Source organism: Bufo bufo, chromosome 1, assembly GCF_905171765.1.
Source record: "Bufo bufo chromosome 1, aBufBuf1.1, whole genome shotgun sequence".
In the NCBI taxonomy this organism is placed as follows: Eukaryota; Metazoa; Chordata; class Amphibia; order Anura; family Bufonidae; genus Bufo; species Bufo bufo.
Genome location: NC_053389.1, coordinates 284494902 through 284566990, shown reverse-complemented (window position 1 = coordinate 284566990; position 72089 = coordinate 284494902).

Here is a 72089-nt window from a genome sequence, read left to right as displayed (position 1 = left end):
CCGTCCAGGCCACCTGTAATTGCGTTTGTAGTTAGTGTGGAACAGCTCGAGGACATGAGCACTAGTCCTGGAGTTGTTGTACACAGCTACTTCACTGACGTCTCATAGCAGTGCCGGCTCAGAAACATGCTTGAAGAGGCAAACTGTACTAGGATGATGACATCCCGCCACTTGTCTGTGTGAACATGTTCCCCATCAATCAAACGCCCCTGTACATATCAGGAAATTCATGGATGGTGAACTTACGAGGTAAGAAAACCCCTTTAATATCTACTAAAGTGACACATGCTGGATTTCCGAAATCTGGCTTCGTCATTAAGACCCAAACAGGCTTGGTCACTAAAGGGTTAAATTGAGTCTTTTTAACATAGTTAACTAATGCTGAAGTACTGCTGTGTTTTAAAACATTGTTGAAACCATGCCTTTGTTACTTTTATCACCATTTCTGTTCCTCGGAAATTGATAAATATGCAAATCAGAAAACCAAGTGCCCAGCTTCATCTTTCAAAGAGCCCAAGCCTCCCTTTTCTCTCAGACCCAGTTTCTCCGCCTTGTGCTCCCAAGTCTATGCTCTCTGCCTGCAATGTCACTGATCCCTGTCCCTCTGCCTGCGATATCACTGATGTCCTGACCCTATACCTGTAATGGTTGATAAAAAAAATAATGGCTGCACACACATACTGTATAAGCCGTAAAGCTGAGAAATGGGGATCATTCTAAATTCAAGTGGTGTTATACCTACTATAAATGGATCAATGGAAGCTCTTAGCGCACATTTTGATCAAACTAGTGTCTTGCCCATCTACCAAGCATCAAGGTGGCTTGATCCCCATTTCTCAGCTTTACTGCTTTTATGTGTGTGCAGCCATTATTTTTTTTTATCAACCATGTTTGCTTTATGGATATGCACCTATGACTATAAATAAGAATGTGCCAGTCTAAAATTTCTTGTAGTACCTATACCTGCAATGTCGCTGATCCCCTGCTCCTCTGCCTGCGATGTCACTGATCCCATACCCCTCTGCTGGCAATGTCTCTGATTCCCTGCCCCTCTGTCTGCAATGCCACTGATCCCCTGCCCTTCTGCCTGCAATGTCTCTGATCCCTTTCCTCTCTGCCTGCGGTGTGACTGATGCCCTGCCCCTCAGCCTGTGATGTCATTGATCCCCTGCTGCTCTGCCTGCAATGTCTCTGATCCCCTGCGCCTCTGCCTGTAATGTCACTGATCCCCTGCCCCTCTGCCTACAATGTCACTGATCCCTTGCCCCTCTGCCTGTGATGTCACTGATGCCCTGCCCCTCTGCCTGCAATGTCACTGATCTTCTGCTCCTCTGCCTGCGATGTCACTGATGGCCTGCCCCTCTGCCTGCAATGTCACTGATCCCATACCCCTCTGCTGGCAATGTCTCTGATTCCCTGCCCCTCTGCCTGCAATGCCACTGATCCCATACCCCTCTGCCTGCAATGTCTCTGATCCCTTTCCTCTCTGCCTGCAATGTCTCTGATGCCCTGCGCCTCTGCCTGTAATGTCACTGATCCCCTGCCCCTCTGCCTACAATGTCACTGATCCCCTGCCCCTCTGCTTGCGATGTCAATAATCCCCTTTCCCGTGACTCCCCGGCCCTCTGCACAAAATTTCAACAAACCAATTATGTCAATAATCCCCTTTTCCATGACTTCCCTGCCCTCTGCACGAAATTTCAACAAACCGTTACATCCAAATTATGTGCGGGCACAGACTATCAATTTGCCTGTGCACTGCAGTACATACTGTAGGCATTGCTCTCACAGGTTGTACTGCGTATGGGCCTTGCCTCTTCAGTGTGTGAGATTTGGATGCATCAGCTGAGTGACATCACAGGCAGAGAGGAAGTGGATCAGTGACATCACAGGCATAGGGGATAGACTAGGGAGTGCAGGGGGAGGAACTGAGACTCAAAGATTGAAAATGTCCAGCTAGACATTTGGTTTCCTTATTTGCATGTCCAACAAAGTTAATTATCTGGTAAAGCAAGTAAAAGTATAGTTTAAAAATGTCTTAGTGCACAGCAGTACTTCAGCATCAGTTATAAATGGTAATATCAGTGACAGACTCCCTTTAAGACTTTTGCACCAGAGGCTCTGTAAGGATAGCGCTATTGCTCCATTGCAAAATAATAGACACTTCAGAGAAACTCAATGAACTCAATTATAAGTCATGGGGATCCACTAATCTCTATTGGTCTTTGAAACGGCCATCACACAGATGTGAACAGAACCTTACATACACGCAATACAAATATTCAAATATTAATTGGACAACTTGATTGTTCATTTATTCATGTATTCATGCAATCCATAATTAGAATAAAAATTATTCATTATTCATCTGGTTACAGTTTTTGCATGTTTTAATAAGCAAAAGCAAACTGAAGTAAATGATGTAATACAAATATGATGCAAGAAAATGTTAATTAAAGATAGAACTGAAGTGACCCAGTAGATCACTGCGAAAGAGTTGATTCATTGCTATAATGGTTTAGAATTTAGATCAACCATTAGGAGTTAATGTACTCTGCATGCTTTGAATGTGATTCCAAGAGCTGAAAATAGGTAAACAGCTAGGTTATCGTGCCATACTTAGCAGTAGGAAGGCTGGACTTGGGCTTTTGAGGCAGGAGCTGTGTAGTATCATGTTATCAGCCAGTGAGTCTGGCCTTGACAGCCAATGTGTGAGGTGCTGCAGGGTCGGGGAAACGTGAGGCCTACATCAAGGGTCTTCTGTCCTTACATGCTAAGGACAAGTGCAAAACTCCTGAGAGAAAGAGGACAGATAATCGCAGACTGCTGAGGACCATAAGAGGCAGTGCACCATAGAAAGATTACAAATGTCTATGGTTTTGGTCTTTGCTGCTCGTGGAAGAGGTATATTGCTTTGGTGCCCACCACACTTTAGAGACAAATTGGCCATCACATCTAGTCTCTGCACCCCTCAGCCCTGAAATTGCAGAAGGAGTTAATGAAAACTAAATTGGGAGTTTATCTGAATTTAATATATAGAGACAAAGAGATTGCTACTATACAGCCTGCTTTTCCATATTCAACCTTGGAAACATTCTGTGTGTATCCTGGAGAGACTGACGTTATCCTCACAAGTGTTATATGCCAAGAATACTTCAGTAAAGCTTGTTGGACTTATTAACTTACACTGGCCTACTTATGGCTTTGCACCGAACACCTGCAGTGCTGCCACCATTACATTACCTGCACCACCAGGAAGTCCTGTCTTGCACCCATCTACCTAATAGTGTTGAGTGAGCCAAATATCCTTGCCCTTCCTGGTAAAGAATCAGGTTTTCCTAAAGTGGCACAAAATTAAAATAAGAAGCCTGGTAACGTGAGATCACCCATAATGATATGCAACTAGCCAATCCGCAGGTAGCCATCCTGTCACGCTCGTGTGTAAAAGGAAAACACCAAACCGAGCATATGAGGGAAAAGTGGATACGGAATACGGCCTGGATACTAGGGAAGGAAGATGGACACCTCCTAGAGAAGACCCTAACTCCAGTCCTGACAGACTACTAGTATGAACAGGCCCCAAAGGTAGGCAAGCTCATACACCGGATACCTAGAATCCTATCTCACCCTATAGGACCCTGGAACTAATGTCAGGAATGATTCTACCTGTTCCTCTAAAGGGAAGAATGAACAGGAGTCTCCCTCAGGCCTAATGACAAAAAACAGGGAAAGGCAACACACACATATATCAAAACAAAATACAAAAGGGAAAGGAAACACTTATCTTCATTGAAGCTTTGGTAGCACCAGGAAATCAGCCGAGAACCAAACACAAGCTAACCACAAGTGCAACAGAAGCTCTAAACCACATAGCATAGTGGGAGAAACAACAATAAATAGAGGATAAATGACCACAATTGCAACACTTGGGGATAGAAGGTGTGGCAAGCACCAGAAACAACACAAATGTAAATTTATCCAAAAGGAAAACATGTCAGATCAAACCACGTGTTGGCAGTCTCACAGATCTCCTGCCACCTGTCGTGGGAACATCCGTATGTCTCGGTACATCCATAAACACATTCTCTGTAATGTCACGGCCCTATAAAAGCCACATCCCATGTGGTCTCCGCCATTGTCCTGTGAGCTTAGCATAGGGAGAGACGTTGCAAGTGCTTATGCGCTAGGTACAGCGTTGCTGCAATAATCCAACTGCCATGTTTGATCCATCCACAATGTTCAGAATCTGGTTTTAACCCTAATAATTTTAAAAGCAAAACGCCATTAGGTTTATAATAGGGAGGGATCCCGGACCATATGGAAGGATTCACATGGGATTATGATCATCGCTGTTGTAAATCCCTCAATTTTATTGCTTTGAGAGATTTTTCCCACCTATATGCTATGTACCATCTCTGGTACCATCACACAAGATGACAGAGGCTGATGCATACATGCTCTGGCTCCCCCGATCCCCGGCGGGGGGAGCTGGTGCACACCCAGATGACCACAGCATCTGAAGAGTCAAAAGTCCACATCCGGCATTACCGACATTAGTGCCGTGTGTCTGCTTTTTAAAGCAGCAGACACCCGATGGCCATGGCACCCACTACACGTGCTAGTGGGATCCATTGTTAAATGCCTGTCCGCTGACATACATTTACTGTTGGTGGTCAGGAAAAGGTTAACTTCCAGGCCTTCACACTGAGATTGGGCCACCAAGTGGGAAGAATATGATTAGGCAGAGTGGCCTGGGTATATCTGATTTATAGCAATTTGTGACAAATTAATTGGTAACTAATCAAATTTCTTAGTGAACTTTGGCAAATCGTCTGATTGTCATTCTACTACCTAACATCAAGGGCACCCCACCAAACACCAGGCAGGATACGCATATAAATATAGGGAGTCATTTAATAAACAGAAATACACCTATATTAGGCTTATTTCTGGGGTAGATTGCAGCGCAGAGGTCTAATAAAAGTGGTTGTGGCGGGGAAGGGGACGGGCCGGTAAGGCCGTCTCATTTAACATTTTTCTACTCCTGTTTTAGGCATAGAAAATGGTCTAAATGTAAGACAGTTAGGAAACTGTCTTACATTTAGAAGTGACCGGTGCCTCTACATAACTGCTGCGGATCCTGCGCCAGTGCAATGCTTTATTAAGGCCTCTTTCACACTTGCGTTGTCCGGATCCGGCGTGTACTCCACTTGCCGGAATTACACGCCGGATCCGGAAAAACGCAAGTGTACTGAAAGCATTTGAAGACGGAACCGTCTTCCAAATGCGTTCAGTGTTACTATGGCACCCAGGACGCTATTAAAGTCCTGGTTGCCATAGTAGTAGTGGGGAGCGGGGGAGCGGTATACTTACAGTCCGTGCGGCTCCCGGGGCGCTCCAGAGTGACGTCAGAGCGCCCCATGCGCATGGATGACGTGATCCACGTGATCACATGATCCATGCGCTTGGGGCGCCCTGACGTCACTCTGGAGCGCCCGGGGAGCCGCACGGACGGTAAGTATACTGCTCCCCCGCTCCCCGCTACACTTTACCATGGCTGCCAGGACTTTAGCGTCCCGGCAGCCATGGTAACCATTCAGAAAAAGCTAAACGTCGGATCCGGCAATGCGCCGAAACGACGTTTAGCTTAAGGCCGGATCCGGATCAATGCCTTTCAATAGGCATTAATTCCGGATCCGGCCTTGCGGCAAGTGTTCAGGATTTTTGGCCGGAGCAAAAAGCGCAGCATGCTGCGGTATTTTCTCCGGCCAAAAAACGTTCCGTTCCGGAACTGAAGACATCCTGATGCATCCTGAACGGATTTCTCTCCATTCAGAATGCATTAGGATAATCCTGATCAGGATTCTTCCGGCATAGAGCCCCGACGACGGAACTCTATGCCGGAAGACAAGAACGCAAGTGTGAAAGAGCCCTAAGTCGGGCGTCCAAAACGCCGGTCTTAATAAATGTGCCCCATAGTATATTAAGCAAATGTTTTCTTGCATCTATTAGACAATCTAACACATATAGAATCCAGAACATACAAGAGAGAGTGAAAAGTTCCTGAAAATGTATAAGAACATCTGAAAATCCATTCCCCCAGTAATAGCGTTGAAGGCTGCTTTTTCTCATTAAGGAAATGTTTGCTGATCTCCTTGCATGGTGATCTATGTTACCATTTGCCTGTCAAATTCTTAATGCTCAGTGGCAAGCAGAATTCAAATACAACTGCACAGATATGTAAAGTGACATGCATATAGCAGCCTGTGGAGAATCATTCAGATAGTCCACTTTATGATAAGTTAGCCATGTTGTCTACAAAATAGAAACCAGTCTTCACATCTGCTGAACATGAAAATTGACTGATTGAAATATATGATTGACATAAACAGGACAAAACAACCAAAAAATAACTTAAAGCAATATTCCTGTTCCAGCAACTAAATGTTATTCTATGTACAATAAAAAGTTATCAAATTATTCAGAAAACAAGAGTGTACACAGATACTGTAGTGTCCCTTAGGTAAACTTACTATCAGTGGTGTAACTAGAAATGACTGGACCCCACAGCAAATTTTTGAACAGGGCACTTCCACCCCAGCAAATTCTTCACAACTCCCACTCCAGTGGCTAGTCAAGATTGCTCTCTCAGATGAGGTACGGCAGCAGCTTCGTCCGTTTCCTACATGTATATACTGTATGTCATATCACTGTGTATAATGTTATTGTATAATACTGTTGAGAGGGCCCTGACAATACAATCTTTTAGTCCTCCTCCTGGGTGGGACCCTTCTGAGTTCAGGCCCCTGCTTCCACTATAGCTACGCCCCTGCTTACTATAGTCCTCTCTCCCAGTTAGAGTTCTGATAAATTTATTTATTTATGGGTTGTGCAGGGGTTTTAAACTGATGGCCCATTCTCAGGATAGGTCATCAATATTCCCTCCACCCTGCCAATCAGCTGTTTAAAGAGGAGCTAGTGCTCCATGGTAGTGGAGGTAGTGTAGTGGACAGGAAGTAGTGAGTGCTGCCTCCTCTACAAACATAAATCTAAAATATAAAACCTTGCACAACCCCTCTAAGTGAAGGAATTTTTTCACAAAAGTTCTAACTTGCCCACTTTACCCAACTTCTATGCTGGAAAAAGTGGAAGAGGTGCATTATAAATATAATGCTCCTTGTGAATGCCATATTTATAAATATATTTACTCCAGACAACTAGCAAACCAAATAAAAGTACATGATTTAACAGCCTGCCTAGGGTCACCACTAGGAGGTTCTCAGTGCATAGGCATTTATACAACTACCATTAAACTGAAAGGAAGTTGTAAAAATCTCTTTGCACAGACGCTCCCTAGTGGCAAGTGCAAGAATAGTGATTTTATGTTGGGGACAGGAGAAGGAATTTAGTGCCGTTCCCCTATTCCTAACTGGTTCCATAGCGGTGACATGGTCTGCCTCCATGATAAGTACCCCACTGATTCACTGTTTACCTCAGTGGATAAAAATCAGCCCTAGTCATGTGACAGGTGCACAACTTGTAAGGACCCATTCGCACGGCAGGTTTTACATAAAAATTTTGGTGTGGACAGCTGCGACAAAATTTCACCAAAAACCCACCAGCAGCTACATCATTGCTGCCTCTCATTCATTTCAATGGGAGGCGGTGCTGAGGATAGAGGAGCTGTGGCTTAAAGGGATTCTGTCACCAGGTTTTGGCCTATAGAGATACGGACATGCACGGCTAGATCGCCGCTAGCATGTCCACAATATATCTGTCCTATAGGGCTGTGTGGTTTTAATTTCTTTAAAAAAGGATTTTATAGATATGTAAATGAGTCTTGAATGTGTCTAAGGGGCTGCACTAATCTTACTTGTGCCCAGCCGTGCCCAGCCACGCCCGCCTGTGAAGAAGCCTAGCACCGCCTATGTCCTCCGAATCTCCTCCTTTCATCAACGATAGATAGCCGTAATCTCGCGATGCGCGAGATCGCACAGTTATTTCCCTGAGGCTGATGCCAGCACAGGGAAGGAACACTATACCGGCACTGCGCATGCGTGATCTCGCGCAACGCGAGATTACGGCTATCTATCGTTGATGAAAGGAGGAGATTCGGAGGACATAGGCGGTGCTGGGCTCCTTCACAGGCGGGTGTGGCTGGGCACGGCTGGGCACAAGTAAGTTTAGTGCAGCCCCTTGGACACATTCAAGACTCATTTACATATCTATAAAATTCTTTTTTAAAGAAATTAAAACCACACAGCCCTATAGGACAAATATATTGTGGGCATGCTAGCGGCAATGTAGCCGTGCATGTCCGTATCTATAGGCCAAAACCTGGTGACAGAATCCCTATAAGCCTGCAGCCATGCCGAGATGGGACAATTGGCGTTGTTGTGGCTATCTGAGATCCACAGCGCTGCCTCCCATTGAGATGTATGTGAGGCAGAAAGAAATCGGTAGCAGGCAGGTTTTGGCTGTATTTTGGCGTGGTTGCCTGTCCCAAAATTATGTTGTAAAACCAGCCATGTGAACGGCCCCTAAAAGGGTAATTGAAGAAAAATACTGTCCTCTGAAAATTGAATAAGTGTCACATGTGATTTTTGCCATACAGTGGGTTGTGGGATCACCACGGATATCACTCTATACAATGAATGGGTGAAAACTAGAGATGAGCAAATTTCTCAAAAATTTTAGTCGAATGTTTCGTTAAATTTCCCAAAAAGATTTGATTCGATCCAAACTTATTTGTGACGGATCGCGTTAAAAACAGTTATTTCCTGGCTGTTGGGGTCTGTATAGTGGTGTAGAACACTGTGCATTTCAGAAACATGCATAGAATGTTCCCTGTGCTAGTGAAACAATACTGTGAGCCAGTATGACATGCGGATGACAGGGGTTATTCTTATAATCTCTTCACACTTCACTTATTTGGTCAGTTACAGGGCCAAAACTCACCAAATAACTTGCAGGTCAATGTTAGCGTCAAGAAGAAGCACACTACTTTTACACCGTCATCAGCTGATTCCACATAGATTGCTACAGAACCTGTTCTGTTACACGCTGAAACCAGTAGTGTCCCCATGACCAAGTGGTGAGATGGCAACAGCATGAGGAATCAACACAGTGGCCCTAGTCACAGAATGGTGAGAGTGGGAATCGCATGAGTCATCAATACAGTGGTCCAGTCACAGAGTGGTGAGATTGGGAATCGCATGAGGAATAGAAAGAGGAGTCAACACAGTCACAGAGTGGTAAGGGTGGGAATCGCATGAGGAATCGCATGAGTTGTCAACACAGTGGCCCAGTCACAGATTGGTGAGGGTGGGAATTGCATTGGGAATCGCATGAGTCGTTAACACAGTGGCACAGTCACAGAGTGGTGAGGATGGAAATCGCATGAGGAATCGCATGAGTCGTCAACACAGTGGCCCAGTCACAGAGGCCACGGCTTGATGAAAAATTCCCACACCGCCGAGTATGGCCGAGAACTGGTTGTATCAATCTGTACTTTCTTCCCAAAAGCAAGGATGAAAGGAAGTCCTTTTATATATATAGTATAGTGAGGAAGTGGCACCTTCAAGTGTGAATGCGCTCCTATTTTATCTTGGGAGTAGCATTCCTTTGCACTTTTGCACTTCCTATCTAATAGACCGCCTTGATTAGGTGGTACATACAGGTGTGCTTGCTCCTCCTCCCATTGTTTGCTTGATGCACATGGAGGTGACTAGGAGCAGCACACCATATGTGCGGGGTCTGCGCTCCTGAACATAGAAGCCCAACGGTTTAGGTAGGCTTAGTGTAGGACCCGCCTGACCTGAGACCACCTTGGCGCTTGGTAGGCGGGCACAGATGTGTTTTGATCAAAATTTATTGGCTAAATGTCTCAGATTTTATCACATCAGAGTGATGACTTTGTCCATATATAATGCTTGCATCTATTTTATTAAGTGAATTATTACCTTATTTCTGTGATTTTTTTTTCATGAATGTGGCCAGGGACATCCGCACATTTATATAGCATACCGTGCAGGGTGTTTTTATCTTTGTTTTTTCTGTGATTTTTTTGTTTATCTAGTATATGCTTGAGTGAGTGGCACCTATAAGTGTGAATGTGCTCCTATTTTATCTTGGGAGTAGCATTCCATTGCACTTTTGCCCTTCCTATCTCATAGACCGCCTTGATTAGGTTGTACATATATAGTACAGACCAAAAGTTTGGACACACCTTCTCATTCAAAGAGTTTTCTTTATTTTCATGACTATGAAGGCATCAAAACTATGAATTAACACATGTGGAATTATATACATAACAAACAAGTGTGAAACAACTTAAAATATGTCATATTCTAGGTTCTTCAAAGTAGCCACCTTTTGCTTTGATTACTGCTTTGCACACTCTTGATGAGCATTCTCTTGATGAGCTTCAAGAGGTAGTCCCCTGAAATGGTCTTCCAACAGTCTTGAAGGAGTTCCCAGAGATGCTTAGCACTTGTTGGCCCTTTTGCCTTCACTCTGCGGTCCAGCTCACCCCAAACCATCTCAATTGGGTTCAGGTCCGGTGACTGTGGAGGCCAGGTCATCTGGCGCAGCACCCCATCACTCTCATGGTCAAAAAGCCCTTACTTTCAAAGTTTTCCCAATTTTTCGGCTGACTGACTGACCTTCATTTCTTAAAGTAATGATGGCCACTCGTTTTTATTTACTTAGCTGCTTTTTTCTTGCCATAATAGAAATTCTAACAGTCTATTCAGTAGGACTATCAGCTGTGTATCCACCTGACTTCTCAATGCAACTGATGGTCCCAACCCCATTTATAAGGCAAGAAATCCCACTTATTAAACCTGACAGGGCACACCTGTGAAGTGAAAACCATTTCAGGGGACTACCTCTTGAAGCTCATTAAGAGAATGCCAAGACTGTGCAAAGCAGTAATCAAAGGAAAAGGTGGCTACTTTGAAAAACCTAGAATATGACATATTTTCAGTTGTTTCACACTTGTTTGTTATGTACAGTATATAATTCCACATGTGTTAATTCATAGTTTTGATGCCTTCAGTGTGAATCTACAATTTTCATAGTCATGAAAATAAAGAAAACTCTTTGAATGAGAAGGTGTGTCCAAACTTTTGGTCTGTACTGTAGGTGTGCTTGCTCCTCCTCCCATTGGTTGCTCGATGCACATGGAGGTGACTAGGAGCAGCACACCATATGTGCGCAGTTGTCATGGTCTTACCTTCTTGCTGTTCTCCTTCGTTTGACATGTGCTGGCGGCCATCTTGGTTTCTGGGTTTCTTGTAGCCTTCCACCCTGCGGCTCCTCCTTCCCACTGGGAGGAGCTGGATGCCTAGCTCATATATATAGGAGGTCTGTGGCTTCAGTTCCTTGCTTGGTCCTCCTGTGTTCACATGCTTCTAAGACTGCTGCTGCTTCTGGTTCCTGATCCTGGCTTCGTCTGACTACCCTGCTGGTTCCTGATCCTGGCTTCGTCTGACTACCCTGCTGGTTCCTGATCCTGGCTTCGTCTGACTACCCTTCTGGTTCCTGATCTCTGGCCTCTCAAAGACTCTGCTTCGGTTTCACCATTCGTTTGGACTTTTGCTTTACAGCTTTATTTTCAATAAAGCCTTCTTATTTTCACTTATCTCTTGTTGTACGTCTGGTTCATGGTTCCGTGACATTAGGACCAAGCCATGAGTTCTGACGGTACAGGGCCATCCTCGCTACCCATGCTGGTTGCCAGACTTGATCAGCAGGATAACCTGTTGGGTCGGTTCGCTGTGGCGTTGCAAACCCTGCTTGAACGCACGGCTCATTTCGCTCCCGTTGCCGATGGGTCGGTTGTCGCTCCTACTGCCGCTCCGGTTGTTGCGCCAGAGTCTACCCCGACACCTGTTGTTGCGCCTGCGGTGTTTCGGGGTATGACCGGTTCTGCCCCTCTTCCACAGCGCTTTGGGGGAGAGCCAACTCAGTGCCGAGGTTTCCTTAACCAGGTGGGCATTTATTTCGAGTTGCTGCCACATGCCTTTCCTACTGAGAGATCAAAGGTGGGCTTCTTGATCTCGCTGCTCTCGGACAAGGCCTTGGCCTGGGCCAGCCCTTTATGGGAGAACAACAATCCGGTGGTTGCCGAGTTTTCCGGTTTTGTTGCTTCTCTTCGTAAGGTATTCGATGTGCCGGCTCGTGCTGCCTCTGCTGCGAAGCTCCTTATGTCCATCAGACAGGGTTCACGATCCGTAGCTGAATACGCCATTGAGTTTCGTACCCTGGCAGCAGAGGTGGGCTGGAATAATGAGGCTCTGGTCGCTGCTTTCTCTCATGGTCTCTCGGATGCCTTGAAGGATGAGGTTGCAGCTAAGGACCTACCAGTGGAGCTCGAGTCTCTTATTTCTTTCCTGATTTTGATTGACACCAGACTCAGGGAGAGACCTTCCTTTAAGGAGAGCCTGCGGAGGTCTTCTAACAAATTGGCGCCTACGTTTGCTGTCCCACCCGTGCCTCCCTCTCCTCCCACGCCTCCTGGGGATGACTTGTCTGGGGGTGAACCCATGCAGCTGGGGTTTGCTCGCCTGTCCGAGGGGGAGAGGGTACTCCGGAGACGCGAGGGCCGATGCATGTACTGTGGTCTCGGTGGGCATTTTCGGTTGGCATGTCCGAACCGTCCGGGAAACGCTCGTACCTGAGATCCTGTCGGGGGCAGATCTTGGGTGGAGTCTCCTCGTCCCCAGGTTTCCCGTGTTGACAAACCACTGATCACTGTTGTCCTCTCCTGGGTCGGGGGCTCGGTGACGACCCAGGCGTTGGTGGACTCTGGTGCTGGTGGTTTGTTCATTGATAGTGTGTTCGCTGCCGCCAATTCCATTCCTCTGCAGGCTCGAGGTTCCCCACTGGCTCTTGAGGCGATAGACGGCAGACCCCTTCTGTCGTCACACGTGACTCATGAGACCCTTCCAGTGGGGATAGCCATTGGTGCCATTCACAGAGAGTCGGTCTGCCTCCAGGTTATTTCGTCTCCACACTACTCGGTGGTCTTGGGGTACCTCTGGCTCCAGAAGCATAATCCGACTTTTGATTGGAGATCGGCCGAGATCCTCTCGTGGTCACCGCAGTGTGGGGCTAGTTGCATCCATGGGTCTGTCAAGTTGCTGTGTACTTCCTCGGACTCTCTGTTGCCTCCTGAATACGAGGAGTACCAGGATGTATTCGATAAGGTGCGCGCTGTTGCCCTACCTCCGCACCGCCCATACGATTGTGCCATAGAGTTACAACCTGGTGCCGTTCCTCCTCGTGGCAAAGTCTATCCACTGTCGGTAGAGGAGAATGAGGCCATGGAGGAGTACGTGAGGGAGGCGCTTTCACGCGGACACATTCGCAAATCCTCGTCCCCGGCAGGGGCTGGATTTTTCCTTGTGAAAAAGAAGGGCGGTGAGTTGAGGCCTTGCATCGATTACAGGGGTCTCAATCGCATCACGATCAAGAACGCTTACCCGATACCCTTGATTTCCGAGCTGTTCGATCGCCTTAAAGGGGCCACGGTCTTTACCAAACTCGACCTGAGGGCGGCATATAACCTGGTAAGGATAAAGGCGGGCGATGAGTGGAAGACCGCGTTTAACACCAGGACCGGTCATTATGAATCCTTGGTTATGCCCTTTGGGTTGTGCAATGCGCCCGCAGTCTTTCAGGAATTCATCAATGATGTTTTCCGTGACCTGTTGCAGCAGTGTGTGGTGGTCTATTTGGATGACATCTTGGTATATTCTGAATCCATGGAGGCCCACATTCTGGATGTCAGACGAGTGTTGCAACGGTTACGAGAGAACAAGCTGTTCGGTAAGCTTGAGAAATGCGAATTTCACCGATCCCAGGTAACCTTCTTAGGTTACATCATTTCCGCTGAGGGGTTCTCCATGGATCCTGAGAAGGTTTCGGCTGTCTTACAGTGGCCCCAGCCCAGTGGTCTTCGTTCCCTGCAGCGCTTTTTGGGCTTCGCCAATTATTATCGGAAGTTCATCAGGGACTTTTCCATGCTGGCCAAGCCTCTCACGGATCTGACCAGGAAGGGCAGTAATTCCCAGGTCTGGCCGCTCGAGGCCATCCGAGCTTTTGAGGCCCTAAAGTCCGCTTTTGTGTCGGCTCCGATTCTGTCGCATCCCAACCCTGGGTTGCCCTTTGTCCTCGAGGTGGACGCGTCTGAGACGGGAGTAGGCGCCCTTCTGTCTCAGCGTAGAACACCAGAGGGTCCTCTGCTTCCTTGTGGGTTTTACTCCCGGAAACTGTCTTCCGCGGAGTGCAACTATCAGATTGGTGACAGGGAGTTATTGGCCATCGTGCAGGCCCTTAAAGAATGGAGGCACTTGCTCGAGGGTTCGGTGGTTCCGGTTCTCATCCTGACGGACCATAAGAATCTGACCTACCTTTCTGAGGCCAAGAGATTGACACCACGTCAGGCCAGATGGGCTCTGTTCTTGTCACGTTTTAATTACGTGGTCTCCTACCTACCCGGTTCCAAGAACATCAGGGCGGATGCCCTATCACGGCAGTACTCCGAGCTGTCCAGGGAGGAGTCGATTCCGACTTCGGTCATACCTCCGAATCAGATCCTGGCCGCCATTCGCACCAGCCTGACCTCTCCCCTGGGTGAGCAGATTTTGGCGGCTCAATCTGGTGCTCCCTCTGGGAGACCCAACGGCAGATGTTTTGTGCCTGAGGAGTTGCCTTGGGCTGAGTTTGCCAGGAACACGGCGGTGAACTCTTCCCCTGGGACGTCTCCCTTCATGGCCAATTATGGGTTCCAACCTGCCGTGTTACCGGAGGTATTCTCTCCCCAGGATATTCCGGCTGTGGAGGATCACCTTTCCGTCCTACGTGCTTCTTGGGTACAGATCCAGAAGTCCCTTGAGGCCTCTGCGCAGCGCCAGAGACTCCAGGCTGATCGCAGACGAGCGCCTGCTCCTTCCTACCAGGTCGGAGACCGTGTATAGTTGTCCACCCGCAACCTCAACCTTCGAGTGCCCACTCCCAAGCTGGCGCCTCGCTTTGTTGGTCCCTTCCGAGTGCTTCGCAGGGTAAACCCGGTAGCCTATGCCCTTGCGCTTCCTCCTGGCATGCGGATCTCTAACGTGTTTCATGTCTCCCTGTTGAAGCCACTGGTGTGTAGTCGTTTCACTTCCTCGGTTCCTCGGCCTCGTCCGGTCCGAGTGGGCAATCATGAGGAGTATGAGGTGAGCAATATCCTGGACTCACGCCTGGTCCGCGGTCGGGTGCAGTTTTTGGTCCATTGGCGTGGTTATGGTCCAGAGGAGCGTTCCTGGGTTCCCTCCGCAGACGTCCATGCTCCTGCCTTGCTCCGAGCCTTCCACGCACGCTTCCCTCAGAAACCGTTTTTTGCTCCACGGAGGAGGGGCCCTTGAGGCGGAGGTACTGTCATGGTCTTACCTTCTTGCTGTTCTCCTTCGTTTGACATGTGCTGGCGGCCATCTTGGTTTCTGGGTTTCTTGTAGCCTTCCACCCTGCGGCTCCTCCTTCCCACTGGGAGGAGCTGGATGCCTAGCTCATATATATAGGAGGTCTGTGGCTTCAGTTCCTTGCTTGGTCCTCCTGTGTTCACATGCTTCTAAGACTGCTGCTGCTTCTGGTTCCTGATCCTGGCTTCGTCTGACTACCCTGCTGGTTCCTGATCCTGGCTTCGTCTGACTACCCTGCTGGTTCCTGATCCTGGCTTCGTCTGACTACCCTTCTGGTTCCTGATCTCTGGCCTCTCAAAGACTCTGCTTCGGTTTCACCATTCGTTTGGACTTTTGCTTTACAGCTTTATTTTTAATAAAGCCTTCTTATTTTCACTTATCTCTTGTTGTACGTCTGGTTCATGGTTCCGTGACAGCAGTCTGCGCTCATGAACATAGAAGCCCAATGGCTTAGGTAGGTTTAGTGTAGGACCCGCCTGACCTAAGACCACCTTGGAGCTTGGTAGGCGGGCACAGATGTGTTTTAATCAAAATATATTGGCTAAGTGCCTCAGATTTTATCACATCAAAGTGAGGACTTTGTCCATATATAATGCTTGCATCTATTTTATTAAGTGCATTATTACCATATTTCTGTGATTTTCTTTCATGATTGGACGTACTTTTATATATTTAAAATTAACACACCCCCAAACTGGTTGTATCAGACTGCAAATTCACCCCAAAAGCAAGGATGAATGGCAGTACTTTTATATATGAAATAAACACACCCCAAAACTGGTTGTATCAGACTGCACTTTCATCCCAAAAGCAAGGATTATTGGACATACTTTTATATATTTTAAATTAACACACTAGAAAAACTGGTTGTATCAGACTGCAAATTCCTCCCAAAAGCAAGAATTACTGGACATACTTTTAGATACTTAAAATAAATACACCACAAAATTGGTTGTATAATAATCACAGGTCGGCACTGCTGTATATGGTCACGGTGCACGAGTCTATGGGATGGCGTCCCAATGTAGAATCAATTAAAAAGACCGGCACTCGCTGTTGATAATTCTTTCTTTGTATTTATTCAGTCACATGTACAGGCAATAAGTGACGCGTGCGTTTCGGTGCTGCCGCACCTTCCTCAGACTTATCCTCATACAAAGAACATTTCATGTTTAAATAGAGCGCCCAAACACAGAGAAATGACATCACACAGAAAACCACACCCACCAATCAGTGTTAAAACAAAAACATATGAGTTCCTTTAAATTCACTTTAGTTTGTTCCTTACTTCTTTCTTCCTTCATTATGTTCGCTGTAAATAATATATAGAAAAAAATCCATTTATTTTCTTACAAAGGATATTTTTGTCAAAAAATTATTATTTTCATTATTTTCTTTTTTCTTTTTTCTTTTTATTTTTTGTTTTAAAGTTTTTTATTTGTTTTTAATTGCACTATTGCAATACTCAAAAATATAACATTATAGAAAAATTATTATCCTGAGAAAAATATTATTATACCAAGGTGATCTATCAGAGGAAGCTTTGTACATTATACTCCCGGTTGAGTCCGTGGGGCTCAATCGTTCGTAATCGATGTATCCAATAAGCCTCCCTCTGCAGCAATAACTTGTTCCTATCTCCACCCCGACGTGGAAGGGGTACACTGTCTATAATCTGGTAACGCAACTGTGCCACTGTGTGTCTATGTGCATGGAAGTGGAATGGTACAGGAAATAATAAATTTTGCTTGCGGATGGTGGACTTGTGGTTACTAAGTCTGTCTTTCATCCTAGTGGAAGTCTCTCCCACGTACAATAGACTACAGGGGCACTTTAAAATATATATAACAAAACGACTGTCACAGGTAAAAAATTTTTTTATAGGTATGCGTTCGCCAGATTGTGGATGTGTAAAGTGTGTACCCTTAATCACACTAGAGCAGTGTACGCAATTTAAGCAGGGAAAAGTTCCCATTTTAGGAGTAGCCAGTACTCTCTGTATAGATGCAGTTTTACTACTTCCAATGTCAGCCCGTACTATCTTATCACGTATATTTGTGGCTCTTTTGAAGCACATCATAGGTGGTAGTTTAAACTCCACTACTTGTGGGTATGACTTTGACACTACATTCCAATGTTTATTTATTATCCCTCTCAATCTCTGAGACCATGGATGATACTGAATTACAAGTGGAATCCGTGGTTCTTTTAGGGGCTTATCCTGTTGTTTTATCTCAACTCGGTTCCTTTGTTCTTTTAATAAGTGATCGGGATAACCTCTCTCCTTAAATTTCTGGCTCATTTCGTCTAATCTTTCCTGACATAATTCAGCTGTGCCCACTATGCGCTTAACCCTTTGAAATTGGGAAAAGGGGAGGGATTTTTTTGTGGCTGCTGGGTGGTTGCTAGTATACATGAGTAAGCTATTTCGATCTGTATTTTTTGTAAATAGATCCGTGTATAACCCACCTGTGTCTCCCTTAATTACCCACGTGTCTAGGAAAGAAATTTTTTGTACATCAAAATGCAGAGTGAATTTCAACTCAGGCCAGACAGAATTGAGGTGAAGAGTAAATTGTTGAAGGGATCGAACGTCGCCGCGCCATACGCAAATAATGTCATCGATAAAACGACGCCAAAATTTGCAGTGTTTTCTATAGAAATCATTAGTATAGACGAAATCCGTCTCGAATTGTGCCATATAACAATTTGCGTACGGCGGTGCGACGTTCGATCCCATCGCGGTCCCACGCCGCTGCTGATAAAAAGAATCCTGAAATAAAAAGTAATTTTGTTCTAGAACAATCCTCAATAATGTCAAGAAAAATTCACATTCTGCATTGTTGTAATGACTTGGTTGTAACAATGTATCAATTGCTTTCAGACCTTTCTCATGTGATATTGATGTGTATAAATTACATACATCAAAGGTAACAAGTAAATCATCTTTTTTTGAATGCAGAGTTTTAATTTCCTGCAAAAAATGCTCAGTATCACGCAAGTATGATGGAGACAATTTATTAAATGGCGTAAAGATTTTTTCTAGAAAAATTGCCAAAGGTGAGAGGATTGAGTCAGTAGATGCCACAATGGGACGGCCAGGCGGTTTAACAATGGACTTATGTACTTTTGGTAACGTATAAAAAACGGGAGTAATTGGATGTTGGTTAACCAAAAATCCGCCCAATGTGGCATCAATGACCCCCTCCTCTATGGCAGCATTCACAACAATTTGTATCATTTCTTTGATGCGAAATACAGGATCATTCTGTAAAATCTGATATGTATCTGTATCATTTAGTTGCGACAAAATTTCTGAAACATAATATGCTTTATCAAGGACCACCAGAGCACCCCCTTTATCCGCTGGTTTGAATACCAGAGACTTATCCTCCAACAATTGATCAAGTGCACGTTTTTCCTCCAAAGGTAAATTGGATTGTAAATGCATATTGCCAGTCTTGCATTGTTGCAACAATGTCTCAACATCACGTTGCACTAGATTTATAAAAGTTTCAATAGGATGGTGTAGACGCGGAGGTGAAAATGTGCTCCTGATCTTCAGATTAAACATTTTAGCTGTTAGGGAACCAGTACCAGTCTCAGAATGAACGGATTGAGGGACCATGTGTTCTGAAGAAAAATGGGCCTTTAAACGTATATTACGGTAAAACCGTTGTAAGTCAGTATCAAGGTTGAAAGTATCAAGGCTTCCAGTGGGGCTAAATGATAAACCCTTTTGTAATAAGTTCATGTCGGCCACACTCAGATTTTTAGAGGACAGATTGAATACTAAGTTTTTGTCCTTACCTGGGACCTCGTGATCCGTGGAGCGTCTGCCTCGCCTATGATGGCGCCCGGCTCGCCTTGTCTTGGCTTGCGTGGTCGTCGGCCTAAAAAAGGCGCCCGATATCCAGTAGAGACGTCGCTTCCAGAGCCGGAAGAAGCCGAACCCACTCGCCAGTCTCTCATACGAGAGAATGGAACCGCGACACCTTTTGCGTCCTGCCACCTGTATACTCGGTGGTGCAGATAATCCTCTGTATCCCGAAGAAACTTGGATCGCTTTGTAGCTTCGATCCTGGAGCGGAGCTCGCTGCATTGTTTGTCAAGTTTGTCCTGTAGTGCGGTGAATTCTTCCGGCTTCAAGCAGTTATTCAGCTGTTGCTTAATGTTGTCAATGCTCTTTTGGCGTTCGTCAATGGCAATGGTCAGATGCTCAAGAGTAAGTACAATCAAATCCAAAGAGCATTTATTAAGTATTTGGGCAAAACGGGTGCAATAGTCCAAGTTATCGCCAAACAGAGTCGGCCGCAGTTTAACTCGGAGTCCTCGAGGTATTTTTTCAGTGCGGTGATATTCCGCCAATGTTGCGGCATGCAATTCTAATGAGATAAGCTGTTTCGCTTCCTTCTCAAGATCCCGACTTTTCAATTCACTTGAAGGAATTTTCAAAAAATCAGATGGGGCGGTGATCTGTGCCACAATGTCTTTCGCCGCATCATCCGTATAAGCAAAGGTATTCATTTGATAATGGAAATTTAGCGTGCTCGTACCTGAAAGCCGTAGATAATATAATAATCACAGGTCGGCACTGCTGTATATGGTCACGGTGCACGAGTCTATGGGATGGCGTCCCAATGTAGAATCAATGAAAAAGACCGGCACTCGCTGTTGATAATTCTTTCTTTGTATTTATTCAGTCACATGTACAGGCAATAAGTGACGCGTGCGTTTCGGTGCTGCCGCACCTTCCTCAGACTTATCCTCATACAAAGAACATTTCATGTTTAAATAGAGCGCCCAAACACAGAGAAATGACATCACACAGAAAACCACACCCACCAATCAGTGTTAAAACAAAAACATATGAGTTCCTTTAAATTCACTTTAGTTTGTTCCTTACTTCTTTCTTCCTTCATTATGTTCGCTGTAAATAATATATAGAAAAAAATCCATTTATTTTCTTACAAAGGATATTTTTGTCAAAAAATTATTATTTTCATTATTTTCTTTTTTATTTTTTATTTTTATTTTTTGTTTTAAAGTTTTTTATTTGTTTTTAATTGCACTATTGCAATACTCAAAAATATAACATTATAGAAAAATTATTATCCTGAGAAAAATATTATTATACCAAGGTGATCTATCAGAGGAAGCTTTGTACATTATACTCCCGGTTGAGTCCGTGGGGCTCAATCGTTCGTAATCGATGTATCCAATAAGCCTCCCTCTGCAGCAATAACTTGTTCCTATCTCCACCCCGACGTGGAAGGGGTACACTGTCTATAATCTGGTAACGCAACTGTGCCACTGTGTGTCTATGTGCATGGAAGTGGAATGGTACAGGAAATAATAAATTTTGCTTGCGGATGGTGGACTTGTGGTTACTAAGTCTGTCTTTCATCCTAGTGGAAGTCTCTCCCACGTACAATAGACCACAGGGGCACTTTAAAATATATATAACAAAACGACTGTCACAGGTAAAAAAATTTTTTATAGGTATGCGTTCGCCAGATTGTGGATGTGTAAAGTGTGTACCCTTAATCACACTAGAGCAGTGTACGCAATTTAAGCAGGGAAAAGTTCCCATTTTAGGAGTAGCCAGTACTCTCTGTATAGATGCAGTTTTACTACTTCCAATGTCAGCCCGTACTATCTTATCACGTATATTTGTGGCTCTTTTGAAGCACATCATAGGTGGTAGTTTAAACTCCACTACTTGTGGGTATGACTTTGACACTACATTCCAATGTTTATTTATTATCCCTCTCAATCTCTGAGACCATGGATGATACTGAATTACAAGTGGAATCCGTGGTTCTTTTAGGGGCTTATCCTGTTGTTTTATCTCAACTCGGTTCCTTTGTTCTTTTAATAAGTGATCGGGATAACCTCTCTCCTTAAATTTCTGGCTCATTTCGTCTAATCTTTCCTGACATAATTCAGCTGTGCCCACTATGCGCTTAACCCTTTGAAATTGGGAAAAGGGGAGGGATTTTTTTGTGGCTGCTGGGTGGTTGCTAGTATACATGAGTAAGCTATTTCGATCTGTATTTTTTGTAAATAGATCCGTGTATAACCCACCTGTGTCTCCCTTAATTACCCACGTGTCTAGGAAAGAAATTTTTTGTACATCAAAATGCAGAGTGAATTTCAACTCAGGCCAGACAGAATTGAGGTGAAGAGTAAATTGTTGAAGGGATCGAACGTCGCCGCGCCATACGCAAATAATGTCATCGATAAAACGACGCCAAAATTTGCAGTGTTTTCTATAGAAATCATTAGTATAGACGAAATCCGTCTCGAATTGTGCCATATAACAATTTGCGTACGGCGGTGCGACGTTCGATCCCATCGCGGTCCCACGCCGCTGCTGATAAAAAGAATCCTGAAATAAAAAGTAATTTTGTTCTAGAACAATCCTCAATAATGTCAAGAAAAATTCACATTCTGCATTGTTGTAATGACTTGGTTGTAACAATGTATCAATTGCTTTCAGACCTTTCTCATGTGATATTGATGTGTATAAATTACATACATCAAAGGTAACAAGTAAATCATCTTTTTTTGAATGCAGAGTTTTAATTTCCTGCAAAAAATGCTCAGTATCACGCAAGTATGATGGAGACAATTTATTAAATGGCGTAAAGATTTTTTCTAGAAAAATTGCCAAAGGTGAGAGGATTGAGTCAGTAGATGCCACAATGGGACGGCCAGGCGGTTTAACAATGGACTTATGTACTTTTGGTAACGTATAATATCACATGAGAAAGGTCTGAAACGTATAATATCACATGAGAAAGGTCTGAAAGCAATTGATACATTGTTACAACCAAGTCATTACAACAATGCAGAATGTGAATTTTTCTTGACATTATTGAGGATTGTTCTAGAACAAAATTACTTTTTATTTCAGGATTCTTTTTATCAGCAGCGGCGTGGGACCGCGATGGGATCGAACGTCGCACCGCCGTACGCAAATTGTTATATGGCACAATTCGAGACGGATTTCGTCTATACTAATGATTTCTATAGAAAACACTGCAAATTTTGGCGTCGTTTTATCGATGACATTATTTGCGTATGGCGCGGCGACGTTCGATCCCTTCAACAATTTACTCTTCACCTCAATTCTGTCTGGCCTGAGTTGAAATTCACTCTGCATTTTGATGTACAAAAAATTTCTTTCCTAGACACGTGGGTAATTAAGGGAGACACAGGTGGGTTATACACGGATCTATTTACAAAAAATACAGATCGAAATAGCTTACTCATGTATACTAGCAACCACCCAGCAGCCACAAAAAAATCCCTCCCCTTTTCCCAATTTCAAAGGGTTAAGCGCATAGTGGGCACAGCTGAATTATGTCAGGAAAGATTAGACGAAATGAGCCAGAAATTTAAGGAGAGAGGTTATCCCGATCACTTATTAAAAGAACAAAGGAACCGAGTTGAGATAAAACAACAGGATAAGCCCCTAAAAGAACCACGGATTCCACTTGTAATTCAGTATCATCCATGGTCTCAGAGATTGAGAGGGATAATAAATAAACATTGGAATGTAGTGTCAAAGTCATACCCACAAGTAGTGGAGTTTAAACTACCACCTATGATGTGCTTCAAAAGAGCCACAAATATACGTGATAAGATAGTACGGGCTGACATTGGAAGTAGTAAAACTGCATCTATACAGAGAGTACTGGCTACTCCTAAAATGGGAACTTTTCCCTGCTTAAATTGCGTACACTGCTCTAGTGTGATTAAGGGTACACACTTTACACATCCACAATCTGGCGAACGCATACCTATAAAAAAATTTTTTACCTGTGACAGTCGTTTTGTTATATATATTTTAAAGTGCCCCTGTGGTCTATTGTACGTGGGAGAGACTTCCACTAGGATGAAAGACAGACTTAGTAACCACAAGTCCACCATCCGCAAGCAAAATTTATTATTTCCTGTACCATTCCACTTCCATGCACATAGACACACAGTGGCACAGTTGCGTTACCAGATTATAGACAGTGTACCCCTTCCACGTCGGGGTGGAGATAGGAACAAGTTATTGCTGCAGAGGGAGGCTTATTGGATACATCGATTACGAACGATTGAGCCCCACGGACTCAACCGGGAGTATAATGTACAAAGCTTCCTCTGATAGATCACCTTGGTATAATAATATTTTTCTCAGGATAATAATTTTTCTATAATGTTATATTTTTGAGTATTGCAATAGTGCAATTAAAAACAAATAAAAAACTTTAAAACAAAAAATAAAAATAAAAAATAAAAAAGAAAATAATGAAAATAATAATTTTTTGACAAAAATATCCTTTGTAAGAAAATAAATGGATTTTTTTCTATATATTATTTACAGCGAACATAATGAAGGAAGAAAGAAGTAAGGAACAAACTAAAGTGAATTTAAAGGAACTCATATGTTTTTGTTTTAACACTGATTGGTGGGCGTGGTTTTCTGTGTGATGTCATTTCTCTGTGTTTGGGCGCTCTATTTAAACATGAAATGTTCTTTGTATGAGGATAAGTCTGAGGAAGGTGCGGCAGCACCGAAACGCACGCGTCACTTATTGCCTGTACATGTGACTGAATAAATACAAAGAAAGAATTATCAACAGCGAGTGCCGGTCTTTTTCATTGATTCTACATTGGGACGCCATCCCATAGACTCGTGCACCGTGACCATATACAGCAGTGCCGACCTGTGATTATTATATTATCTACGGCTTTCAGGTACGAGCACGCTAAATTTCCATTATCAAATGAATACCTTTGCTTATACGGATGATGCGGCGAAAGACATTGTGGCACAGATCACCGCCCCATCTGATTTTTTGAAAATTCCTTCAAGTGAATTGAAAAGTCGGGATCTTGAGAAGGAAGCGAAACAGCTTATCTCATTAGAATTGCATGCCGCAACATTGGTGGAATATCACCGCACTGAAAAAATACCTCGAGGACTCCGAGTTAAACTGCGGCCGACTCTGTTTGGCGATAACTTGGACTATTGCACCCGTTTTGCCCAAATACTTAATAAATGCTCTTTGGATTTGATTGTACTTACTCTTGAGCATCTGACCGTTGCCATTGACGAACGCCAAAAGAGCATTGACAACATTAAGCAACAGCTGAATAACTGCTTGAAGCCGGAAGAATTCACCGCACTACAGGACAAACTTGACAAACAATGCAGCGAGCTCCGCTCCAGGATCGAAGCTACAAAGCGATCCAAGTTTCTTCGGGATACAGAGGATTATCTGCACCACCGAGTATACAGGTGGCAGGACGCAAAAGGTGTCGCGGTTCCATTCTCTCGTATGAGAGACTGGCGAGTGGGTTCGGCTTCTTCCGGCTCTGGAAGCGACGTCTCTACTGGATATCGGGCGCCTTTTTTAGGCCGACGACCACGCAAGCCAAGACAAGGCGAGCCGGGCGCCATCATAGGCGAGGCAGACGCTCCACGGATCACGAGGTCCCAGGTAAGGACAAAAACTTAGTATTCAATCTGTCCTCTAAAAATCTGAGTGTGGCCGACATGAACTTATTACAAAAGGGTTTATCATTTAGCCCCACTGGAAGCCTTGATACTTTCAACCTTGATACTGACTTACAACGGTTTTACCGTAATATACGTTTAAAGGCCCATTTTTCTTCAGAACACATGGTCCCTCAATCCGTTCATTCTGAGACTGGTACTGGTTCCCTAACAGCTAAAATGTTTAATCTGAAGATCAGGAGCACATTTTCACCTCCGCGTCTACACCATCCTATTGAAACTTTTATAAATCTAGTGCAACGTGATGTTGAGACATTGTTGCAACAATGCAAGACTGGCAATATGCATTTACAATCCAATTTACCTTTGGAGGAAAAACGTGCACTTGATCAATTGTTGGAGGATAAGTCTCTGGTATTCAAACCAGCGGATAAAGGGGGTGCTCTGGTGGTCCTTGATAAAGCATATTATGTTTCAGAAATTTTGTCGCAACTAAATGATACAGATACATATCAGATTTTACAGAATGATCCTGTATTTCGCATCAAAGAAATGATACAAATTGTTGTGAATGCTGCCATAGAGGAGGGGGTCATTGATGCCACATTGGGCGGATTTTTGGTTAACCAACATCCAATTACTCCCGTTTTTTATACGTTACCAAAAGTACATAAGTCCATTGTTAAACCGCCTGGCCGTCCCATTGTGGCATCTACTGACTCAATCCTCTCACCTTTGGCAATTTTTCTAGAAAAAATCTTTACGCCATTTAATAAATTGTCTCCATCATACTTGCGTGATACTGAGCATTTTTTGCAGGAAATTAAAACTCTGCATTCAGAAAAAGATGATTTACTTGTTACCTTTGATGTATGTAATTTATACACATCAATATCACATGAGAAAGGTCTGAAAGCAATTGATACATTGTTACAACCAAGTCAATACAACAATGCAGAATGTGAATTTTTCTTGACATTATTGAGGATTGTTCTAGAACAAAATTACTTTTTATTTCAGGATTCTTTTTATCAGCAGCGGCGTGGGACCGCGATGGGATCGAACGTCGCACCGCCGTACGCAAATTGTTATATGGCACAATTCGAGACGGATTTCGTCTATACTAATGATTTCTATAGAAAACACTGCAAATTTTGGCGTCGTTTTATCGATGACATTATTTGCGTATGGCGCGGCGACGTTCGATCCCTTCAACAATTTACTCTTCACCTCAATTCTGTCTGGCCTGAGTTGAAATTCACTCTGCATTTTGATGTACAAAAAATTTCTTTCCTAGACACGTGGGTAATTAAGGGAGACACAGGTGGGTTATACACGGATCTATTTACAAAAAATACAGATCGAAATAGCTTACTCATGTATACTAGCAACCACCCAGCAGCCACAAAAAAATCCCTCCCCTTTTCCCAATTTCAAAGGGTTAAGCGCATAGTGGGCACAGCTGAATTATGTCAGGAAAGATTAGACGAAATGAGCCAGAAATTTAAGGAGAGAGGTTATCCCGATCACTTATTAAAAGAACAAAGGAACCGAGTTGAGATAAAACAACAGGATAAGCCCCTAAAAGAACCACGGATTCCACTTGTAATTCAGTATCATCCATGGTCTCAGAGATTGAGAGGGATAATAAATAAACATTGGAATGTAGTGTCAAAGTCATACCCACAAGTAGTGGAGTTTAAACTACCACCTATGATGTGCTTCAAAAGAGCCACAAATATACGTGATAAGATAGTACGGGCTGACATTGGAAGTAGTAAAACTGCATCTATACAGAGAGTACTGGCTACTCCTAAAATGGGAACTTTTCCCTGCTTAAATTGCGTACACTGCTCTAGTGTGATTAAGGATACACACTTTACACATCCACAATCTGGCGAACGCATACCTATAAAAATTTTTTTTACCTGTGACAGTCGTTTTGTTATATATATTTTAAAGTGCCCCTGTGGTCTATTGTACGTGGGAGAGACATCCACTAGGATGAAAGACAGACTTAGTAACCACAAGTCCACCATCCGCAAGCAAAATTTATTATTTCCTGTACCATTCCACTTCCATGCACATAGACACACAGTGGCACAGTTACTTTACCAGATTATAGACAGTGTACCCCTTCCACGTCGGGGTGGAGATAGGAACAAGTTATTGCTGCAGAGGGAGGCTTATTGGATACATCGATTACGAACGATTGAGCCCCACGGACTCAACCGGGAGTATAATGTACAAAGCTTCCTCTGATAGATCACCTTGGTATAATAATATTTTTCTCAGGATAATAATTTTTCTATAATGTTATATTTTTGAGTATTGCAATAGTGCAATTAAAAACAAATAAAAAACTTTAAAACAAAAATAAAAATAAAAAATAAAAAAGAAAATAATGAAAATAATAATTTTTTGACAAAAATATCCTTTGTGAGAAAATAAATGGATTTTTTTCTATATATTATTTACAGCGAACATAATGAAGGAAGAAAGAAGTAAGGAACAAACTAAAGTGAATTTAAAGGAACTCATATGTTTTTGTTTTAACACTGATTGGTGGGTGTGGTTTTCTGTGTGATGTCATTTCTCTGTGTTTGGGCGCTCTATTTAAACATGAAATGTTCTTTGTATGAGGATAAGTCTGAGGAAGGTGCGGCAGCACCGAAACGCACGCGTCACTTATTGCCTGTACATGTGACTGAATAAATACAAAGAAAGAATTATCAACAGCGAGTGCCGGTCTTTTTCATTGATTATACAAAATTGGTTGTATCAGACAGCACTTTCAACCCAATAACAGATGCTAGGATTACTGCAATTACTGTTTAGAACATACAATCTGTAGTAATACATTACTTTTAGTAACCCCAATTAGTGCAGCAAGGTGTAATAGATTAGCTCCTATTACCCAGGCTATTACACTCTACTATTGGTTCCTGCCCTCTCCCTACAGTGTGGATAATGCCTCCGTAATCTTTCCCTACACTATGAATAATCTTTCCCTAAACTGCTCAATAGTTGTTGTTTTTTTGTGAATAAACTCTTTCCTAAACACTGTCCTTAGTGCCTGCAATGTCTCTCCCTGCACTAAGTTTACTGTAAAATGGCAGAGACCCGGCATGAGGAGGCTTTTAATAGGGCTGTGACATCATAGGGGCTGCTGATTGGCTGTCTGCATGGCATTGTGGGTGCTCCCTCACTTCCGGGCTTTTTACTTTTACTTGGTAACTTGTGCAGCAGCCATTTTAGAAAAAAATAGATTTTTTTTACCATGAAGCACAAGGAAATTCGACTTCGGGATGAATATAATTTTTCCTAAAATTCCACTTTGATCATCTCTAGTGAAAACATGTAAAAATCTTTAAATTTTCCTTATAATTAGAGATGAGTGGCCCATGACACAGCAGCATGAGGAGACCACAGAGTGGCCCATTTACATAGTGTTGAGGTGGCAGCAGCATGAGGAAGCCACAGAGTGGCCCAGTGACATAGTGTTGAGTTAGCAGCAGCAGCAGGAGGAGACCACAGAGTGGCCCAGTGATATAGTGGAGAGTGTGCAACAGCAGCAGCATAAGGATACCACAGAGTGGCTCATTTAAATAGTGTTGAGGTGGCAGCAGCATGAGGAAGCCACAGTGTGGCCCAGTGACATAATATTGAGTAGGCAGCAGCATGAGGAGACCACAGAGTGGCAAGGTGACATAGTGTGAAGGTGGCAGCATCATGAGGAGACCACAGAGTGGCCCAGAGACAGAGTTGTGAGTTAGCAGCAGCATGAGGAGGCCACAGAGTGGCCCAGTGACATAGTATTGATTTAGCAGCAGCATGAGGAGACCACAGAATGGCAAGGTGACATAGTGTGAAGGTGGCATTAACATGATGAGACCACAGAGTGGCAAGGTGTCATAGTGTTGAGTTGGTAGCAGAATGATGAGGCCACAGAGTGGCAAGATGTGAACATTGGCATAGTGTGAACATTGCAGCAGCATGAGGAGGCCATAGAGTGGCCCAGTGAAAGAGTATTGATTTAACAGCAGCATGAGGAGACCACAGAGTGGCAACGTGACATAGTGTGAAGGTGACAGCAGCAGCAGCATGAGGAGGCCACAGAGTGGCAAGGTGACATAGTGTGAAGGTACATAGAAGCATCAGCAGCATGAGGAGGCCACAAAGTGGCAAGGTGACAATGTGTGGAGGTGGCATAATCAGCATGAGGAGACCACTGAGTGGCAAGGTGACATAGTGTGAAGGTGGCAGCAGCAGCATGAGGAGGCCACAGAGTGGCAAGGTGACATAGTGTCAAGGTACATAGAAGCAGCAGCAGCATGAGGAGGCCACAGAGTGGCAAGGTGACAATGTGTGGAGGTGGCAGCATCAGCATGAGGAGACCACAGAGTGGTGAGGTGACATAGTGTGCAGGTGGCAGCAGCAGCATGAGGAAGCTACAGAGTGGCAAGGTGACATAGTTTGAAGGTAGCAGCAGCATGAGGAAGCAACAGAGTGGCCCAGTGACATAGTGTTAATTTAACAGCAGCATGAGAAGGCCAGAGAGTGGCGAGGTGACATAGTGTGAAGGTAGCATGAGCAACAGCATGAGGAGGCCACAGAGTGACCCAGTGACATGGTGTTGATTTAGCAGCAGCATGAGGAGACCACAGAGTGGCAAGGTGACATAGTGTGGAGGTGGCAGCAGCAGCATGAGGAGGCCACAGAGTGGCCCAGTGACATAGTGTTGAGTGAGAAGCAGCTTGAGGAAGCCACAGAGTGACCCAGTGACATAATATTGATATAGCAGCAGCATGAGGAGACCACAGAGTGCAAAGGTGACATAGTGTGGAGGTGGCAGCATCAGCAGCATGAGGAGGCCACAGAGTGGCACATTAACAGAGTGTGGAGGTGGCCACAGTAGCATGAAGAGACCTGAGTGGTGAGGTGGCAGCAGCACCAGGAGACGACAGAATGACTCGGTGACAGAGTGGGGAGGTGGGTGGCAATAAAAGTACCCGCTGACTATGGTGGGTGTAAGAAGGAGCACTTGGCATCAGATGTGTGGCATCAGGCGGGTGGCAGCATCAGAATAGTAGCTGAGGCAGGTAGACAGAACAAACGTTTGTCAAGGTTTGGGTGAGGCAGCATGGATGATCTAATCTGATGCATCAGGCAGTGGTGGGTGGAAATCCTGGCTGATCCACGCCTGATTCATCTTGACAATGGTCAGTCTTTCCACATTTCTCCTTGGGGTAATTATGGTCCCCGCCGCACTAAACACCCGCTCTGATGCCACACTACTAGTCGGGCAAGACAGCTTTTCCAGGGCAAACTCAGCCAGTTGCGGCCACAAATCCAATTTGGCTAACCAGTAGTCCAGTGGATCTTCAATGTGGGGAGGTAGGGTGCTGTCCTAATATACCACCTCCTGCTGGTTCAGGTTCTGCCCAAGGTCTAGCTGGTGCTGCTGGTGAGTAGTTTCTTCACTAGGTGAGTTAAGAAAGCTGCTCATCAGCTGCTGCCGATGAAGCTGGTACTGCTCCTACCTCACACCCCACCACAGAAGCCATGGCAGTGGAACGAGAGTGCAGAGGGCCCCTCCGGTCAGACCTGCGAAAGGAAGGATGATGGCTCAGATAGGCAGCGGCCAACTGACTACATAGGATGTCTCTATAGTAGTTACGTTTGTCCTCCCTCTCAGAGGGATGGTCCCACACAACGGCAAGTAATACATTTTTTTTTGCCACTAATACACGCCAAAAAAGCTTTATAACATATAACTGCACCGCTGAACTGCCAAAAAAGCTTTACCACACTTCACTTCACCACACAATGGCTAATAAGTAGAGTTGAGCGGAAACCTGGATGTTTGGGTTCAACGAGTTCGGCCAAACTTCACAAAAAAGTTGGAGTTCAGGACCCGACCTTGAACGCGAACCCGAACCCCATTTAAGTCAATGGGGACCCAAACTTTTAAGCACTAAAATGGCTCTAAAAAAAGTCATGGAAAGGGCTAGAGGGCTGAAAAATGTAGTTAAGAGCATGGCAAGTGCTCTGAAAACAAATATGGATATGGAAATTGACTTAAAATAACATAAAATACGTAAAAATAAAAAATTATAATCTTGATCTTGGAGGACGAGGTCCATATGGAGTAGGAGGTTGAGGAGGAGGTGGATGTGGCGGTGTAGGTGGAAGCGGCAGTGGAGGAGGAGGGGGTAGCCAACAGTGGTTTTTGGTTTAATTTATTTATTTATTTTTTGTTTAAATTAGGGTACACCCGAAAACATTGGAAAATATAACCAGTCCAGCCATGCTAAACAAACGTTTAGACAATACACTGGCTGCAGGGCAGGCCAGAACCTCCAAGGCGTAAAGGGCAACCTCAGGCCATGTGCCCAATTTGGAGACCCAGAAGTTGAAGGGGGCAGACCCATCAGTCATACTGCCCCACCATGTCGCACGTCCCCGTGATGTCCACAATCCAATTGGATATCTGCTCTATTAACTTTTGATGTTCTTTTCTGCGCCTACCATGTTGATCATGTTAGCGGTGATTCAGGGTTCCACGCCGGAGAGGGAGCGTGAGACCACATCCAAGGGAGGTCAATGGCTGCAATGTGATCAAGCTGAAATGTGGGACAAATTATTTAAGCCAAAGATTCAAGTAAAAGAGCAGCAATTACCCACTCCCGATTCGGGGAGGTAGTGATAGGGTTGCCACCTTTTCTTCAAGCCAAACCCGAACACTTTAGCACCTTGCGGCAATTTTTTGGTAAATTCCCTTTTTTGTAGGCAGCGTACCTTCCTGACCAATCAGGAGGTGGGGATGCAAGTCATGACATACTGCCCAGCTTGCTGATTGGTTTGGAAGCCAGGCTGCCTAGCAACAAGTGAAGCAGGCTTCCTAGCCAATCAGGAAGCCAGGAGGCGGATGTTAACCCACCTCCCGGCTTCATGATTGGAAAGGAAGTCGGCTGTATGCTCCCTTGGCGTTGCCAGTCCGAGGGACATCTCCCTCCGACCAGAAGTTCCAATATTGGGGAAGGTATCGGAGCATTTGGGCGAGTACAAGTACTCGCCCACATACTCTGTATCGGCAGCGATATTAGTATCAGTATTGGTAGTTCGGCGGTACATCTATAGTGAAAATCCATTGTATTGATAGTTGTCATTGAAACGACAAGCGCATTTCTGGGCCTGATGAAGCGGACCCTGCACGGCCCCAAAAGCACTTGCCGATTGGACGACAACTATCAATAAAATGGATTTTGCACCAATATGAAATTTGGATGTCAGTATTTGGACGATATGTATTATTGCACATAAAAGATGCCCCCACAAAACATGTCACACTGGTTACCTGTGGCATTTTTTAATGGGGCATGTTTTATGTGCAATACTAACAAGCGCCGTGGGTGCCCCCCCCCCCCTCTTTCCAATTAATATTTTTTTACAAAAAACTGTCTTTAAATGTTTTAAATACCTTTCCCAGACGAAAGGAAGAAGAGTCTGCTGCTGGGCTGCCTGGAGTGGAGCAGCTCCATGAGCAGGCGGTTGCCAGAGAATGATTTCTCCTCTCCCAGACCCCCACGCTCCCTCCCTCTCTGATGTCACTTCATCTAGTACTGACTAACAGAGAGAAGGAGAGGGAGGGAAGAGGATTGCTGCTTTAGAGAGCTGCCTGCCCTTTACACACAAGCTGCGCAGTACGCAGTTGCAGCTCCAGTCCAGCGGCAGCCTCCAGGTCACAGGCACTGCCACGTCTGCCACTATTGCTATTCCTTAATCCTTCCTGCACAGTGCACACACAGTCACTCTCACTCACAAAGACTCACAGCGGCTGCCAGTGCTGTGGCTCGCTCAGCTGATCATTGCGCCGACACAGGCTCAGTCAGCTGACCTCCTCCTCTGCTGACTGACAGTGCTGTCCTCATCGCGGCTGCCGCTGACTCAGTCTGACATCACGCAGGCCGCTCACTCCCTGCCCGCCTCACCGCCGCAAGCGTAGAAGAGTCTCTGCATGAATCTTCCTGTGCCCGGGTCTGAGAAAGCCTTGTACCCGGGAATGATTAATAAAAAATTATAGGGAATGTCACTGGGGTATTTTGGATTTGAAACGTTAGACAGGAGAGGCCCTGCTGCCGCTTTGTTGACTCTAGATAACTTCTGTCTGATTGCACGTCCCCGTGACGTCCACCATCCATCTGGATATCTTCTCTATCAACTTTCGATGTTCTTTTCTAAGCCTACCCTGTTGATCACGGTTAGCGGCGAATCAGGGTTCCACACCGGAGAGTGAGTTTGAGAAAGGGATATTACATCCAAGGGAGGTCAATGGCTGAAATGTGATCGAGCTGAAATGTGGGACAAGTTATTAAAGTGGAAGGATCGAATGAAAGGCCCAATTAAAGATGAATATTAGAAATTTAAGTCCCTGTCACCTATGCAGAGCAGGGGTTTGTTCACAGCAAAAATGGTAAAATGTCACCCAAGAATGTAACAGATGAATTAGTGAAATGTATTTCCTTGTCCACTAGGTAGAGCAGGGGTATATCACAGCCAAAAATTGCTGAATGTCACCCGACAATGTAAGGGCTCTTTCACACCTGCGTTATTGTCTTCCGGCATAGAGTTCCGTCGTCGGGGCTCTATGCCGGAAGAATCCTGATCAGGATTATCCTAATGCATTCTGAATGGAGAGTAATCCGTTCAGGATGCATCAGGATGTCTTCAGTTCCGGTACGGAACGTTTGTTGGCCGGAGAAAATACCGCAGCATGCTGCGCTTTTTGCTCCGGCCAAAAATCCGGAACACTTGCCGCAAGGCCGGATCCGGAATTAATGCCCATTGAAAGGCATTGATCCGGATCCGGCCTTAAGCTAAACGTCGTTTCGGCGCATTGCCGGAGCCGACATTTAGCTTTTTCAGAGTGGTTACCATGGCTGCCGGGACGCTAAAGTCCTGACAGCCATGGTAAGTGTAGCGGGGAGCGGGGGAGCAGTGTACTTACCGTCCGTGCGGCTCCCCGGGCGCTCCAGAGTGACGTCAGGGCGCCCCAAGCGCATGGATCACGTGATCGCATGGATCACGTCATCCATGCGCATGGGGCGCTCTGACGTCATTCTGGAGCGCCCCGGGAGCCGCACGGACTGTAAGTATACCGCTCCCCCGCTCCCCGCTCCTACTATGGCAACCAGGACTTTAATAGCGTCCTGGGTGCCATAGTAACACTGAAAGCATTTGGAAGACGGTTCCGTCTTCAAATGCTTTCAGTACACTTGCGTTTTTCCGGATCCGGAGTGTAATTCCGGCAAGTGGAGTACACGCCGGATCCGGACAACGCAAGTGTGAAAGAGGCCTAACAAATTAGTGAAATTTATTAACCTGTCCACTAGGTAGAGCAGGGGTATATCACAGCCAAAACTTGGTGAATGCCACCCGACAATGTAACAGAAAAAATAGTGAAATTTATTAATCTGTACACTAGGTAGAGCAGCGGTATATCACAGACAAAATTGCGAAATGCCACGCCACAATGTAACAGAGAAATGAGTGAAATTTGTTTACCTGTACAGTAGGCAGAGCAGGGGTATATCACAGCCAAAAATTAGTGTATTTCACCCGAAAATGTAAGAGACAAATTATTGAAATGACATAAAATAAAATACGTAAAATAAAAAATAATAATCTTGATGTATGAGGTGGAGGTCCATATGGAGTAGGAGGTTGAGGAGGCGGTGAACGTAGCAGTGTAGTTGGAAGCGACGGTGGAGGAAGATGAGGTAGCCAACACTGGTTTTTGGTTTTAATTTTTTATTATTTTTTTGTTTAAATTAGGGTACACCCCAAAAGAGTGGGAAATATCAAAAATACAACAATGAGCAATTGCGCTGTAGTATAGCAATGGCTGGGTAAGTCCGGTATACATGTCTATTCTGCACAAGATACAGACAAGTCCTGTAGGATCCATGCCTGGTTCATTTGAAAAAAAGTGAGCTTGTCCACATTGGCTGTGGACAGGCGCTTGTCTTTGATAATGCCCCCTGCCGTGCTAAACACACATTCAGACAATACATTGGCTGCAGGGCAGGCCAGCACCTCCAAGGCGTAAAGGGCAAGCTCAAGCCATGTGCCCAATTTGGAGACCCAGAAGTTGAAGTGGGCAGACCCGTCATTCAGTACGTGTAGGCATGTTCACACATACTGCTCCACCATGTTGCTGAAATGCTGCCTTCTGCTAAGACATTCCATATCATCTGGTGGTGCTGGTTGTTGTGGCGTGCTGACAAAACTTTTCCACATTTCGGCCATTCTAACCCTGCCTTCTGAGGTGCTGGCGGTGCCCCAGCTACGTTGGCGACTTCTTCCTCCTCCTCTGCCTTCACCTTGTTCTTCCACTGTGCACCCGCTGTCAGGTGGGAATGCCACCAGCAGCGCGTCTACCAGCGTGCGCTTGTACTCGCTCATCTTACGATCACGCTCCAGTGACAGAATTAAGGACGGTACATTAACCTCGTAATGGGGATTCAGCAGCGTGGTCACCCAGTAATCAGCACAAGTTAGAATGTGGGCAAGTCGGCGGTCTTTGCGGAGACACTGCAGCATGTAATCGCTCATGTGTGCCAGGCTGCTCAGAGGCAACGACAAGCTGTCCTCAGTGGGAGGTGTATCGTCTGTGTCCTCTGTATCCCCCCAGCCACGCACCAGTGATGGCCATGAGCTGATCTGGGTGCCACACTGCTGTGAACATGGTTCCTCCTCCTCCATCTCCACCTCCTCATCCTCCACCTCGTCATCCTCCAGAACTGTGCCCTGGCTGGACAATTGCGTACCTGGTGTTTGTGGGTGCAGGAACGCACCCTTGGAGACACTTGTGAATGACTGGCCTGAAACCCTATGAAATGATCCCTCTTCCTCCTCCTCCTCCTGTGCCACATCCTCTTCCATCATCTCCCAAAGCGTTTTTTTAAAGGAGGCATAGAAGTGGAATAGTAACGCTGAGAACAGCGTCATAGGCACTGGCCATGTTGGTGGAGTACTCGAAACAGCGCAACAAGGAACACAGGTCTAGCATGTCGCGCACAGACTGCCCGCACTTTCTGCAGCAGCTTTGACATATCGGGGTAATTTTTGAGGAACCTCTGCACCACCAAATACAGCACATGCTCCAGGCAAGGGATGTGCATCAAACCGGCTAGTCTCAGAGCTGCTACGAGATTTTGCACACTATCGCACACCACCAGACCGGGCTTGAGGCTCACTGGCACCAACCACTCATTGGTCTGTTGTTTCATGCCCGTCCACAGCTCCTGTGTGGTGTGGGGTTTGTCCCCCAAACAGATAAGTTTTAAAACTGCCTGCTGTCAATTACTCCTGGCTGTGCTGTAGTTGGTGGTGAAGGTGTTACACTAACCGGATTAGGAGGCGGTAGAGGATGAGGAAGTGGAATAGCTGGAGGAAGCAACAGGAGGCAAAGAGAAGCACCCTGCAATCCTCAGTGGTGGAAGGACATGCACCAAACTGCTATCCGCCTCAGGCACAGCAGCCACTGCATATACTCAGTGTACTGTTAGGGAGATATAACGCCCCTGACCGTGCTTACTGGTCCACGTATCCGTAGTTAGGTGGACTTTGCCACAGATGGAGTTGCGAGGTGCACACCTGATTTTGTCCCCCACTTGATTGTGCAGGGAAGGGATGGCTCACCTGGAAAAGTAGTGGCGGCTGGGCACGACGTACTGTGGGACAGCCACCGCCATAAGGCTTTTAAAGCTCTCCGTCTCCACCAGACTGAATGACAGCATTTCAAAGGCGAGTAATTTTGAAATGCTGGCATTAAGGGCCAGGGAACGCGGGTGGGTAGGGGGGTACTTCCTCTTCCGCTCCAGTGTTTGAGAGATGGAGAGCTGAACGCTTCCGTGGGACATTGTGGAGATGCTTGGTGACCCAGGTAGTGGTTTTGCTGGCAAATCCTCTGTTTACGGGGTCACAGGTGCCACTGTAACTCCAGAGGTGGATGAAGAGGCCGAGACTGCAGGAGAAGAGGAAGCAGGAGGAGCCAGAGACCGTTCTTTATTTTTGAGTTGTCTACTCCACTGCAGCTCGTGCTTTCACTTAGATGCCTAGTCATGCAGGTTGTGCTCAGGTTGAGAGCGTTTATGCCTTGTTTCAGGCTCTGATTGCACAGCGTGCAAACCACCCGTGTCTTGTTGTCAGCACATTGTCTGAAGAACTGCCACGCCAGGGAACTCCTTGGAGCTGGCTTTTGTGTGCTCGGTCCCTTGCTGCGGTCCCTTTTGCACCCTGCTCCCTCTTTTGCTGTGCTGGTGGCTCTGTGCGACCACCGCCTCTTCCTCCGAACTACACAGGTCACTCGCATGACCTTGATTCCATGTGGCGTCCTCCACATCATCTTCCACCCAGTCTTCACCCCTGCCCTCCTTGTCGGTCTATACACTTTCAAAAGCCCCAGCAGTTGGCACCTCTATTTCGACATCATCCGAGACGTGCTGCGGTGGTCCTTCCCTGTACTCATCTTGAAACATAAGTAGTTGGGCACCGGTGCACTCAATCTCTTCCACTTCTGGGGCAGGGCTATGTGGATGGCCCTGGGAAACCCTGCTAGCAGAGTCATCAAAAGCAGAAGAGACTGCTGCATGACTTGGGGCTCAGACTGCTTGGCTGATTTACATTGGGGTGAGGTGAAAGACCGATGGACATCGGCTGCAGGTGCTAACTCTGATCTTTCGGCAGGAGACTGGGTGGGAGAGAATGTAAAGGAACTGGAGGCACTGTCAGCAACCCAATCTACTATCGCCTGTACTTGTTCTGGCCTCACCATTCGTAGAGCCACATTAGGCCCGACCAAATACCGCTGAAGGTTATGTCGCCTACTCGCACCTGAGGAAGGTGTTTCACTTTTGCGTGTAGTTGTGACAGATCGAACACGTCCTCTCCCTGCAACAGGAGCTCCACCAGCAGCACCACGACCTGGCCACGTCCCTTATTCGACACTCTCCTCATGCTCTGCAAATTTTGTATTTTGCCCAAAATGGGTGTTTTTTTTATAACAGAATATAACAGCAGTATCTAACGCGTATATTTCACACTGACAGATGCAGCAAAGGCTGGAAATTTTGGATTTTGCACCAAAATGGGTGTTTTTTAATAACAGAATATAACAGTAGTATCTAACGCTTGTATTACACACTGACAGATGCAGCAAAGACTGTATTTCAAGCTTAAATTTCACGCTGACAAAAGCTGCATAGGCCCCATATGGAGTGTATTGCCAAAAATGGGTGCGTTTTTAAACCCAGAAAATTATTGCAGTATTTCAAACTTGTATTTAACAATGACAGATGCAGCAAACGCCGCAAATTTTGTATTTTGCCCAAAATGAGTGTTTTTTTTATAACACAATATAACAGTAGTATCTAACGCTTGTATTTAACACTGAAAGATGCAGCAAGGGATTAAAAATTTAGTATTTTGCCCAAAAAGGGTGTTTTTTAAAACCCAGAAAATTATTGCAGTATTTCAAGCTTAAATTTAACACTGACAAATGCTGCATAAGCCCCAGTGCAACGGTCACGTCCACACACACACAGGGGAAAGGATAGTGACCACTGCGCTCCACCCTCACCCCTGGCCCTGCCTACTTGCCTCATGAGTCCTGATGACAGAGGACAACTGGACGACAGTCCCTTACTTAGGATATGTGCAGGGAAGACAGACAAGACAAAATACGGAACGTGAACGGACCGGGTCAGAACCAAGAGAGCTACGCAGTGCAAAAGGTTAAGCAAAGAATGGTCAGGAGAAGCCGGGGTCAAATACCAGGAGAGTAGAGAAATACCAGAGGAGTCCGCAAAGAGTAGTCAGGTGGGAGCCGAGGTCACAATACCAGGAGGGATGCGCAGTACAGGAGTTGCAGGCAGAGGATCGTCAGGGAACAGGATCAGGTGAGTATTCAGTAGTCCAACAAATAGCCAGGAACCTAGAATTAACAGGCAACCTGTGGCCAGCAGGCTGCTTATATTTATAGTGGGGTCTGAGGGTCATGTGACATGGCCAGCGTCACATGACCGACAGACAGACAAGTCGAGCACCGAGTGATCAGCTCGGCGCTCAAGGCAGACCTAGGAGCAGGGAGCCTCCCAGCTAGCAAAGCCGCCCTGGGAACGAGGCCAAACACAGATCCTCGCTCCCGAAGCTAAGCAGCAGGTCTGCTGCTGATGGGAGGCCGAGTGCGCCTTTGCGCCCCGTGACAGTACCCCCCTTTTACGAGGGGCCACCGGACCCAAGACTTCAGGAGATGGCCTTTCAGGGTGTTCTAAATGAAATTCTCGAACAAGTCTAGGAGCATGAACCTCCCTGGCGGGTACCCAAGATCTCTCTTCGGGTCCATACCCCTTCCAGTGAATCAGGTACTGTAAGGAATTACGCACTCTCCTGACATCCACTATCTTAGACACCACATACTCGACAGCATCACTAACAAGAACCGGCGGAGACGAGTCTTTCAACGGTACAACAGGTTCAAAATACTTTTTAAGTAGAGATTTATGAAATACATTATGAATGTGGAATGACTCGGGCAGCTCCAACTTAACTTTGGATGTATAGGGAGAGGTATAAGCAGTAGAAAGAGTGAAGTGCTTATGCCGCTGTACAGAACACTGGTGAGACCTCACTTGGAGTATTGTGCGCAGTACTGGAGGCCATATCTCCAGAAGGATATAGATACTCTAGAGAGAGTTCAGAGAAAAGCTACTAAACTAGTACATGGATTGCAGGATAAAACTTACCAGGAAAGGTTAAAGGACCTTAATATGTATAGCTTGGAAGAAAGAAGAGACAGAGGGGATATGATAGAAACTTTTAAATACATAAAGGGAATCAACTCGGTAAAGGGAGAGAGCATATTTAAAAGAAGAAAAACTACCACAAGAGGACACAATTTTAAATTAGAGGGGCAAAGGTTTAAAAGTAATATAAGGAAGTATTACTTTACTGAGAGAGTAGTGGATGCATGGAATAGCCTTCCTGCAGAAGTGGTAGCTGCAAATACAGTGAAGGGGTTTAAGCATGCATGGGATAGGCATAAGGCCATCCTTCATATAAGATAGGGCCGGGGGCTATCCATAGTATTCAGTATATTGGGCAGACTAGATGGGCCAAATGGTTCTTATCTGCTGACACATTCTATGTTTCTATAAGACTTATCAATAAACCCCTTAAGGACACAGCCCTATTTCACCTTAAGGACCAGGCCATTTTTTGCAAATCTGACCAGTGTTAATTTAAGTGCTGATAACTTTAAAACGCTTTTTACTTACCCAGGCCGTTCTGAGATTGTTTTTTCGTCACATATTGTACTTCATGACACTGCTAAAATTGGGTCAAAAAAGTTAATTTTTTTGCATAAAAAATACCATATTTACCAGAAATTTGGAAACATTTGAAATTTCAAAGTTTCAGTTTCTCTACTTCTGTAATACATAGTAATACCCTTAAAAATTGTGATGACTTTACATTTCCCATATGTCTACTTCATGTTTGTATAATTTTGGGAATGATATTTTATTTTTTGTGGATGTTACATAGCTTAGAAGTTTAGAAGCAAATTTTGAAATTTTTCAGAAATTTTCCAAATCCCACTTTTTATGGACCAGTTCAGGCCTGAAGTCACTTTGTGAGGCTTATGTAATAGAAACCATCCAAAAATGACCTCATTTTAGAAACTACACCCCTCAAGGTATTCAAAACTGATTTGACAAACTTTGTTAACCCTTTAGGTCTTCCACAAGACTTCATGGCAAATGGACATAAAATTTAAGAATTTAGATTTTTGGGAAAATTTTCCATTTTAAACCATTTTTTCCAGTAATAAAGTAAGGGTTAACTGCCAAACAAAACTCAATATGGGTTGCCCTGATTCTGTAGTTTGCAAAAACACCCCATATGTGGTCCTAAACTACTGTTTGGCCAAACGGGAGGACATAGAAGGAGGGGAACGCCATATGGGTTTTGGAAGGCAGATTTTGCTAGAAATTTTTTTTTTAAACCATGTCCCATTTGAAGCCCCCCTGATGCACCCCTAGAGTAGAAACTCCAAAAAAGTGACCCCATTTAAGAAACTACACCCCTCAAGGTATTCAAAACTGATTTTACAAACGTTGTTAACCCTTTAGGTGTTCCACAAGAATTAATGGAAAATAGATATACCATTTTAAAAATTTCATTTTTTTGGCAGATTTTCCATTTTAATAATTTTTTTTCAGTTACAAAGCAAGGGTTAACAGCCAAACCAAACGGAATATTTATGGCCCAGATTCTGTAGTTTACAGAAACACCCCATATGTGGTCGTAAACTGCTGTACGGGCACACGGCAGGGCGCAGAAGGAAAGGAATGCCATACGGTTTTTGGAAGGCAGATTTTGCTAGACAGTTTTTTTGGACACCATGTCCCATTTGAAGTCCCCCTGATGCACCCCTAGAGTAGAAACTCCAGAAAAATGACCCCATTTTAAAAACTACGGGATAGGGTGGAAGTTTTGTTGGTACTAGTTTAGGGTACATATGATTTTTGGTTGCTTTATATTACACTTTTTGTGAGGCAAGGTAACAAGAAATAGCTTTTTTGGCACCGTTTTTTTCTTTTTGTTATTTACAACATTCATCTGACAGGTTAGATCATGTGGTATTTTTATAGAGCAGGTTGTCACGGACGCGGCCATACCTAATATGTATACAATTTTTTTTATTTATGTAAGTTTTACACAATGATTTCATTTTTGAAACAAAAAATAATCATGTTTTAGTGTCTCCATAGTCTGAGAGCCATAGTTTTTTCAGTTTTTGGGCAATTATCTTAGGTAGGGTCTCATTTTTTGTGGGATGAGATTACGGTTTGATTGGCACTATTTTGGGGTGCATATGACTTTTTGATCGTTTGCTATTACACTTTTTGTGATGTAAGATGACAAAAAATGGCTTTTTTTACACAGTTTTTATTTATATTTTTTTACGGTGGACACCTCAGGGGTTAGGTCATGTGATATTTTTATAGAGCCGGTCGATACGGACGCGGCGATACCTAATATGTATACTTTTTTTTATTTATGTAAGTTTTACACAATGATTTCATTTTTGAAACAAAAAAAATCATGTTTTAGTGTTTCCATAGTCTAAGAGCCATAGTTTTTTCAGTTTTTGGGCGATTATCTTGGGTTGGGTATGATTTTTGTGGGATGAGATGACGGTTTGATTGGTACTATTTTGGCGTACATGTGACTTTTTTTATCACTTTTATTACCTTTTTGGGAAGCAAGTTGGGCAAAATTTCAATTTTCTCATAGTTTTTATTTTTTTATTTTTATGGCGTTCACCGTGCTGGGAAAGTAACATGACCGTTTTATAGATCAGGTCGTTATGGACGCGGCGATAACTAATATCTGTAGTGTATTCTATTTATTTATTTTTTATTCAGCGATAAATGTGTTTTTTTTAATATTTACTTTTTTCACATTTTTTTTGACCAAGACCCACTTGGTTCTTGAAGAACCAGTGGCTCTGATGTCTGTATAATACAGTACAGTACACTATATAGTGTATTGTACTGTATTTTACTTACACTATGCCTTTAGCACAGAACTGTTCAGCACCATGGACAGCAGGATGCCTGAGAAGGCGTCCTGTTGCCATGGGAACCTTCCCCGTGTGCCACAACTGAGCAGACGGGGAAGGGGAAGGAGTGGGGCTCCCTCCCTCTGTGACACCATCCTGTCTGGGGGCTGCAAAGGCACAGCAGCCCCCCGATGGGAGAGGGAAGGAGCTCCCCGACTGTTAACCTTTTCCATACAGCGGTCCATACGGACCGCGGTATGGAAAGGGTTAAACGGCTGACATCACAGCACAGATGTCAGCCGTTTATACCAGAGTGTCAGCAATGTGCTGACACTCTGGTATACCCACTGGACGCCAATGAATATTCAAGAAGAGGCGGGCGGGGGATCGCGATCCCGCCTGCCGCACCGCCCACATCCCGCACCGCCTGCAACCCACCCCCTGCACCACCCGCCGGCATAAAATCATTCAGGGGTGCAGGGGGGTGAAAAATCTTTATTTTGGGCATTTTAAAGTTTCTGTTCCCCGCGGTCAGGGACCACGGGGATCATAAACTGCAGAAAGCGCTGAAAACAGCAGGTCTGAATTGACCTGCGGTTTGCGGCGATCGACGACACGGGGGGGGTCATGGGACCGGCGGTGATCGGCGATCGGAACAACACATGACATACCGGTACGTCATGTGTCCTTAAGGACTCGGGAAACATGCCGTACCGGTACGTCATGTGTCCCTAAGGGGTTAAACGATATCGGATTAATCACCTCCGTGATCTTATACGGTCCAATAAAACGAGGAGCAAATTTTCTAGAAGCTATTTTGAGAGATAGATTTTTGGAGGCCAACCATACTTTATCCCCAACCTTAAAGTTCTCCCCATTGGAACGTCTCCTATCGGCCTTGAGTTTTTGAGAACTTTGAGCCTTTTCTAGGTTCGATTGAACCCGGGCCCAAACTGTGCACAGTTCAGAGGAGAGTTTATCCGCTTCAGGGTTAGAGGAGGAGACAGACGACCCAGAATGAAAACGGGGATGAAAACCATGGTTACAAAAGAAAGGGGAGAACCCAGCAGAAGAATTGACACGGTTATTCAAAGCAAATTCAGCCAACGGAAGGAATTTGACCCATAATTGCTGGTCATCCGCAACATACAACCTCAAGAATTGTTCCACAGACTGATTAAGGCGTTCAGTCTGCCCATTACTCTCAGAATGGTAGGCGGAAGAAAAAGACAATGAAATTTTACATCTTTGACAGAAGGCCCTCCAGAATTTGGACACAAACGGAACACTCCTGTCAGAAACGATTTTTTCCAGCATGCCATGTATAAGAACAATCTCTCTCACAAAAATAGACGCCAGGGTTTTTGCATTCGGAAGTTTAGACAGGGGAATGAAATGAACCATTTTGCTAAACCTATCGACCAATACACAAACCACAGTCTTACCCTCCGCCAGCGGTAGGTCAGTTATAAAGTCCATCTAGATATGGGACCAGGGTCTACTGGGAATTGGGTAGGGGCCGTAGGTTACCAGCAGGGCGAGTCCTAGGTGTCTTAGACCTGGCACAAACCTCACAGGCTGACACGTAGGACTTGACATCCCTGGTCAGAGTGGTGTCATGCTCCACTCTGACGATGTGCGGAGGTCGGCCAGGATTGCAGAACGAGTTTAGTGTTTGTTTTGGAGCCGTGCTGGATCCGCCTCTCATCTAGTGCACTGGGTGGGGTTATTAGTCTAAATAGTATACCAGCCCAGTGCTCTGGGCGGATTATACTAATCATTGTGGTCTTGGAATCTAGGAAGGAAGGTTGGCTGTCTGTTCCAGCTCAGGAAGATAAGTGTTATTTCAAGTTTGGTTGTTTTGTGTCATCTATCCCATTCAGGTTCTGTGCGAGCAGGCTGCTCCTATTTCCCCACTTCACCATCTCAGGGAATTCAGGGTTTTGTCAGCCCAGGCACGGGGACACCTCATACCTACCTTAAAGGTCTGTAGGTGGGCTGAGCAGTGCAGGGAAAGAGGTCAGGAATTAGTTAGGAGGTGACCCTTCCCCTGTCTCTCGCCCAGAGCCTGGTTGGTGCGTTATCTGTTAGACTGAGTGCACGCCCGCCATGACAAGTGGGCCACCAATAAGATCTAGAAACCAGATCCTTAGTGCCCTCAAAACCCGGATGTCCACAAAAGGCAGAATCGTGACACTCCCCCAACAGCTGGAGACGAAATTGTACGAGAACAAACAACTTATCTGTTGGGGTGGATGCCGGTGCCAGATGTGGATGCCGGTGCCAGCATGGAAGCTCTGAGATAATGCATCTGCCTTCACATTTTTACTTCCCGACCTGAACGTAATGGAGAAGTCAAAACAGGTAAAAAACAGAGCCCATCGGGCTTGCCAGGGTTTCAACCTCTTAGCAGACTCGAGAAACATTAGGTTTTTATGGTCAGTGACAACAGTTACCCGATGCCTTGACTCCTCCAAAAAATGCCTCCACTCCTCAAATGCCCATTTAATAGCCAGCAGCTCCCTATTCCCTATGTCATAGTTTCTCTCCGTGGAAGAGAATTTCCCGGAGAAGAAGGCACACGGTATCAGGTTAGTGAGGCTAGCAGGACCTTGTGAAAGGACTGCTCCTGCGCTGTCCTCAGATGCATCCACCTCCACAATAAAGGGTCTCTCCTAATCAGGCTGGATCAGAATGGGAGCGCTACTAAATGCCTTTTTTAATGTTTCAAATGAAGAAATGGCCTTGGTAGACCAATTCTCCAAATCCGCCCCTTTCTTAGTAAGGTCGGTCAATGGTTTAGCAATTACAGAAAAATTCATGATAAATTTACGATAGTAATTAGCGAAACCCAAAAACTGTTGTAAGGCCTTTAAGGATGAAGGCCTTACCCATTCCTTAATTGCCAAAACCTTACCAGGATCCATCTTAAAGGCGTGAGGAGTCAGAACATGCCCTAGAAACAGTATCTCCTGTACACCAAAGACACATTTCTCTTGCTTAGCGGATAGCTGGTTCTCCCTCAACACCTCTAATACTTGTTTGACATCAGACACATGAGATTCGAAATCAGGAGAGAATATCAAAATGTCGTCAAGATAGACAATAATAAATTTACCTAAGAACTCCCTAAGAATATCGTTCATTAAGTTTTGGAACACAGCTGGGGCATTGCTGAGTCCAAAAGGCATCACCTGATATTCAAAGTGTCCTATCGGAGTATTGAACGCTGTCTTCCATTCGTCTCCCTCCTTGATTCGGATTAGATTGTATGCCCCTTTCAGGTCAATCTTGGAAAACTAGGTTGCACCCAGAACCTGGTTAAATAAATCCAGAATCAATGGGAGAGAGTATCTATTTTGGACAGTGATTTTATTTAATCTCCGGTAATCAATACAAGGCCTAAGACCACCATCCTTCTTCTTAACAAAGAAAAACCCTGCTCCTATAAGAGAGACTGAAGGTCTAATATGCCTTTTAGCAAGGCTCTCCTTAATATAATCTTCAATAGCCTTGCGTTCGGGCTTAGAAAGATTATAAATTCGACCCCTTAGGAAATTTGGCACCCTCTATTAGCTCTATGGCGCAATCATAAGGTCTATGGGGGGGTAGAACCTCTGGAGTAGGGGATGAGAATACATCAGAATATTCCTTAATAACTGAGGGTAATGTATTAGACCTTACTGAAACCCCAGCCTGGACCACGGATAAGCATGAGTCACACTTAGGTCCCCATTGTACCAACTCTCCTTTGGACCAATCTATTGTGGGGTTATGTAAACGGAGCCAAGGCCACCCTAGTACCACCTCAACCGGTAGGTTCTCCAGGACTAAAAGAGAACATCTCTCAGAGTGGCACACACCCACGGTTAGAGAAATTTCAGAGGTACATGACCTCACCGTACCACCAATTAGGGGAGTAGCATCAATAGCCATGACATGGATAGGTGTAGATAAAGCAAACATTGGAATACCCAATTTACTAGCATATTCAAAGTCAATAAAGCTGGCCCAATCAATAAAGGCCTTACCCGGCCACTTATTAACCCCCAGGGAAATTGTTATGGGTACCAAAAGCTTACATTTAGAAAAATCAGGGTGTACCTGGTCTTTAGGTTGTCTTGCCTTAGGAGACTTGTCAGAGAGGACCCTCTTAGGACACTTGTTGATCCAATGGCCAGGATCTCCACAGTAGAAGCACTCTCAGCGTCTGCGACGAAGATTACCCCGGGTCATGACAACCTGCATGGGTTCCTCGGAGGAGACCTCAGTGTTGTCCCTGGAAAAGGCCTCTGGCTGGACCACCATCTGCGAACAGAACTGTTGTTCTTGTCGTCTCTCTCTAAACTCGTCGGTCAAGTCGGACAACTAGGGTCATCATCTCCTCTAAGGTCTCTGGAATTTGATAACTGACAAATAGATCTTTTAAATTATCAGACAGACCAGACCTAAACTGACTCTTCAGGGCTGGTTCATTCCATCTTGAGGGGACACACCACCGTCTGATTTGGGTGCAATACTCCTCCGCAGGGAGATGGCCCTGAACCAGTGCCCTAAGAGCCATCTCGGCTACCAGGGCACTGTCTGGTTCGTCAAAGAGGGTACCCAGGGCCTGAAAAAACCCTCCACAGAAGTTAGACAACTGGCCCCAGGAGGTAACGAGAATGCCCAGTTCTGGGGATCACCCTGTAGTAGAGAAATGATAATACCCACGCGTTGGGTCTCGGGACCGGAGGACACGGGGCGCAAACGGAAGGTAGAGTTTGCAACTCTCCTTAAAGGAGAGAAACCTCTTCCGGTCTCCAGAAAAGGGTTTTGGGAGCTTGAGCTGGGGCTCAAAATGTGGACTGGAGGGCTGAGGAGTGGAAGAACCTTGCCCTAACTCAAAAGAACGGAGTTTCTCTCCTAGCTCCTGCACCATCTGTGTCAGGTTAGAGACATGGTCAGTCAGGGTCACAACAGGATTCATGATACAGTGGTTATTGGGCCTGTTAATCTGTAACGGTCACATCCACACACACACAGGGGGAAGGAAAGTGACCACTGCGCTCCACCCTCACCCCTGGCCCTGCCTACTTGCCTCACGAGTCCTGATGACAGGGGACAACTGGACGACAGTCCCTTACTTAGGAAAATACGGAACGTGAATGGACCGGGTCAGAACCAAGAGAGCTACGCAGTACAAAGGGTTAAGCAAAGAATGGTCAGGAGAAGCCGGGGTCAAATACCATATACTTATGCCTCCTAATAGTGCACAGCAAATGATTGATAATAGTGCTATATAGCCATGTTTTATCAAAATAAATGCTGAAAATTGTAAACAGTTGTCATATCAGAAGTATATGAATGAGGATGTGCGATTTAGATTTTCTCTACATATCAATATCAAATACCAGGAGAGTAGAGAAATACTAGAGGAGTCCGCAAAGAGTAGTCAGGTGGGAGCCGTGGTCACAATACCAGGAGGGATGCGTAGCACAGGAGGAGCAGGCAGAGGATCGTCAGGGAACAGGATCAGGTGAGTATTAAGTAGTCCAACAAATAGCCAAGAACCTAGAATTAACAGGCAACCTGTGGCCAGCAGGCTGCCTGTATTTATAATGGGGTCTGAGGGTCATGTGACGTGGCCAGCGTCACATGGCCGACAGACAGACAAGTCGAGCACCAAGTGATCAGCTCGGCGCTCAAGACAGACCTAGGAGCAGGGAGCCTCCCAGCTAGCAAAGCCGCCCTGGGAACGAGGCCAAACACAGATCCTCGCTCCCGAAGCTAAGCAGCAGGTCTGCGGCTGATGGGAGACCAAGTGCGCCTTTGGCGCCCCGTGACACCCAGATGGAGGGTATTGCCAAAAATGTGTGCTTTTTTCAACCTAGAAAATTATTGCAGTATTTCAAGCTTGTATTTAACAATGACAGATGCAGCAAACGCTGCAAATTTAGTATTTTTCCCAAAATGTTTTTTTTTTTAATAACAGAATATAACAGTAGTATCTAACGCTTGTATTTCACAGTGACAGATGCAGTAAGGGCTGTAAAATTTAGTATTTTGCCCTAAAAGGGTGTTTTTCTTAATAACAGAATATGACAGTTGTATCTAACGCTTGTATTTCACACTGACAGATGCAGCAAGGGCTGTAAAATTTAGAATTTTGCCCAAAAAGGGTGTTTTTCTTAATATCAGAATATGACAGTTGTATCTAACGCTTATATTTCACACTGACAGATGCAGCAAAGGCTGCAAATTTAGTATTTTGCCCAAAATGGGTGTTTTTTTTAATAACAGAATATGACAGTTGTATATAACGCTTGTATTTCACACTGACAGATGCAGCAAAGGCTGTAAATTTAGTATTTAGCCAAAAATGTTATCTTTTTTTAACCCTGAAAATTATTGCAGTATTTCAAGCTTGTATTTAACAATGACAGATGCTGCAAACACCGCAAATTTAGTATTATGCCCAAAATGAGTGTTTTTTAATAACAGAATATAACAGTAGTATCTAACGCTTGTATTGCATACTGACTGATGCAGCAAGGACTGTAAAATGTAGTATTTTGCCCAAAAAGGGTGTTTTTTTAGAACCCAGAAAATTATTGCTGTATTTCAAGCTTAAATTTCACACTGACAAATGCTGCATAGGCGCAGATGGAGGGTATTGCCAAAAATGAGTGCTTTTTTAAACCCAGAAAATTATTGCAGTATTTCAAGCTTGTATTTAAAAATTAAAAATGCTGTAAAGGCCACAGATGTAGGGTCTTGCCAAAAATGGGTGATTTTTTTAAACCCAGAATATAATTGCAGTATTTCAAGCTTCTATTTGACTGACACAAATGCACATATGTTGTGCTGGTGCACTGAAATTGCATAAAATGTCCGCCGCCGTCCACCTAACAGACGGATAAAAGTTGTTTTTCTGTGTCACTGGGCTCAGGGCAGGGTAAAAAGATTGGGCACTGCACCCACAAAACTAAATCTATGTAGCTCACTGAGTTAACAAGCACTTCAGATTAAAGATTCTTTTCTATTCTCTCCCTCACAGCAGCAGCATCCTGTCCCTACACTAATCACAGCAGAGTGACGTGCAGCGCTACGTGACTCCAGCTTATATAGAGGCTGGGTCACATGCTGCTCTGGCAAATCACAGCCATGGCATTAATAGGCATGGCTGTGATGGCTTCTAAGGGCACAAGAGTAAAATGCTTGTTGATTGGCTGCTCTGCAGCCTTTCAAAAAGCGCCAATTAATCGCCGAACACCGAACTTGAACCCAAACTTTTACTGGAAAGTTTGGGTTCGAGTCCGGGGTCCTAAAATTCTAAAGTTCGGTACGAACCCAAACATTACGGGTTCGCTCAACCCTACTAATAAGCTATTTTTTTTTTCCAACTAATACACGCCAAAAAAGGCTTTAGAACATATAACTGCACCTCACAAGGGCTAATAAGGTATAGAAATACACTGTGCTAAAGGCTGTATCACACAGCACTTGCACCCCAATGGAATTACAGAGGTACCATCTATTGCAAACCTGAAAGCAGCAGTATAATGGCAATTTGGATCCCCAGTAGTGTTGATCGAGCACCAGAGTGCTCGCATGTTCAGGTGCTCGTGTCGAACAACTCGGGATGCTCCCGAGCACCCGAACACAATGGAAGTCAATGGGAGAACCCGAGCATGAAACCAAGCACCCCCTGCTCTGAAGAAGGAAGGGTGTCTTGTTTATAAGAAAAGGACAGAAATTTGATGGAAATACCACCGAAATGGTTCAGGAACAGCATGGGGAGGATGTCTGGATGCATCTTGAACTCCCAGGTCCATGCTGGGAACGATGTTGTCCGAGTAATACGCCACATTTACAGACTGACAATAATACGCACAAAACCGAAGATAAAATCGATTTTAGAGGAAAAAAATTTTCTTTCCTGTATATTTACTTGCATATGAAGTGCAAGTGCTACCAAAAATGACACGGAAGAGGCACTCAGATAAAGCCTGTATATCACATAATTCAGGGCCTTATTCACACTGTAGTAATATTTGTTCAGGTAGTGGGACTCCTACACTCATAAAGCCTAAGTGAAAAGGCTTCCAAAAATTACAAGGAACTGGCACTCCAATACACCCTTTATTACACATAAAGGAGGGCATCATGCACCCTTAAAAAATTATGATTGATGGCCTGCTGGTGACCATCTAAAACATTACAGGTGAGGGCCTGCTGTTGAGCTGACAATCTAAAACATTAGGGGTGAGAGTCTGCTGCTGAGCTGACCCTGTAAAACATTATAGGCGAGGGCTTGCTGGTGAGCTGACCCGCTAGAAGATTGTAGGCGAGGGCCTGCTGGTGATCTGACCCTCTAAAACATTATATGCGAGGGCCTGCAGATGAGCTGACCCTCTAAAATATTGTAGGTGAGGGCCAGCTGGTGAGCTGGCCCTCTAAAAGATTATAGGGGAGTGCCTGTTGGTGAGCTGACCCTCTAAAACATTATATGCGAGGGCCTGCAGGTGAGCTGACTGTCACAGACGTTCCCTTGGCAGGTACCAGGAGATCGGAGAGACTGGCAACTTGTGGGTTAAATTGACAAGTTAACTGTGGATCTTATTGTGTCTGTGTTTTAGTGAATGCCACACCCCTTGCTTCAGGTGTTGCTTTTTGGCAATTTAACTTTCCCATAAGTAGCCGCTTCTCACTCTTGGAGGTGCAGTTTATAGATTTTCTTCCTGTCTTCTAACTAGCTGGTCGGTTGTACTCTGTGGTGTTTCTGGAGTTGCCAGTTTTCTACTTTCAGCTAAGTCTTGTCTTTTCTTATTGTACTGTGTTTGTTATGGTCTCTGTTGTTTGTATCTGGGCCTGAGACAGAGACTTCCATTCATCCATCTGGGGAGGAATGGGTTGTGTTTGGTCCTAACCTCATTCCAGGGACTTATAAGGATATAGGGGCCTAGGTGTACAGCTTATGAATATTCCTACCTTCAAGGTCTATTCATATTGATAGGTAGTTAGGGCCATGATTAGGGTTGTTTAGGAGGTGACCTGTTCCTTCCCTAGTTTCCAGGCCCAGTTACTGTTCCCCTTCCCTCCTGTGTTCATTGTGGAGTTTTCCCCCACACTAATCGTGACATTATAAACCGGCGAATAACCGTCATTTTGTTGTCTGTATCAGTTCAGCCATTGATGTTATCACTGCACTGACTGGACAACTACAGGGGCTGTCTCTGAAGATGGATAACCTCCGCACGACCATCTCAAATATGCAGAGACCACTGTTGGCTGATCCTAGTAGTGGTTACCATACCTGTCCTGAACCTAAAGTTGCTCTCCCGAATAGATTCTCGGTGATAATTTTATTTGGTTCAGGGAAGCGTGCAAATGGTACTTTAATCTGCATCCACACTCATCTGGGGACGAGAGCCAGAGAGTGGGTGTGATTATTTATTTGCTTAAAGGGACGCCCAGTCTTGGGCTTTTTCTCTGCCGACCGGATCACAGTCTAGCCGATCAGTAGATGCATTTTTCTGAGCTTTAAGTCTCATCTATGATGACCTGTACTGAACCTCTCTGGCCGAGACTAAATTACGCGGCCTACGTCAGGGAGAGCGTTCGGCGGAGATCTATTATTCTGAATTTAGGAGGTGGGCTACAGATACTGAGTGGAACTATCCAGGAATTATCTGAGAGGCTTAAGGACGCTTTGGCCTTTCATGAGAATCCTGAGTCTTTGGAAGCCGCTATGTCTTTGGCTGTGCGTATTGATAGACGCCTGAGAGCGGGAGATCTAGGGGCGTGCTCTCTCAGGACATTCTATTACATAACGTACCATATTCCTTTGACTCTTTGGGTGAAGAGACTCCTAAGCTTATACCTGGGGATGAACCCATGCAATTAGGAGGAGCGACTCCTGGATCTGCTTGCAAAAGTTGAAGTCGCAAGCAGGGAGTATGTTTTTTAAATTAGTATTTCACAATGTCAAGGGATTGAGATCCCCCTCTAAAAGATGCCAGATCTTCACTCTGTTAAACAAAGAGAAATGCTCAGTAGTTTTCCTCCAGGAAACACAATTCAAACATGATAAATATCCCAATCTCTCTCATTCTAAATTTCCCAGCTGGTATCATTGTGGGGCTGGGGGTGCTGCCTCGAGAGGAGTTAGCATAGGCTTCCATAGAGGCCTTCCCTTTCAATACAAATCCCACATACAAGACCCAGACGGCAGATATCTCATCCTTAAAGGCCAGGTGGGACAATCACTATACACATTTGTGAACATGTATGCTCCCAATATAGACCAGATTAATTGGCTCACAGCTATCCTTGGTATAGTAGAAATCCACAGAGAAGGTTTTCTGATCATAGCCGGAGACTTTAATTTAGCTTTCAACCCACTCATCGACACATCTTCAAAGAAATCCCCTGTATCAGTGAGAGCCCTTAAACTATTACATACTAAGCTCTACAATTTGGGTATGGTAGACTCATGGCGCTGTCTTAACCCTGAGACATTAGATTACCCCTTCTACTCCTCAGCAAATAACTCATACAGCAGGATAGACTATATTTTAATCCCAAAAGAGAAGTTACAATTCTGTTCATCCTCTCAGATAGGTGACATTACCTTATCTGATCACTCCCCCATATACTGCAATATACGCCCGGATGTCAAGTCTGATAGACATATAGGTTGGAGGTTCAATGAGTCCCTGCTGGGCAATGCCAAACATAAACTACAAATATCCTCCTTCCTAGAGGAGTATTTTTTAATCAACAATACCCCTGAGATATCCCCCCAGATCCTTTGGGATGCCCACAAGCCATTTATTAGAGGCAGATTAATCAGTCTCTGCTCCTTTCTAAAGAAAGAGTCTGAAAGAAAACTCACTACATTACTATCAAAAATACACGTGGTAGAAAAAGCCCATAAGCAATCCCTACTCGCCCACCAACTGTCGGAACCCTCTTCTCTCAGAACCCAATTGAAAAACTTATTAAATGAGCGTTCAGCCAAGTTTTTCTTGTCTGCTCAGCAAAAAACCTTTGCTCACGGCAATAAAGCCTCGAAGTTTATGATGCAAAGAATAAAGCAGAGAAGAAACTCTCGATTTGTTCAGTGCATCAAATCCCCCCATGGCACCCAGCTACAGTGGGATGCGAAAGTTTGGGCAACCTTGTTAATCGTCATGATTTTCCTGTATAAATCGTTGGTTGTTATGATAAAAAATGTCAGTTAAATATATCATATAGGAGACACACACAGTAATATTTGAGAAGTGAAATGAAGTTTATTGGACTTACAGAAAGTGTGCTATAATTGTTTAAACAAAATTAGGCAGGTGCATAAATTTGGGCACCACAAAAAAGAAATGAAATCAATATTTAGTAGATCCTCCTTTTGCAGAAATTACAGCCTCTAAACGCTTCCTGTAGGTTCCAATGAAAGTCTGGATTCTGGTTGAAGGTATTTTGGACCATTCCTCTTTACAAAACATCTTTAGTTCATTCAGGTTTGATGGCTTCCGAGCATGGACAGCTCTCTTTAAGTCACACCACAGATTTTCAATTATATTCAGGTCTGGGGACTGAGATGGCCATTCCAGAACGTTGTACTTGTTCCTCTGCATAAATGCCTTAGTGGATTTTGAGCAGTGTTTAGGGTTGTTGTCTTGTTGAAAGATCCAGCCCCGGCGCAGCTTCAGATTTGTCACTGATTCCTGGACATTGGTCTCCAGAATCTGCTGATACTGAGTGGAATCCATGCATCCCTCAACTTTGACAAGATTCCCAGTCCCTGCAGTATTATGGAACCACCACCATATTTTACTGTATGTAGCAGGTGTTTTTCTTGGAATGCTGTGTTCTTTTTCCTCCATGCATAACGCCCCTTGTTATGGCCAAATAACTCAATTTTAGTTTCATCAGTCCACTGCACCTTATTCCAAAATGAAGCTGGCTTGTCCAAATGTGCTTTAGCCCACCTCAAGCGGGCTTCCTCTGCATCACTCTCGCATACAGCATCTCCTTGTGTAAAGTGCGCCGAATGGTTGAACGATGCACAGTGACTCCATCTGCAGCAAGATGATGTTGTATGTCTTTGGTGCTGGTCTGTGGGTTGACTCTGACTGTTCTCACCATTCGTCGCTTCTGTCTATCCGACATTTTTCTTGGTCTGCCACTTCGAGCCTTAACTTGAACTGAACCTGTGGTCTTCCATTTCCTCAATATGTTCCTAACAGCTGAAATCTCTGAGACAGCTTTCTGTATCCTTCCCCTAAACCATGATGGTGAACAATCTTTGTCTTGAGTTGTTTTGAGACCCCCATTTTGCTACTCTTCAGAGAAAATTAAAAGAGGAAGGAAACTTACAATTGACCCCCTTAAATACTCTTTCTCATAATTGGATTCACCTGTGTATGTAGGTCAGGGGTCACTGAGCTTACCAAGCCAATTTGAGTTCCAATAATTAGTTCTAAAGGTTTTGGAATCAATAAAATGACAACAGTGCCCAAATTTATGCACCTGCCTAATTTTGTTTAAACAATTATAGCATACTTTCTGTAAATCCAATAAACTTCATTTCACTTCTCAAATATCACTGTGTGTGTCCTATATGATATATTTAACTGACATTTTTTATCGTAACAACCAACGATTTATACAGGAAAATCATTACGATTAACAAGGTTGCCCAAACTTTCACATCCCACTGTATTTAAAGCAGAGGAGATTGCTGAACAATTTAGGCTCTTCTATGAGTCTCTTTACAATCTCCCATCCCCTGATCTTCCAAACCCTTACTTGGGAAGAGAGGCCAACATTGAGTCCTTCTTAGCCACCCTCAACCTTCCATCCCTAACTTCATTACAACAGAAATCTCTGTCCAAACCATTTACTACCTTAGAACTATCAACAGCTATTAAATCAACCTCTAAAGGAAAAATCCCCGGCCCTGACGGTCTCCCCATATCCTACTATTCGGCCTTCAAAGACATACTACTGCCATATATGCTCCCTATTTGTAACCGTGCATTAGCCAGTCACCCACTTTCCTCAGATATGACAAAAGCTACTATCACAATTATTCCTAAAGAGGGTAAAGACCCCACGTCCTGTTCCAATTATCGTCCTATATCTTTACTCAATGTTGATCTCAAACTTTTAGCTAAAATGCTAGCCACAAGATTGCAAAACTTACTCCCCGACTTGATCCACCCAGATCAAGTGGGATTTGTTAAGGGACGGGAAGGGAAAGATAACACCACTAAGATATTAAACGCTCTATATTATGCTTCCCATAAAATCACCCCCCTGGTCATGATTGGCACGGACGCTGAAAAAGCATTCGACAGAGTGGATTGGACATACATAAAGCTGGTCCTCTCAAAATTTCAGCTACCAGAATCCTACATTAATGCAGTGTTCTCCATCTATACCCACTCTTCAGCGTCCGTGTCAGTCAATGGACTTATGTCCTCTCACTTCCCAATAAGAAATGGAACGAGACAAGGCTGCCCATTATCACCTCTTATATTTGTCTTGGTGATGGAGTCACTTCTGCAAGCACTAAGACAAGATAAGGAGATTAGAGGTCTGATTGTTGGGGGTCACGAGTTCAAATTGGCGGCATTTGCAGATGACTTATTGATCCTGACCACCAACCCCCATAGATCCATGACCAAAATAATATCAAAACTTTACCTTTTTGGTTCCCTGTCCAACTTTAAAGTTAACCCATCAAAATCCCAAATCTTGCATGTTGGTCTCTCTCCCCCTAGTCTTTCGTCCCTTCAGATAAACTCCCCATTCAACTGGAAAACCCAACTACTAACATACTTAGGAGTAAAGATCTCTTCCCACTTGCCAGATTTATTTCAACTGAACTATAAACCCCTTTTACTATCCATACAGGCCCAGTTGTACTCATTGGACTTTCCATACCTTTCCTGGTTTGGGAGAAAGAACATTCTTATGTCTTTAATTATACCTAAACTTACTTACTTGATGCAAGTGCTCCCTATTGAAATCCCTAAATCCTATTTTGCTTCCCTGAATAAGCTCATACGTAAGATTATTTGGCAAGGTAAAAACTCTCGCATCTCCTTTAATACACTAACCCAGACCTAAAGCTAAGGGGGGAATTGGACTTCCTGACCCAGAGAAGTATATGAAGACTATCCAACTTTCGTCGTGGATTGGATCAGAAACCCGACCCATAAATCTTGGCTCATTCTGGAAAACGCCTTTCTATCCTCCCCCATCAGGGCCCTTCTGTTGGCCGACAAACTACCTCCAGTACCGAGCTCAATTTCATGTTCGGCCGAGCATGCTCGATCAACGCTAATCCCCAACGCTAATCCCCAGCAGAAAGGTGTAATAGGATTTTTACTATTACCGAGGCTGTACACTCCCCTATTGGACCCTGTTCTGCTTCAATACTGTGGAATAATTCATCCCTATCCTTTCCCTACACTTCTAATGCTCTTTCCCTAAACTTCTATTCAGCAAAATAAAAGTTTTCAAGTCTATCCTAGCACTGTCCCTAGCGCATGCTGACATCTCTCCCTGCAATAAACACACTGGAAAATGGCTGAATCCAAGATGGCTGAAGCTATTTATAGGGCTGGATGGCTGCTGATTGGCTGCATGCATGGCATTGTGGGTGATCCCTCGTTCCGAATTCTATGCTCCATGTCCTAACATGTTTAGCAACTATTTTGCGATTCATTACCATGAAGTGTAAGGAAATTCGGATTCGGTGCAAATCTAATTTCTCCTGAAATTTGGATTGAAATCAACTTCTTCAACTTCAATTCTATTATCTCTACTAGGGTTGAGCAAACCCGAACTGTAAAGTTCGGGTTTGTACCGAACTTTACGATTTTTGTACCCCGGACCCGAACCCGAATATTTCAGTTAAAGTTCGGGTTCGGGTTCGGTGTTTGGATATTTTATAGCACTTTTTGAAAGGCGTTTAACTCTGTGCCATTAGAAGCCATCAAAGCATGGCTGTGATTGGCCAGTGCAGCATGTGACCCAGCCTCTATATAAGCTGGAGTCACGTAGCGCTGCACGTCACTCTGCTCTGATTAGTGTAGGGATAGGATGCTGCTGCTGTGAGGGAGAGAATAAGACAGAATCTTTAATCAGAAGTGCAGCGTCCCATTACATGTGTGTGGGCACTGCTTAAAAGCACTTTTTACCTTAACAATTGTATTATGCTGTATTATGTGACTTTGTACAAATTTATCTGCAAAATCCCTGTTACCAGGCAGATTAGGTGTAATTTATACATCCCACCACTAGATGGGGTTCTATACACTCACCTAAATAATTATTAGGAACACCATACTAATACGGTGTTGGACCCCCTTTTGCCTTCAGAACTGCCTTAATTCTACGTGGCATTGATTCAACAAGGTGCTGATAGCATTCTTTAGAAATGTTGGCCCATATTGATAGGATAGCATCTTGCAGTTGATGGAGATTTGAGGGATGCACATCCAGGGCACAAAGCTCCCGTTCCACCACATCCCAAAGATGCTCTATTGGGTTGAGATCTGGTGACTGTGGGGGCCATTTTAGTACAGTGAACTCATTGTCATGTTCAAGAAACCAATTTGAAATGATTCGAGCTTTGTGACATGGTGCATTATTCTGCTGGAAGTAGCCATCAGAGGATGGATACATGTTCTCATTCTGTTTACGCCAAATTCGGACTCATCAGACTAGGCAACATTTTTCCAGTCTTCAACAGTCCAATTTTGGTGAGCTCGTGCAAATTGTAGCCTCTTTTTCCTATTTGTAGTGGAGATGAGTGGTACCCGGTGGGGTCTTCTGCTGTTGTAGCCCATCCGCCTCAAGGTTGTGAGTGTTGTGGCTTCACAAATGCTTTGCTGCATACCTCGGTTGTAACGAGTGGTTATTTCAGTCAACGTTGCTCTTCTATCAGCTTGAATCAGTCGGCCCATTCTCCTCTGACCTCTAGCATGCACAAGGCATTTTTGCCCACAGGACTGCCGCATACTGGATGTTTTTCCCTTTTCACACCATTCTTTGTAAACCCTAGAAATGGTTGTGCGTGAAAATCCCGGTAACTGAGCAGATTGTGAAATACTCAGACCGGCCCGTCTGGCACCAACAACCATGCCACACTCAAAATTGCTTAAATCACCTTTCTTTCCCATTCTGACATTCAGTTTGGCGTTCAAGAGATTGTCTTGACCAGGACCACACCCCTAAATGCATTGAAGCAACTGCCATGTGATTGGTTGACTAGATAATTGCATTAATGAGAAATAGAACAGGTGTTCCTAATAATTCTTTAGGTGAGTGTATATACCTAGGTCAGGCCTAGTGAGAGGGTTGAGAATGGATTAGAGTTTAGAGCAGATCTGAGTGGATCAGATTAGTGGGAGAGAATGCAGAGTGAAGACTCCACACCACAGATTAGTGAGTGGAGCCAACTTCTCTATGAGGTAGTACCAAGTTGTGAGGTTCAGAAGAGCGTTTTCCTTCTGTGGCCGGACTATACACTTGCATCCCTGACCAGTTGGAGAGAGTTTGCCTCCCTGGAATAGAAACAAGCTTCCTAAAGATTCATTGGTGGTAACAGCCATTATTGAGGGCCACAGACACCTTTGCGCATGGTGGAGGATTTATAGCTTCTGGCAGCCACACCATACTTCTGGGAAACAGAGTAGCTACCTGTCCCAATATTCAGCTTGGAGGGAATGGACAAGGTATAGGACTGAGCACATCAACAGGAATAAGGTACTCCTTAACCACAGCTCAAATCAAGCCTAAGAAAGCCTAGGAACAGTGGATTTGCAGATAAACTCTAATACCAACAAGAGACTGTATTCTGTACTGCTGCAACCAAAGTCAACAACAGTAAAAGTTGTGAGTTGTACCTTACCACTGCTTACCTCATTATTACTATTATTGGTTGTACCACCATTAACGGTACTGGCGTCACAACAAAAACCATCAAGCACCCTAAGCACCCCTAACATCAAGGGCACCTCAACCACCATCTTGGCTGATGCTTTCCTACTACAGTGGACAGCGTGCCCCGGAGGATTTCGTGCTATCCACCTCAACACTGTGCTGCCAGCCCATGGAGGCTTTCTGCTAACCGTTAGTAAACTGATGAACTGTGTTTTATTACTAGACCCCTCATCGGTCCACCGTTGCCCCTGCGCTACTGGCTGGCTGCATATCTGCTTGTTAACTCAGCGATCTACCTAGATTTTGTTTTATGGGTGCAGTGCACAATCTTTTTACCCCGCCCTGAGCCCAGTGACCCAGACAAATAACTTTTATCCGTCGGTGGGCGGCGGTGGCGGCGGCCATTTTATGCAAGTTCTGTGCAACAGCACAGCATATGTGCATTTGTGACAGTCAAATAGAAGCTTGAACTACTGCAATTATATTCTGTCACAGGTATCTGTCAACCATTTTTGGCAATACCCTACATCTGTGGCCTTTGCAGCATTAGTCAGTGTGCAATTTAAGCAAGAAATACAGCAATGATTTTCTGGGTTTAAAAAAAACACCCTTTTTGGGCAAAATACTAAATTTTACAGCCCTTGCTGCATCTGTTAGTGTGAAATTCAAGCGTTATATACTGCTGTCATATTCTGTTAGTAAAAAAACACCCATTTTGGGCAAAGTACTTAATATTGCAGCCTTTGCTGCATCTGTGATTGTTAAAAACAAGTTTGAAATACTTCAATAATTTTCTGGGTTTTAAAAAACACTCATTTTTGGCAATACCCTCCATCTGGAGCCTCTGCCACATTAGTCAGTGTGCTATTCAAGCTAGGAATACAGCAATAATCTTCTGGGTTTTTAAAAAAACACCCTTTTTGGGCAAAACACTCAATTTTACAGCCCTTGCTGCATCTGTACGTGTGAAATTCAAGCATTATATACTGCTGTCATATTCTGTTATAACAAAAACATCCTTTTTGGGTAAAATACTTAATTTGCGGCCTTGACTGCATCTGTCAGTGTGTGAGATACAAGCTTTAGATACTGATGTCCTATTCTGTCATTAAAAAACACCCATTTTGGAGAAAATTGTTAATTTGCGGCCTTGTCTGCATCTGTCAGTGTGAAATTCAAGCGTTATATACAGCTGTCATATTCTGTTATTAAAAAAACACCCTTGTTGAGCAAAGTACTTAATATTGCAGCTTTTGCTGCATCTGTGATTGTTAAAAACAAGCTTGAAATACTTCAATAATTTTCTGGGTTTTAAGAAACACCCATTTTGGGCAAAAAAATTCATTTGCGGCCTTGTCTGCATCTGTCAGTCTGAGATACAATCTTGAAATACAGCAATAATATTCTGGGTTTAAAGAAACACTCATTTTGGGCAAAGTACTTAATATTGCAGGCCTTGCTGCATTTGTCATTGTGAGATACACGCATTAGATACTGGTGTTCTATTCTGTTATTAAAAAAACACCCATTTTGGGCCAAAATCGTATTTTGCAGCCTTTGCTGCATCTGTCAGTATGAGATACATGGGTTAGATACTGCTGTTCTGTTATTAAAAAAACAACCATTTTGGGCCAAAAACTAAATTTGCGGCCTTGTCTGCATCTGTCAGTGTGAGATACACCCTTTAGATACTGTTGTTCTATTTTGCTATTAAAGTATCACCTATTTAGGGAAAAAATCTTAATTTTGCAGCCTTTGCTGCATCTGTCATTGTGAGATACACCCTTTAGATAGTGTTGTTTTATTCTGTTATTAAAAAAACACCCATTTTGGGCAAGATCCTAAATTTCAGAAGAGAGTAGAGCGTCAAATAAGGGACAAGGCCCCAGTCGTGGTGCTGCTGATGGAGCTCCTGTTGCAGGGAGAGGATGTGGTCGATCTGTGCCAGCTACACTCACAAGTGAAACACCTTCCTCAGGTGCGAGTAGGCGACAGAACCTTCAGCAGTATTTGGTCAGGCCTTATGCGGCCCTACGAATGGTGAGGCTAGAACAAGTACAGGCGATAGTAGATTGGGTTGCTGACAGTGCCTCCAGTTCCTTTACATTGTCTCCCACCCAGTCTCCTGTTGAAATATCAGAGTTGGCACATGCAGCCGATGTTCATCAGTCTTTCACCTCACCCCCTTGCAAATCAGCCAAGCAGTCTGAGCCCCAAGTCATGCAGCAGTCTCTTCTGCTTTTTAAAGACTCTGCTAGCAGAGTTTCCCAGGGCCATCCACATAGCCCTGCCCCAGAAGTGGAAGATATTGAGTGCACCGATGCCCAACCACTTATGTTTCAAGATGATTACATGGGAGGACCACCGCAGCATGTCTCGGATAATGACGAAACACAGGTGCCAACTGCTGTGGCTTTCGAAAGTGTGCAGACCGGCAAGGAGGGCAGGGGTGAAGACTGGGTGGAATATGGTGTAGAGGACGATGACCCCACATAAAATCAAGATCATGCGAGTGACCTATGTAGTACGGATGAAGAGGCGGTGGTCGCACAGAGCCACCAGCACAGTAGAAGTGGGAGCAGGGTGCAAAAGCGTAGCGGCCGTCCCCTAGATAGTACGCCTGCTACTGCCCACCGTGGCAAGGGACCGAGCACACTAAAGCCAGCTCCAAGGAGTTCCCTGGCGTGCCAGTTCTTCAGATAATGTGCTGACGACAAGACACAAGTGGTTTGCATGCTGTGCAATCAGAGCCTGAAGCGAGGCATAAATGTTCTCAACCTGAACACGACCTGCATGACCAGGCATCTAAATGCAAAGCACAAGCTGCAGTGGAGTATACACCTCATAAACCAAGAAAGGTCTCTGGCTCCTCCTGCTTCCTCTTCTGCTGCAGTCTCGGCCTCTTCATCCACCTCTGGAGTGAGAGTGGCACCTGCCACCCTGCAAACAGAGGATCTGCAAGCATCTCAACAAAAGCGTTCAGCTCTCCATCTCCCAAACACTGTAGCGGAAGAGGAAGTACCCCCCTACCCACCCGTGATCCCTTGCCCTGAATGCCAGCATTTCAAAATTACTGTCCTTTGAAATGCTGTCATTCCGTCTGGTGGAGATGGAGAGTTTTAAAAGCCTTATGGCGGTGGCTGTCCCACAGTACGTCGTGTCCAGCCGCCACTACTTTTCCAGGTGAGCCATCCCTTCCCTGCACAACCAAGTGGGGGACAAAATCAGGTGTGCACTGCGCAACGCCATCTGTGACAAGGTCCACCTAACTACGGATACGTGGACCAGTAAGCATGGTCAGGGACGTTATATCTCCCTAACAACACACTGGGTAAATGCAGGGGCAGCTGAAACTGAGGCGGATAGCAGTTTGGCGCATGTACTTCCACCACCGAGGATTGCAGGGCGCTTCAGTTTGCCTCCTGTTGCCTCCTCCTCCTTTTCCGCTTCCTCATCCTCTACCGGCTCCACATCCGGTCAGCGCAACACCTTCACCATTAACTTCACCACAGCCAGGGGTAAACGACAGCAGGCAGTTTTAAAACTTATCTTTTTGGGGGACAAACCCCACACCGCGCAGGAGCTGTGGACGGGCCTTGAACAACAGACCTATGAGTGGTTGCTGCCAGTGAGCCTCAAGCCTGGCCTAGTGGTGTGTGATAATGGGCGAAATCTCGTAGCATCTCTGGGAGAAGCTGGTTTGACGCACATTCCTTGCCTGGCGCATGTGCTGAATTTGGGGGTGCAGAGGTCCCTTAAAAATTACCCCGATATGTCAGAGCTGCTGCATAAAGTGCGGGCCGTCTGTGCGCGCTTTTGGCGTTCTCACCCTGCTGCTGCTCGTCTGCAGCGTAAATTCGGCTCACCGCCTCATATGTGACGTGCCCACAAGGTGGAACTCCACCTTGCACATGCTGGCCAGACTGTGCGAGCAGCAGCAGGCGATAGTGGAGTTTCAGCTGCAGCACACACGGGTGAGTCGCTCGGCGGAACAGCACCACTTCACCACCAATGACTGGGCCTCCATGCGAGACCTGTGTTCCTTGTTGCGCTGTTTCGAGTACTCCACCAACATGGCCAGTGCCGATAACTCCGTTCTCAGCGTTACTATCCCACTTCTATGCCTCCTTGAAAAAACGCTGCTGGCAATGATGGAAGAAGATGGTGTACAGGAGGAGGAGGAAGAGGGATCATTTCATAGGTTTTCCGGACGGTCATTCACAAGTGGCTACGAGGGTGGGTTCCTGCACCCACAAACGCCAGGTACACAATTGTCCAGCCAGGGCATAGTTCTGGAGGATGACGAGGTGGAGCGTGAGGAGGAGGAGATGGAGGAGGAGGAATCGTATTCACAGCGGGGTGGCACCCAAACCAGCTCATGGCCATCACTGGTGCGTGGCTGGAGGGATACAGAGGACACAGACGATACACCTCCCACAGAGGACAACTTTTCGTTGCCTCTGGGCAGCCTTGCACACATGAGCGATTACATGCTGCAGTGTCTCCGCAACGACCGCCGAGTTGCCCACATTCTAACTTGTGCTGATTACTGGGTGGCCACGCTGCTAGATCCCTGTTACAAGGACAACGTACCATCCTTAATTCCATCACTGGAGCATGATCGTAAGATGAGCGAGTACAAGCGCACGCTGGTAGACGCGCTGCTGGTGGCATTCCTACCTGACAGCGGGGGCACAGTGGAAGCACAAGGTGAGGGCAGATGAGGAGGAAGAGGTCACCAATGCAGCTGGGGCACCACCAGCACCTCAGAAGGCAGGGTTAGCATGGCTGAAATGTGGAAAAGCTTTGTCAGCATGTCACAACAACCAGCACCACCAGCTGATATGGAACGTCTTAGCACGAGGCAGCATTTCAGCAACATGGTGGAGCAGTATGTGTGCATTCGCCTACACGTACTGAATGACAGGTCTGCCCATTTCAACTTCTGGGTCTCCAAATTGGGCACATGGCCTGAGCTTGCCCTTTAAGCCTCGGAGGTGCTGACCTGCCCTGCAGCCAGTGTATTGTCTGAACGTGTGTTTAGCACGACTAGAGGGGGTTATCACAGGTTATATTTCCCAATGTTTTGGGGTGTACCCTAATTAAAAAAATAAAATAAAATAAAAACATAATAAAAACCAGTGTAGGCTACCTCCTCCTCCTCCACCGCCGCTTCCACCTACACCGCCACATCCACTGCCACCTGAACCTCCTACTCCATATGGACCTCGTCCTTCTAGATCAAGATTATTATTTTTTTTACGTATTTTATGTTATTTAAAGTCATCTCCTTATCCACATTTGTTTGCAGAGCACTTGCCATGCTCTTAACTCAATTTTTTAATGCCATTTGCACCCCTTTAGCCGTTTCCATGACATTTTTAGAGCCATTTTAGTGCTTAAAAGTTCGTGTCCCCATTGACTTTAATGGGGTTTGTGTTCGTGGTCAACTTCGGGTCCCGAACTGTTCGACAGAACCCGTTGAACCCGAACATCCATGTGTCCGCTCAACTCTAATCTCTACTCATAATGAGTGTGCTGCTCATTCGAAAATTCACATTCATTTTTCCCCTCAAGAATGCTCTACTACATGTGGATAGAAGTTTTAAGTCTTAATCCATACCGAAGTTTTAAGTTTTAATCCATACCAAAAATCCACATGTGAACCTGGCCCTGCATTACAGTTATCACAGTTCTGTAATTCTAGTGAGCCATGTACATGTGTGATCACACACAAGGCAAATTTGTATTTCTTGGAAGTAAACAATAAATGAAGGTTTTCAATAAATGACTGAATCGGAAACCATAAAAGCCATACAAAATTGATACAAAAAGTATATAGATAATTTCATTTTTTAGCGCATATTTCAGCTGCAACATTGACTCTGTGTGGTTCTGCTCATGTTGCGGATATAATGTGGAGCCAAAAATGCAGCCTTATTATGATCATGCGAAAAAGGCCATACAAGTATTATGTTAGGATCAGATATAAAATTTTCAATATTTTTTTGTCTCAGTGAATTGGGATTCCACCAATATCCCTTTACAGACCTAATAATGCTGAATCTGTTTTGTGCAATACAATATTAGCTAATTTAAAAATAACATTATGAATGGTTGATGCATCATTGATGAGGTCATTTACAAAGCTAAATGTGCAAGAATTGTAGCTTTACTTTGTGCTGAAAAACATGCTTTGGACTGCATTTACTATTAGAGATGAGCGTATTTCTGCAAATTTGAGTCTGATCGAGTTGGTCATCAGATCCTATTTGGTATAAAAAAGTTTGGTCAAATTAAAAGCGCCCTTTTAACCCTGAAAAACTGTGTATGACACTCTGAGGTATCCTAGGGCTGTATCCAGCCCCTTTCAAGCGCGTTTAAATGCACATTGCACTGGATTTTTTTTGCGCTTTTTTCAGAATTATTCCCTTCGGTGGCAGATGATTGCCAGTGTTTAAATTCCATTTAAAAAAAATCCCTTTTTCAAGAGCAGTTTCTGGTCTGTTAAATTTACCCTGTGAACAGCAGGTTTCCCAGAAGCAGCAGTACAGTATCAAACATAATAGATAAGGCAGGAGTTGTGCAGCTCAGCAGGGGTAGGAATAGCGTCAGTAGTACAGTATGGAATATTATAGACAAGGCAGGAGATATGCAGCTGTGCAGGGGTAGCAGTAGCATCAGTAGTACAGTATGGTAAATGAAAGACAAGACAGGAGATGCGCTGCTGTGTATGGCTAGTAGTAGCGGCAGAAGGGGGAGTAGTAACTGCAGCAGCGGTAGAAACAGTGCAGTATGGATAATCATTGGACCAATGATATATATCCAGTCCTCTCTATCAGTAATAGTAGAACTATTAATTGACATCAGGCAGTGTGTGAAAATTCTCACACCTATATTCCCTCATGATTGTCTGGTCCAGCGGGAGGGCTACCTGCAAGGCATTATGGAAAAGCCTGCCAGGCTGTCACCTGAGGTTATGTCTGTCCTATGTTCTGTAAAATGGTGGCCACCGTTTTGAGTCAATCATGGGGAACATTAGCAAAATTCTAATTCAATCCGATGCCTTCCAAATCAATTCACTCATCTCTTGCACAAAAATAACCCAAACAATAAGTGGTGTAACGTTAGACAAAAGTGTCGAAAGATGCAATAAATTTAGCATCTGTCATAAGCCACTATCATACATTTAGAACATCTTCAGTCTGCACAGTCTACAGTGGATATAAAAAGTCTACACACCCCTGTTAAAATGTCAGGTTTCTGTGCTGTAAAAAAATGAGACAAAGATAAATCATTTCAGAACTTTCCCCCCCTTTAATGTGACCTATAAACTGTACCACTCAATTGAAAAACCAACTGAAATCTTTTAGGTGGAGGGAAGAAAAAAATAAAAATAAATAAATAATGTGGTTGCATATAATTGGGGATGTAGCTGTGTTCTGAATTAAGCAATATCATTCAAAATCATGTTAAATAGGAGTCAGCATACACCTGCCATCATTTAACCACCTCAGCCCCCATGGCTTAAACACCCTGAAAGACCAGGCCACTTTTTACACTTCTGCACTGCACTACTTTCACCATTTATTGCTCGGTCATGCAACTTACCACCCAAATGAATTTTACCTCCTTTTCTTCTCACTAATAGAGCTTTCATTTGGTGGTATTTCATTGCTGCTGACATTTTTACTTTTTTTGTTATTAATCGAAATTTAACGATTTTTTTGCAAAAAAATGACATTTTTCACTTTCAGTTGTAAAATTTTGCAAAAAAACGACATCCATATATAAATTTTGCTCTAAATTTATTTTTCTACATGTCTTTGATAAAAATAAAAATGTTTGGGTAAAAAAAAAAATGGTTTGGATAAAAGTTATAGCGTTTACAAACTATGGTACAAAAATGTGAATTTCCGCTTTTTGAAGCAGCTCTGACTTTCTGAGCACCTGTCATGTTTCCTGAGGTTCTACAATGCCCAGACAGTACACACACCCCACAAATGACCCCATTTCGGAAAGTAGACACCCTAAGGTATTCGCCTATGGGCATAGTGAGTTCATAGAACTTTTTATTTTTTGTCACAAGTTAGCGGAAAATGATGATTTTTTTTTTCTTACAAAGTCTCATATTTCACTAACTTGTGACAAAAAATAAAAACTTCCATGAACTCACTATGCCCATCAGCGAATACCTTGGGATGTCTTCTTTCCAAAATGGGGTGACTTGTGGGGTAGCTATACTGCCCTGGCATTCTAGGGGCCCAAATGTGTGGTAAGGAGTTTGAAATCAAATTCTGTAAAAAATGGCTGGTGAAATCCGAAAGGTGCTCTTTGGAATGTGGGCCCCTTTGCCCACCTAGGCTGCAAAAAAGTGTCACACATGTGGTATCTCCGTATTCAGGAGAAGTTGGGGAATGTGTTTTGGGGTGTCATTTTACATATACCCATGCTGGGTGAGAGAAATATCTTGGCAAAAGACAACTTTGTATAAAAAAATGGTAAAAGTTGTCTTTTGCCAAGATATTTCTCTCACCCAGCATGGGTATATGTAAAATTACACCCCAAAACACATTCCCCAACTTCTCCTGAATACGGAGATACCACATGTGTGACACTTTTTTGCAGCCTAGGTGGGCAAAGGGGCCCATATTCCAAAGAGCACCTTTCGGATTTCACAGGTCATTTTTTACAGAATTTGATTTCAAACTCCTTACCACACATTTGGGCTCCTAGAATGCCAGGGCAGTATAACTACCCCACAAGTGACCCCATTTTGGAAAGAAGACACCCCAAGGTATTCGCTGATGGGCATAGTGAGTTCATGGAAGTTTTTATTTTTTGTCACAAGTTAGTGGAATATGAGACTTTGTAAGAAAAAAAAAAAATCATCATTTTCCACTAACTTGTGACAAAAAATAAAAAATTCTAGGAACTCGCCATGCCCCTCACGGAATACCTTGGGGTGTCTTCTTTCCAAAATGGGGTCACTTGTGGGGTAGTTATACTGCCCTGGCATTCTAGGGGCCCAAATGTGTGGTAAGGAGTTTGAAATCAAATTCTGTAAAAAATGGCCAGTGAAATCCGAAAGGTGCTCTTTGGAATGTGGGCCCCTTTGCCCACGTAGGCTGCAAAAAAGTGTCACACATGTGGTATCTCCGTATTCAGGAGAAGTTGGGGAATGTGTTTTGGGGTGTCATTTTACATATACCCATGCTGGGTGAGATAAATATCTTGGTCAAATGCCAACTTTGTATAAAAAAATGGGAAAAGTTGTCTTTTGCCAAGATATTTCTCTCACCCAACATGGGAATATGTAAAATGACACCCCAAAACACATTCCCCAACTTCTCCTGAGTACGGAGATACCACATGTGTGACACTTTTTTGCAGCCTAGGTGGGCAAAGGGGCCCATATTCCAAAGAGCACCTTTCGGAATTGACCGGTCATTTTTTACACATTTTGATTTCAAACTTCTTACCACACATTTGGGCCCCTAGAATGCCAGGGCAGTATAACTACCCCACAAGTGACCCCATTTTGGAAAGAAGACACCCCAAGGTATTTCGTGATGGGCATAGTGAGTTCATGGAAGTTTTTATTTTTTGTCACAAGTTAGTGGAATATGAGACTTTGTAAGAAAAAAATAAAATAAAATAAAATCATCATTTTCCGCTAACTTGTGACAAAAAATATAAAATTCTAGGAACTCGCCATGCCCCTCACGGAATACCTTGGGGTGTCTTCTTTCCAAAATGGGGTCACTTGTGGGGTAGTTATACTGCCCTGGCATTTTCCAGGGGCCCTAATGTGTGGTAAGTAGGTAAATGACCTGTGAAATCCTAAAGGTGCTCTTTGGAATGTGGGCCCCTTTGCCCACTTAGGCTGCAAAAAAGTGTCACACATGTGGTATCGCCGTATTCAGGAGAAGTTGGGGAATGTGTTTTGGGGTGTCATTTTACATATACTCATGCTGGGTGAGAGAAATATCTCGGCAAAAGACAACTTTTCCAATTTTTTTATACAAAGTTGGCATTTGACCAAGATATTTATCTCACCCAGCATGGGTATATGTAAAATGACACCCCAAAACACATTGCCCAACTTCTCCTGAGTACGGCGATACCACATGTGTGACACTTTTTTGCAGCCTAGATGCGCAAAGGGGCCCACATTCATTTTATGAGGGCATTTTTAGACATTTGGATCCCAGACTTCTTCTCACACTTTAGGGCCCCTAGAATGCCAGGGCAATATAAATACCCCACATGTGACCCCATTTTGGAAAGAAGACACCCCAAGGTATTCAATGAGGGGCATGGCGAGTTCATAGAAATTATTATTTTTTGGCACAAGTTAGCAGAAATTTATTATTATTTTTTTTTTCTCACAAAGTCTCCATTTCCGCTAACTTGGGACAAAAATTTCAATCTTTCATGGACTCAATATGCCCCTCACGGAATACCTTGGTGTGTCTTCTTTCCGAAATGGGGTCACATGTGGGGTATTTATACTGCCCTGGCATTCTAGGGGCCCTAAAGCGTGAGAATAAGTCTGGAATATAAATGTCTAAAAATTTTTACGCATTTGGATTCCGTGAGGGGTATGGTGAGTTCATGTGAGATTTTATTTTTTGACACAAGTTAGTGGAATATGAGACTTTGTAAGAAAAAAAAAAAAAAATTCCGCTAACTTGGGCCAAAAAAAATTCTGAATGGAGCCATACAGGGGGGTGATCAATGACAGGGGGGTGATCAATGACAGGGGGGTGATCAGAGAGTCTATATGGGGTGATCACCACAGTCATTGATCACGCCCCTGTAAGGCTCCATTCAGACGTCCATGTGCGTTTTGCGGATCCGATCCATCTATCAGTGGATCCGTAAAAATCATGCGGACGTCTGAATGGAGCTTTACAGGGGTGTGATCAATGACAGGGGGGTAATCAATGACAGGGGGGTGATCAATGACAGGGGTGTGATCAGGGAGTCTATATGGGGTGATCACCACAGTCATTGATCACGCCCCTGTAAGGCTCCATTCAGACGTCCGTGTGCGTTTTGCGGATCCGATCCATCTATCAGTGGATCCGTAAAAATCATGCGGACGTCTGAATGGAGCTTTACAGGGGTGTGATCAATGACAGGGGGGTGATCAATGACAGGGGGGTGATCAATGACAGGGGGGTGATCAGGGAGTCTATATGGGGTGATCACCACAGTCATTGATCACGCCCCTGTAAGGCTCCATTCAGACGTCCGTGTGCGTTTTTGCGGATCCGATCCATCTATCAGTGGATCCGTAAAAATCATGCGGACATCTGAATGGAGCTTTACAGGGGGGTGATCAATGACAGGGGGGTAATCAATGACAGGGGGGTGATCAGGGAGTCTATATGGGGTGATCACCACAGTCATTGATCATGCCCCTGTAAGGCTCCATTCAGACGTCCGTGTGCGTTTTGCGGATCCGATCCATCTATCAGTGGATCCGTAAAAATCATGCGGACGTCTGAATGGAGCTTTACAGGGGTGTGATCAATGACAGGGGGGTAATCAATGACAGGGGGGTGATCAGGGAGTCTATATGGGGTGATCACCACAGTCATTGATCACGCCCCTGTAAGGCTCCATTCAGACGTCCGTATGCGTTTTGCGGATCCGATCCATCTATCAGTGGATCCGTAAAAATCATGCGGACATGTAAATGGAGCTTTACAGGGGGGTGATCAATGACAGGGGGGTAATCAATGACAGGGGGGTGATCAGGGAGTCTATATGGGGTGATCAGGGGTGATCAAGGGTGAATAAGGGGTTAATAGGTGACGGGGGGGTGTAGTGTAGTGTGGTGCTTGATGCAACATATTACTGAGCTACCTGTGTCCTCTGGTGGTCGATCCAAACAAAGGGGACCACCAGAGGACCAGGTAGCAGGTATATTAGACGCTGTTATCAAAACTGCCCTGGCATTCTAGGGGCCCAAATGTGTGGTAAGGAGTTTGAAATCAAATTCTGTAAAAAATGGCTGAAATCCGAAAGGTGCTCTTTGGAATGTGGGCCACTTTGCCCACCTAGGCTGCAAAAAAGTGTCACACATCTGGTATCTCCGTATTCAGGAGAAGTTGGGGAATGTGTTTTGGGGGTCATTTTACATATACCCATGCTGGGTGAGAGAAATATCTTGGCAAAAGACAACTTTGTATAAAAAATGGGAAAAGTTGTCTTTGCAGATATTTCTCTCACCCAGCATGGGTATATGTAAAATGACACCCCAAAAACCACATTCCCCAACTTCTCCTGAGTACGGAGATACACAGATGTGTGACACTTTTTTGCAGCCTAGGTGGGCAAAGGGGCCCATATTCCAAAGAGACCTTTCGGATTTCACCTGGTCATTTTTTACAGCATTTGCTTTTCAAACTCTTACCACACTTTTGGGCCCCTATGATGCCAGGGCAGTAACGTACCCCACAAGTGACCCCATTTTAGAAAGGAAGACACCCCAAAGGTATTCGTGTGGGCAAAGTGAGTT